The sequence below is a fragment of the Erigeron canadensis genome, chromosome 8, assembly GCF_010389155.1.
Source record: "Erigeron canadensis isolate Cc75 chromosome 8, C_canadensis_v1, whole genome shotgun sequence".
NCBI lineage: Eukaryota > Viridiplantae > Streptophyta > Magnoliopsida > Asterales > Asteraceae > Erigeron > Erigeron canadensis.
The window spans coordinates 31,901,088-31,972,728 of record NC_057768.1 but is presented as its reverse complement, the minus strand read 5'-3'; the positions used below and the strand labels follow the sequence as shown (position 1 = coordinate 31,972,728).

Genomic DNA, 71,641 nt, shown 5'->3' with positions numbered 1-71,641 from the left:
CTCTAAGAGAGGTATAAGCCGAAGTGCGCTAGCCTTCTAAAAGGGCGGGTTTTAAATTGCGTTCATCGCATACCTTTGCCCTTGCGCTTCTTTGTGCGTTCAAATGGAGCTACCGAGCTCTCTTGTGTTGTTAAGACTATAAAAATGATTTTAATAAATATTATGTGTAGAATATATGCATGAATCTTCGAAACATAACTTTTTGATCACATATCAAATTGAATGACCCAATAAACTTAAGTCATTGCCATCCAACATGTCAAGGACACATGGGGTCGTTGTTTTACTCACTGGTACACAGTGGTGAAATGACGATTGCATGGCAAAACCCATTCACTGTTACACAGTGGTGGTCAATTTTGCACGTTTTTAGTTGGACGACTTAAAGCGAGTTAAGCGGTGAGACCTTGGTCCGTGGCAAAAGATGGGACAAAAGATGACTACAAAGATCACTTGATGAATCGAGCGTCTTACTTAGGTCCCATACTTTCTAGGAATTACACTTGTAATGCAATTATTGATCGTTACTTACCTTTTGAGTGTAATCATTTCTAGCAGATCATCTGATAAAATGGTTGCATGTCAATTGGATCCTAACCTTAATGAAATTAATTGTTTATTTTGTAAACGTTGGGTAATTAATTTCTTAAGGATTTATTATCGAAAATACCGATAATTGAACTTGAATATGTTTTGTAAAAGACAACAAATCCTTTACAAAACATACACCAATCGGCTTTCAGGTTGATGCTAGAAAGAGAAAACTTTCTGAAACCAATTTCAATGACTGTTTTTGTCAATAGAGAATTGTTCTAAGAGTTGAAAAGAAAATCGATGTCATTGAAACTCAGATACCGCTATTCCTAATGCGAATGCCACTGCTTTGCAATTGGAAGCATAAAATACTCGGTACAATAGACATATTGAGGTTGCTTATTTGATGCTGGAAGCATGTCTCCTAAGCTTCAAAAGGCAATTCGGATTGCAAAATCCGTGTGATATGATCAAATAACTCAAGTCTATGTACGGAAAACAAGTTGGAGTTGAATTACTTTAGCTAATTGAGTCACTCCATAACTTGAACACGAGTATGGGAAACCGGTAAATGCTCATGTACTCAAGATGAAGAGTCACTTTGAGCATTATGGAAAGGATTAAACTATGCGTATCTTCTGTCAATTCTTATTGGTATAAGAGATAATTGCAGATTTGTATAGTTGGACTTCATATCAAGTTGATTGAGTATGAAGAAAACCTTTCAAGAAATCTGAGATACCTAAAGTTCTTATGATCAAGGGGGGAATGGTTTAGAAAGCAAAACAACCGTAAAGCTAAAGGCAAGAACTTAGGTAAGAGGAAACAAAGTGTTTAGTCTCAAAACCTTAAAAGACCCTTTGGAAAAAGGAGCATACGGCTAAAGACCAGGCTTGTCATCACTATGCTATAGTGAGACACTGGAAGAGATTTTGTCCTAAGTATCTAGCTGAGTTGAACAAGAAGAAGAAGCAAGTTGGTTTAACCAGTTCTTCAAGTATCTTCTTAAATGAATTATAAGTGTTGATGAGATTCAAATGATAATTCAATAGCAAAAGAGTCAAGTTAACTTGGACTCTATCTTTGACATGGTCATCTTGTTTAATTTTTGTCAAGAAACGCATTTAAAGACTTCAATGTGAAGATATCTTACAAATCAAATGATGAATCATTTGATAAATGCGTGTCTTCGGCATTATAAGTAGCAAGAAACGCATTAAAAATCTTCAATGTGAAGAGATCTTACAAATCAAATGATGAATCGTTTGATAAATGCGTGTCTTCGGCATTATAAGTAGCAAGAAACGCATTAAAAGTCTTCAATGTGAAGAGATCTTACAAATCAAATGATGAATCGTTTGATAAATGCGTGTCTTTCGAATTACCGTTAGCAAGAAAAACATTGAAAACTTCAACGTGAAGGGATCTTACAATCAAATGATGAATCATTTGAAAAAAAAATGCATATCTTATATTTTCGGCAATATAACAAGAATACCCTTTCCGGATAAAACCAGAGAGGGCTAAGGAACTACTTAGACTAATACATATCGATGTATGTAGCCCTTTTAGACATATGTCAAGGAAAAATGCTAGCTACTTCATCATTCTATGAATGATTTCAGTCATTATGGTTATGTTTACTTGCTTAAACATAAACATGAAGTCTTTGAAACATTCAAAGAGTTTAAAAATGAAGTAGAAAATCAACTCGGTAAAACCATTCTTCGTTTGGATCGAGGTGGTGAATACTTAAGCCAAGAGTTTAAGGATTATCTTAAAGCATGTGGCATTGTCCAACAGCTTACTCCTCCATACACTCCTCAGCATAATGGAGTGTCTGAAAGGAGAAATCGAATCTTGCTAGACATGGTTAGATCAATGATGACCCGTACAACTCTCCCATTTTCGTTTTGGGATTATGCTCCAGAGACTGTTGTACGCATTCTCAATATGGTTCCAACCAAGAAGGTTGACAAGACACCGTACGAATTATGGCATGGTGATGTCCCTAATTTGTCTTACTTAAGAGTGTGGGGATGTGAGGCACTTGTGAAGCGCGATACGCCTGACAAACTTGAACCCATGACTACTAAGTGCATCTTTGTCGGATACCCTAAGGAAACGATGGGTTACGACTTCTATGATCCCGCCAAAAAAACTGTTCGTGTTGCTCGATATGCTGAATTCTTTGAAAAGAAATTAGTTCAAGAGAACAGTGGGAGGGTTGTAGAACTTGATGAGACTCAAGAGGAAGATGTGTCACCTTCTGAAGATACTAGCAATCATCAACTTGGGGGGGGGGGGGATGTTCAAAGTGATGAACCTCAAGTCGATGATAATGAAGCGATTCCACTTCGTAGGTCCGAAAGGACAAAACGTCCTACCGAAAGACTATGGTAGAAGAAGACGTTGTTGGAGATCTCGATGAGCCTCCGAATTTCGAAGCTGCATTATCAGATCCGGAATCTGACAAATGGCTTGAAGCTGCGAAGGTGGAAATGAAATCCATGAAAGGCAATCAAGTCTGGAGCTTGGTTGATCTTCCAAAATGCTCAAACTGTTGGGTGTGAGTGGATCTTCAAAAAGAAGACGGACATGGATGGAAATGTACACACCTATAAATCTCGTCTCGTGGCGAAAGGTTATACTCAAAGTTTCGGTGTTGATTATGAAACCCTTTCTCCAGTCGCGGACATTAGAGCTATTAGGATTCTCTTGGCCATAGCAGCGTACTATGACTTTGAGATATGGCAAATGGATGTTAAGACTGCCTTCTTAAATGGTTACTTGGATGAAGAAGTCTATATGGATCAACCGGAAGGTTTTATTGATCCGAAACATCCCAACAAAGTATGCAAGCTTCAAAGATCCATTTATGGACTAAAGCAAGCATCAATAAGTTGGAATAAACGGTTTGATGAAGAAATCAAAAAGGTTGGTTTCGTTCAAAATCCCGATGAGCCATGTGTATATCGCAAAGCTAGTGGGAGTAATGTTACTTTCCTTGTCTTATATGTCGATGACATATTAATCATAGGAAAACACATTCCAATGTTGCAAGATGTTAAATCCCATCTTGGAAAGTGTTTTGCCATGAAAAATTTAGGAAAAGCGGCATTTATTCTTGGAATCAAGATCTACCGAGATAGATCAAAGCGGTTGTTTAAACTAAGTCAAAGTGCTTATATTGATAAGATCTTGAAGCATTTCAAGATAGAGCATTCTAAGTGTGGGTTTACACTCATGCAAGGACTTAACTTATCTAGCAAGAACAGTGCTTCTACACCTAATGAGGTGGAACGTATGCGAAAAATCCCTTATCTTTCGGCTGAGGAATCTATTATGTATGCGGTAAGATGCACTAGACCTGATATTGCGTTCGTGCAAAATATAGTTACCACTATCAGCAAAATCCTGGATAGGATCATTGAATTGCTGTAAAGAATATTCTTAAGTACATGTGTGCTACTAAAGAGTTATTCTTGGTGTATGGAAGAAATCCTGATCCAGAATTCAAAGTGAATAGATACTGTGATGTTGGATTTCAGATTGATCAATATGATTCAAAATATCAGTTGGGATACGTCTTCATTGTTTAAATAAAGGCACGGTGGAATGCTATGAGCTAAAAACCATAGTTGTCGTACCTACAACAGAGTCTGAGTACATTGCCGCCTCAGAAGCCGCAATGGAAGCAGTCTGGATAAGGAAGTTCATTAGCGGGCTTGACGTGATCCCCTCAAATGAATTACCCACTGATTTGTACTGTGATAATACCGGTGCATTAATCATTGCCAACGAACCCGGAGTTCAGAAAGTTCCCAGACATTATGTTAGACGATATCACTATGTTCGAGAGCATATCGAACTAGGAGAGATTGATTTACTCAAAGTTCACACAGATTTTAACTTAGCTGATCCTTTCACAAAAGCTTTGTCTATGCCCAAGCTTGAAAGGCATGCCGATGGCATAGGACTTAAATTAGCTAGTTATTTCATGTAAATCTGTTGTTTCGGTATTTGGATAAGGGATGTTAAACAATTTATATTTTCTATAATGAAATAAAGTACTTGATATGTTTGATTTCATTCAATATTAAATTGTGTCCTATATTTGCATGTTTAAATCCTTGAATATTTCATTTAATATTTTATATATTATTGAATATTCTAAATTGTCCATTGTCGATTAATTATATGGGAATATAATTAAACAAAGACAAATGTGAGTGATTGGTTATATTCTTGGAATATGTAATGGATGGATCCCACCAAACTCACATGATATCCATAGCGGATGCATATCAGACTACCCCACTAACGAATTATCGCTTTATGGATCATCGTCATTAAGTGAAATTCGCAAATGGTTACTTTTATTGATCCTTTGACTTGAGATACAAGTAGGTCAGCATATATGAATCGCACTTACTAGATATAGTTCTAACTCACCTGAATAAGGGGGTACATAAAGGGTTATTTTCAGAAAGCGTCGTGAAATATGATGACTGACACGTGTAGTCAATATAGGATTTGTTCCTTCAATTCGAAATTGAAGTATGATACCGTTTGGCGCCCTCATTAGGACTAATTAAAGATGTTTGCATGGCCGTGCCCAAATAAATCCAGATAGTTCTCGATTATATTTGGTAATCATTAATTAGTTATAGAATGAGAAACATAATCGTTAAATTATGAAATGACCTTGATCCATATTCATATTTAACAAATGTATCGGAACAAAGGGATAATAAATGCCTTAACCGTTTAAAACTATACTTAAATGTTTTCGGGAGCATTGACGTGTTCCTACACGCTTACCAATGTTATTACCTTCATTCGTTACGAGCTCAAGTGGGAGCTGTTGGAATATGATCACGTAAAATGAACGTATGTCTGAAAAGTATTTAAGCCTACGGGGTCACACCTCAACGTGAATGTAACTATAAATTGATTAATATATTAAATGTAATTTATTAATTAATTTGATCACGAAAAACTAACGGAGGTTCGTCAAAAGTTAACGGTACTTAACTAACGGACTTAACGGAGAAGAGTTGGAATTAGGAAACAATTAGGAAACCCCTCTAGAATGTTCGGGGGGGGGGGGGGGGGGGGGCGGTCGACCAAGGGCTCCAAAACCCTTAAACTTGGCCAATAAGTTTCCTAAGCCTATAAATAGAAGCCTAGGTTAATTGTTTTTCACACACAATTAATTAGGTTTTCTAAAACCCTAAAAATCTCTTCTCTCTTCCTCTCTCTTGCTTCGGTCGACTACCACAAGGAAAAAAGGGTTTTTGGTTTTTGCTTGGGTCGAATTTAATAGCAAGAAACAAAGGGTTGTTCGGTTCGTGATCAAGTACTAGCATACAAATGTTCCAACGTTGAGTGTGCAATCGTAGAGAGGTTAATTTAAACCTTGTTCTTGTTTTTAATCTCTCCATTATAAGGTACATATTCTAAACTTTGGTTAATTAATTAAACTGCATAGATCTTGTCTTCCGTTGCGTGCTTTGTGATTTGTTGTGATAAATAGTTATATAACCCAACAGATACCATAGACAGGGCATATCAAGTCGTGACTATCGTGATTGAAGAAGGAGGCGTGACTTTATTTTTTTTCTTCCTCGGGTATATCATATCTTGATCTGTATTTATTAGGAAAATGAGATATTTATTGGAAAATGGAGGATGGCTATGAGAGAAGAAGTGAGGGTAAAAAAGCAAAATTGCATGTCCCAAATATGTAAACTTTTCAATACCCCGTATAATTTTTAATAAGGAGTATAGAAGTATAGATAATGGGTATTGAGTTGCAAATCAACTATACGAAAGAAGATTGTTTTGGATTTTTCATCATTTTTTTCTTTTATGCATTGTACGTAGCATGATTGGATTATGTGGTTATCATATTTGTTTTTGAGGCAAAAGTCATGAGATCTTCACCTCATGCAATGCCGCAAAGGCTAAAGGTCTTTTTTTTTTATCATTTAGATATAAAGGTAAGGCTGTGTATATCTCAACCTCCCCCAAACACTTTGAAAAACGCCATTGGATGTTACATTTATATTTATTTTAGGGTAAATTACAAAAATCATACCCGAGGTTTGTTCAAAACTACACTGGTCATACCTACAATTTAAAAATTACGCGAGTCATACCCATCGTTGTCAAAAACTTACATTGACCATACCTATCACTGACGGCCGTCAATTTGGCCGTTAAGTCAAGTCACGTACTGTGCACGTGAGGTATCAAAACCGTAATTCTGTGTATAATTCAGATATCATTTGTGTAATTCACCCTAATAGAAATTATTAAGATATTTATATTTATATTTCATTTATTAAAGTGGGTAGATATTCTATATTAAAATTCTCACACACACACACACACACACACACACATATATTTAAAAAAAACCTATTCAGAGTAAAATTTTAAAAAATTATAAAAGGATGTCATCATACGATACTAGTTTAGGCTTAGAAATTCTAAGGTTAGACTAACGATTAACCCTGAAACTTTAAACACAAAATACTACAAATTGCTAAATATGAGATATATTCTAAAACCGTAACGAGTATTCGATATTGGTTTACCCCATCTGAAGGGGATGTCAACAAACCATACGAAAAAATTATATTGCTTTTTAAAATTATATTTTTTTAATAGGTTTTTATTAAAAAGAATAAATCATAAATTAATAATAATATATATAAAAATGAAAATTTTAGTGGTTTTAATGGTTTTCATCCTTGTTATATTTACTATACACATATAACAAAATAATAATGACATGTTTAATAATAAATGTATTCTTGTATCAACTATTTTTCTCGATATATTTTTCATTATAAAAAGTATTGTTTCATAATAAATGTCATATCTACCCAACTTAATAAATGAAGTATAAATAAAACTCTAAAATTCTTAATGATTATATTTATGGTGAATTACAAGGATAATACATGAAATATCCACGAAATTACAGTTTTGATACCTCACATGCATGACACGTGACTTGACTTAACGGTCAAATAGACGACCGTCAACGATAGGTATGGTTAGTGTAAGTTTTTGACAACATTGGGTATGACTCGCGTAATGTTTAAATTGTAGGTATGACCAGTGTAGGTTCGAACAAACCTCAGGTATGATTTTTGTAATTTACCCTTTATTTTATTTGTCATTTATGCATCGTCTTATTCATCGAGTTTGGCCCCTCGATTGCAAATTTACAATGTTTTCATTTTAGCCTAGCATTAAACATGTAAATTTATGTTTAACACAAAAGATATATTGTTGATGATCATGGAACATAGTACTGAAACTAGGTTTAAAAAATATATTGTTGATTGAAATTTTGACATCTAATCGTATGATAATATATTGAATTTCGATTTTACATATGAAAATTAAATGGCCTACTTATTAGTTATAATATAGGCTAGCAAAATCAACGATAAGACCATGTTGTTACCAACTTCATGTGTATTGTACCCCCCTCATAATAAATTTCAGGATCCGCCATCATATGCATAATAGGCTTTGTGGTCGGGACCAGAAACTATTCAATGACTTTAAGATATAATCATTGACAAATTGCATAAAAAGGGGAGTATTTTAAGACAACTTTCAACCAAGGTTTTGAAGGATGTATGCATCGGTTTTGTGGCTAGCTAGGGACCAAAAACTGTTAAATGACAAAATATACTAAATGACATGTAACATAAATAGCTCTAGTATTGGAAGACAACTTTTAACAAGAACATCAGTTTAGAAAGGTGATAAGATCTTTGAAGGGCCAAGCCTCATGAGCGATAAAAAGTAGGTGATGAGAGGAAGATGATAGCCATCTAGGAGCATGATTTCTCTTCTTTTTCTAAGATATATATTTTTTTGTTGGAAAATGATTAATCTTCTTAATTAAATAGCCTAATAATCCTTTTAACTATGAGATGATGACATGTGAAAAAATCAGGGGGCAAAGTTAAAAAAGAGAATTAGTGGATACCACATGTCATCTTTTTGATGTATTAGAAGGATTATTAAGCTATTTGGTTAGAAAGATTTATCATTTTCCTGTAGCAAAAGAGCATAATATAGAATGAAATAGATTACTCAAAAAGTTATGGCTATTGGGATTTTATAATATAATTAAAAATACAACTATGAACAAAGATATAAGTTGGAAAATGGTGTAATCAAACTTTTTTTTATTTATTTTAGTTTTAGGTTTTTAACATTGACACTCTTGTTTTCTCAATTCATTTTGTGAGAAAAAGATAGAAAATTTTCTCACAAGAAAATGTGAGAAAAAATATAGAGAATATTGGGTGGGCTATGCAAAAGATTTTTTTTTTCTATTTTCTTTTTCCAATTCTTGCATGAAAATTTCCAAAAGAAAATGATCTAATCTTGTATAATAATAATAATAATAATAATAATAATAATAATAATAATAATAATAATAATAAATAATAATAATAATAATAGTAGTAGTAGTTTTTAAAAAAGTGAGAAAAAAAATATGATTATTAATAGTATTTTTTGAGAATATAAATGAAAAGGAGTGATATAACGTTCAACAAAAGATAAGAAAAAGGTTTGACTTGGGCAAGAAATAAGTTTTCCCCTTTAGACCGAGCGGAGTGGGTGTCAAATCCCCCGACCCTCGCCCCCCGTCGCCGACCCTCGCCCCCAACACCACCCCCGTCGACCCTTCTTCCTCTCGCCCGTCTTCTCCCTCTCGCCCGTCTCTTCCTTTGACCGCACGTTGACCGAGGTGTACTAAATGAATACCGGCTAGTTTTGACCAACTTCAAAAAAAAAAAAAAAAAAATTTCCCCTTTTTTTTAAAACAAATCCTTTCCTTCCATTTCACTTTTACATTTCACACACACAAATACATTTTTTCTTCCTTTTTTTACTTTCATCTTCTTCATCTTAAACTAAAAATGTTTCCAAACAACAACCCTTTTACCCCGGGTAATCGTAGTCAACGTCCGAATAACCCAAATCAACAACCCGATATGTTAAACGACTTTAATTTACTCAATAATCCACAACTTTTCCAATTGATTCAACATATGTCTAGTAATCAACAAATGGGTATGGGTACGAGTATGGGTTCTATGGGTATGGGTATGGGTGGTTCGAGCCAACATGAAACTTTTGGTGGGTCGTCTAGCCAACAAAACACTCCCGGTTCATTTTTTGATCGTCAAAGGCTAGTTGAGACTCCACCACTAGATTCTCAAGATGATGATGTTGTTCAAGAGACACAACCACCCCCTCAACCATCAAAACCAAGGCGGCATAGGAAAAAAGTGGCCGGCGAAGACGAACCACGACCAAGAAATGTCATACAAACGTGGTTACCGTCGGAAGAAATGAATTTAGCTACGGCTTGGCTATCGGTGACCAAAGACCCGGAATGTGGTATTTTTCTTTTTACGCATACTATTTTTTTTATATATATAAATATGCCCATTTTTTTTTAAATAAAAAATTGTTTCGGTTTTTTTTTTTTAAAAAAAATTTTGTTTCGGTTTTTTTTTAATCTGTTTCGTTTTTTTTTTATAAAATAAAAAACTGTTTTAGTTTTATTTTTTTAATATATTTCGGAATTTTTTAAAAAGAAAAACAGTTTTTAATAAAAAACAGATTTTTATATATTTTTTATATTCAAAAAGAAAAGTTTTTAAACAGTTTTTATAAAAAAGTTTTTAATACAGTTTTTATAAAAAAAAACAGTTTTTATTATATAAAACAGTTTTTTATTTTAAAAAAAAAAGTTTTTATAAAAAAAAAAATACGAGTATTTTAATTAAAAAAACAGTTTTTATTTTTAAAAAAACAGTTTTTTAAAAAAAAAAACAACAAACATACGAGTATTTTAATTAATAAAAACAGTTTTTTTTTATCTGAAATATTATTTGTGTTTTGTTTTTTGTTGTAGCAAATTACCAAAAAAAGGGGGTATTTTGGTCACGAATAACCGAAGCTTTGGCGACATTAGAAGAAAAGCCGATAAATTACCGTGACCCCGAAGTTGTGAGTGCAAAATGGAGGAAGATACGTCCAATTATTCAAAACTTCAACCAAATCTATACTCGAATCGGTCATGCAAGTGGGGAAAACGATTTAGATCGTGTTAGAAAGGCCAACGAAGAGTATGAAGGAACTTATCGCAAGGCTTTTCCGTATTCATCAATTTGGGGCAAAATTCGGTAAATATTTTACTTTTTATTAAGTCTAATTATGTTTAATATATATATATATATATATGTACATTTCATTTTATTATGTTTTATTAAGTCTAGTATACATAAGTATATATATATGTACATTTCATTTTATCATGTTTTATTATGTCTAATATATATATGCACATTTCATTTTATTATGTTTTTTTTATGTCTAATATATATATGTACATATATTACTTTTTATTATGTTTAATTATGTGTTATATATATTTATATAGGTACAGTTCGAAGTTTTATCTCGTGGACAAAAGCGCTGTGAGGACCAATCTCGGTGAACCCACGGCCAAAAGGTCGAAGACTTCATCATCCACCGACCCAGTGGCTAGTCAAGGGTCGGATGCTAGGGTCAACTTTGACCTTAACTCGTTTGAAGAGTTGGGTGATAATGATAATGAGCCGGGGCTTCAAGAACGGCCCATTGGTAGGGACGCATCAAAGAAAGCGTCGAGAGGGGAAGCCGGGTCGAGCTCGGGAGGCAAGGGGAAAGGAAAGGGTAAGTATATGGAGACGTTTGAAGGAATTGCGAAAAAGTTGGAGAAATTGTTTGATATGAGCTCGAAGAAAATTGAGTTGAAGGAAAAGAAAGTTAAGATCATGGAAGAAGACCGCGATTGGAAGTTGTTGGGTACCGACTATTCCCACCTTCAAGAGCCGGATCGAAGCATCATGGAACGCAAAAAACAAGCGCTTCGTGAAAAATATTTGTCTTGATTAGTTTTTATATTTAAGAACTTTGTTATTTTTATGATTAATTAGTAGTAATTTTAATTATGTTTAATAAATTTGTTTATGTTTAAAATATATATGTATTTCCTTTCTATTATAACAAAGTTTACAAAAAAATCAAAAATAAAAATAAATCAATCATTACCAATGCCACATGGCACAAGTCGCCCACCCCTTAAAAACCCACTCATTTCCACCTTTTTTGAGGGGCAACTCTTTTTATCCCACATGCCACATGGCACAAGTCGCCCCCTCCTTCCCCCGACACCACTCCTCTTAGTCTTTTAGTTTTAGTTTTAGGCTTTTAACATTGACACTCTTGTTTTCTCAATTCATTTTGTGAGAAAAAGATAGAAAATTTTCTCACAAGAAAATGTGAGAAAAAATATAGAGAATATTGGGTGGGCTATGCAAAGGATTTTCTTTTTCTATTTTCTTTTTCCAATTCTTGCATGAAAATTTCCAAAAGAAAATGATTTAATCTTGTATAATAATAATAATAATAATAATAATAATAATAATAATAATAATAATAATAATAATAATAGTTTTTAAAAAAGTGAGAAAAAAAATATGATTATTAATAGTATTTTTTGAGAATATAAATAAAAAGGAGTGATATAACGTTCTAACAAAAGATAAGAAAAAGGTTTGACTTGGGCAAGAAATAAGTTTTCCCCTTCATAGGATGGCTGGATCATGTGATCGATTTGGAGTAACTCGTCAAATCATGTCAGAAAATTGTAAGTTTGAAGTACAAGTCAAAGTAGGTCGAGTCGACCCATCACTTTTCTGTCCACATTTCAACTTTTCTTTAAGAAGTTATATCATTAAATATAACTAGAAAACTAAGTATAAATAAAAATAGTATAGTTTTGTTTTCAAGATTCAATTCAACTTCTATAGAAAAAAACATATTGCAAAGTAATAGACTAATAGGAAGCGATACATGAATACATCATCATTGGCCTTGAACATGTGAGATACTATGAATAGGGTGATATGGAATGATTGAAGCATTAAACTCAATGGATTGGCTTACTACAAAGGACTAAAGTAAACAATAATCTTTTTTGTAACTCTTATCGATGAGTTATAATTAGGGGCGCATCTTGACTCATTTAGTAGAAAGGGTCAGAAGAAACGAGACTCAAAGATAACACTAAAAATAACTAGAGAAGATCGAAAGTCAAGAGAACACGAAAATAAGACTAAAATAATAATTTTTTAAAAGAATTTCATTAAAACCACACTACTAATAAAAAAACGTAGGTACCTTAATAGACCCTCCCTTGGTTATAATGGCACTTAACTAGAAGGATACTAGTGTAACGGGACGACAATGATATTGATGGCGAAGGAGGCATGGCGCCATGGTGATCGCGGCTGGTGGTGGTGGTGAAAGCGACTGTTAGAGAAAACAGCTATGTCAAGTAGTGTATATTGTAGACAATTAATGTGAATGTATTAAATTTAAAGGGCGTACTCAAAATATTTTAGAAGACATATGACTCGGGTATAAAGTAATCCGTAAAAAGTAGAATGGTAATATCGTGTATACAAAAAAGTTGAATTTTCAACACGAAAATACAAAATTATTATAAAGTAATATTTATAGAGTGTTTTAATATATTATTTAATAAATCCTATCAATAATTTCCAAAACATATGATTATGACACTTGGTAATCAAACGATAAAAGGAGGTAAAAGTATATTACACTTCGATATGTTATTGTGGTATTACAAAAAATGTCAGGAAGATGTTTGTTAGAGAAAATATCATTTATCATTACTTAAGATGTTCAAGTTGTGTAATTATTGTTATTATATGCAATATATCACTCATCAAGCCTAATATATAAGTCCAACTGAAATTCTATTCTAAAACCAACTGGCTCGATTAGCACATTCAAAAATTCCGGCTTTTTTTTTTTTGCTGCTTCGATTTTTTTATCTGAGTAAATTGTTTTTTACTGTTTTCCATTCGTTACAAGGCATATCAGGATAAACTGATATGTTGAACCTGGGTCAAATCAGGAAACCATCGTCTTAACCACTAATTCAACCCGCCAACCGGGCTCTAGTATCATGTCTTAGGATAACCATGGCTCCCAAACCCAACATGTGTCCAACTTGGGTTCCATGTTAGAACTGGTTGACCATAAAGGAAAAGCCTACCAAGTTTATATGTTAACGTTAAAAGATTAGTTTGTACCGATAGGATTGTCTTTGCACACCCAGCAAAATGCTTTTATGAAAGATATCATTATAAAGTTACAAGTAGTCAACAGATTTGCTAATGATGCAATGGCTTCCTACTATGATTGCTATTTGCTAAGGTGTGCAATAGGTACTATGATGTGGAAGTTAAAGTATCATATTTGTCATTGGTACCATGATTGTTGAGTCCAATTATCATATTTGCAATTGGTACCATGATGTTAGAGTCCAATTATCATATTTGCAATTGGTACCATGATGTTAAAGTCCAATCATCATATTTGCAATTGGTATTTTAATGTTGGAGTCCAATCATCATACCTGCAATTGGTACAATGACGTTTTATTAAAGAGTAAATTACACTTTTCGTCCCTGAAGTTGGTACGTTTTGTACTTTTCGTCTCTTAAGTGAAAAAATTACAATTTTGACCTTAAAGTTGACAGATTTTTTTCAATCATCGTCTCTCGCCAAACGGTGTTAAGTTTCAGTCGTTAAGTCTCACACGTGCAAAATACATGAGAGACTGAAAGTGCAAAAATCTGCAAGTTCAGGGACGAAAACTGAAATTTACTTTATATTCTCCGGCTGAGTGACCGAAAAATTCGTCGGAAAATGTAAAATGTCGATATTTCACTCGTTTCTTTGAATTAGACCACGAAACCACCATCAAACTTCTCAAAATTAATTTCCGCACGAATCCTAACTAAAAGATTTCAAATTCAACACTTTTCGGAAAACTCAAAATCTTGCCGGAAAACCAAGAAAGTAGCTACAGTGATCCATCCAATTGAAAGTAGCTACTCATCTAACACATGCATATATATTTAGAGTTTATAGAATACAATACAATACATAAACATATATATAATTAATAAACCTCTGTGAAAAATAAAGGACTTTCTTTAATTATGGTATTTATCTAAATTATTTATTTATTATTATTACTTTTTTTGAAGGATTAGTTGTTTGTGGTTTTAACTCAAGACTTGAAACATGGTTTTAGACAAAAATGACCAACTAAAAGCTACTGGGCAAAATATAAACTAAATAAATCGAATACATTGTTGGTTTTTCGTCTACTTTGTATTGAAATATAGTTGATCTTCTTCGAGTCCAACCAATTTGTGTACGTAATTGATCAAATAAATAATGAATACAACCCTGTAAGTTTTAGATAAAAATGAAGACCCTAAAATCCTAATCTAAGAATCCTAATCACCCATATATAACCCAATATGATCTTCAGATTGTTAAAAGGTGGTTTTATTTATCATTACAAACAGAACTACTTTTGTGTTTCTCATGTACGGTTCACAAAATGTCAGATCATGTTTACAGTTTGGTTTATAATGCATGTAAAAAATGGAGCAAAACTAAAAGTTGGAAATATTAATAATAGGAAAATACATACCACGAGTTTTCCATTGCATTGGGCACATCGAAAGCATGTTTTATGTTAAGGGATTCCATCGGCAGATGTCATTACAACACTTTCCGGCGAGATTTTGAGTTTTTTGTCAAGTGTTGAATCTGAAATTTTTTTGTTAGGATTCGTGCGAAAATTAATTTTGAATATTGTTTCGTGGTGGTTTCGTGGTCTAATTCAAAGAAACGAGTGAGATATCAACATTTTAAGTTTTCCGGCGAATTTTCCGACCACTCCGCCGGAGAAGATAAAGTAAATTTCAGATTTCATCCCTAAACTTGTAGATTTTTGCACTTTCAGCCCCTCACGTGTTTTGCACGTGTGAGATTTAATGGCTAAAACTTCACATTTTGACGAGGGACGATGATTGGAAAAATTTGCCAACTTTAAGGTCAAAATTATAATTTTTTCACTTAAGAGACAAAAAAATGCGAAACATGCCAACTTGAAGGACGAAAAGTGTAATTTACTCTTTATTAAACTATCCATTACCTAAAACTTGGATAATTGCTAGTATTTTAGTTGACTGGATATTTTAGCCAGATATGGTCTAAAAAAATCAACTCAATAAGGTGACATTCAAAAGAAAAGTATTATAATAATGGAGAAAATAGTAGAAATGATATTAGTGTCAACATTTGTCCGACGCAACACCTAGAGACACCATAGTGCATGAAAGTATAAAAAGTGCTTTTATTGTTAAAAAATAAAATAAAATAGTCCAGGCCTTGAAAAGTCCGTGCCTCGAAGAAAAACCTCTACTAGATTGGTGAGGCCGAAGCCGGCTAAAACCAAGCACGACCTAAACTAAAATTAAGCCCCAACTTGGATTTTTCAGGATTTTTTTTTTTGTTTTTATCTATTTGTTTCTGTTTTTTTGAAAAGTTAATATATACATTTGAAAATGTTAATTCGAGGGATATATTCTTGAATAATAAATTTACATAATATAACGTTATAATATCATATATATTTTTTTACTTTATCTATTCAAATATTTCTCATTTTCAGTCTATTATGTTAACCAACGTTAATAATTATGATATGTACCTGATAAAAGGCTAACTTAAAAAAAAAGTACAGCAATATTTAAAGGATGTGATACGTAACCTTGAACTTAAAAGAATCTTTATCTTTATATATATATATATATATACTAAAAAACAATCCATTAAAATTATTTTTTAAGTTAAACATATATTTTTAACAAATATCTAATATGGAGTTGTAAAGATATATCACAGTTACAATACGTAAGAGATACAGATTTTACATATAATAAAATAATTAAATAATCTAACATACAATTAATAATTACGAGTATATATTTGTTTCTTTACGTAAGAGAGATATATATGGACAAAAGATTTATTTTTTCCAATTCAGTTGGTATATGATATCAGATAAATAGTAAAACTTTACACGTATACTAGAAAACGAGATATTGACTATGACTAGACATCATTCACTAGACAAAAGATGTAAAAATCCCATGATTAAATAATTATATAATGTTAAACTTTTAAGGAAAATGCTAAATACATGTAATTAACGTATATTAAAGATTTATACCTTTCATATCGAAAATGTATCCCATGATTTTTGTAGTAAGTTTAAAACTATTTTATACACCTTAACTATAGCCCCTAATGTTGTATTTAGCAAAAATCCATAATAATAAAAATACTCTAATATAACAGCTTTATTTTATCTTAATTTATTTATATCTTTACATCTTATCTCCCAATAATAATAAAAGAGACTTTCAAATTCATTTTTAAAAAAGCTATAATCCTTTGATGAAAAATAAAATTGAATTTTAGTCATTGGAATGATTTGATTACCTCATTTACCTTTTATAGATTTTAATTAAACTAATATAATTTTGTATTAAATAAACTTATAGTTACATTATGTCAAGACAAAAAAAAAAGTAACGAAGGCAACTAATTATTAGTTTGGTTGGAAATTTGGAATGTTTGTTAAGAGTCTTATGTTGAGTAAATCTAAATTAATGAGTTATACGAACTTAGTTATGAAAAGATATAATTTGGTAGATTTTTTAATGATTTTTATAAATTATTAATTTATTTAGTTTGATGTTAAAAAATATATATAGCTTTTACTAGATTTTATACCCGTGTTCAACACTGAACACGTAGCTTACGGTATTATCAATATTAGATTTTCATACATTTAAGTTATAAAATCTTATAATTTTGAAAATTTACAGTTTTAAGTGTTATACTTTGTAAGTTGTAATACAATAACCACAAGTTCGTCACTGTTATTATTAACTGAGACATATTTATGGAATTATTTATCGTACTCATTCTACAAGGCACATACTACAATAATTCATCTATTATAAAAAAAAATTGAAAATCATATGTCATATGATAATTAGATTACAATTAGAATTGTTTTCATATTATTTGATAATAATTAGGACTCTTGATTTAAGTGACAATTGTAACTTTAAACATTAATATACAAAACTAATATATAAAAAGAAAGAAAATTTATACCTTTTTGATTGAGAGATAAAATGAATCTTGAATGGAGTTCATATAGATTTGGATTTAGTATTCAAGTAACCATCCAATGTAAATTGTGCTTTGTTCTGTGATCGTCTCATGTTCTGTAATTCTTATTGTTTTTAAGATAAAGATGTTGTATATTGTCATATGTTATTGTGTTTGGGATAGGTATCCATTGTTCATATTGTGTTTGTATTAAATATTAATTTAAATATTAATATCAATAGTTTATAAAAAATTAACCCAATATATTATTAAATCGGACGACATTATCAATATTGTATTGGGATACCAATGTACAACATTTATAAGTATAAATTTATCATATTTTCTTATAGGGTGGTATTTATCTTTAGTCATTTAATCGACATTGATATTTATAAGTGTAAATCTATAATTCTTTATACGATAAAAAGTCACGTAAAGTCAAAATTTAAATTATTAAATACCAAAATTTAAATGTAAAAAATGTAAGTAAAAACAAATTTAAAAGAATATAGTTCTAGAACATTAAACATATATATCGTATTTCATTATTTGAAATAATTTTTTTGTAGATAATATTTCATATGTTGAAATTTTCTTAATTAATTAAATAATTAAAAATTAAGAAAAAAATCTTTTCAAGTTGATGGCTAAAATAAATATAAATTAAATATTCAGGACTAAAATGGGTAAATTATCGATGGAAAACAAAAAAATGTAAATTAGTGAGTTTTTTCTACAGATACTAATAAAATAATATAGTTGGATAATAATTACTATAATTTTTAATTTATAATTAAATTAAATGATGACATAAGTGGGAGTCAATTTGATGAAATTGAGTTGGATAATTATTATTAGAATTTTTAATTTATAATTAAATTAAATGATGACATAAGCGGGAGTCAATTTGATAAAAATGAACGATTTGATTGGTTAATAAGTCATTAGTTCAACTGTTTTATAGCATATATATTAAGATGGTTATAATAAGGTAGTATTTTAAATATTTTGTGCTAAAAGCCTTTTGTTTTATAATTTACAGAAGACATTATTTATATTCAATATCTTGAGTTTTAGATTGCTATCGGTATAAATTTAAGTTTATAATTTTTATTAACATAAACCAAATTTGACTTTTTTTTTTTGTTTACCAACTCCTCCAAAGCAAACACGTTGTCTATAAAATTTATGGTCACAAATTCGAATCTTCTTACCTATGAGAAAGTTTATAATTTTTAAAACCAACATGTTAAAGACATTTGTATCATTAGTGATTTTATCTTTGATCCAAAATCTATTAGTCCTTTAAGAAAAATAATTTGTAAATTAACTCATTTTAATCTGATAATAATTAACTCGATATGATGAGTACTAAATATATACTTGGACAATAGTGGATAAGTCTTAAAATTTTGGGTAAGTTAAATACAAGAATAAAATTTATAAACTATAATTAGTACATGAAGCAAGTGGTGTGACAGTTTCGACGGCCGTTAACTTAGAATTATTTAACGTACCAAAATATAAAAATTGTGATATTTGGCAAACCTTGAAAATGAAATAATTAGGCAAAACAAAGTTATAAAAATGATCTATAAATTTTTGAGTGTGTAAATTAATTTCATAATGTAGTATAACTTTCGATGATATAATGTAGAAAGTTTAATACCATAATTTAGGAAAATTTCGCTTCCATTTTATTTTTAGTTAAGATAATATTAATTTATTTTTATTTTAATTTTTTTATATAGCTTTCATTATTAGAGTAGTTTTTTAAAGGTTACCCAATGTAATTAAATTAATTACACATGTTATTAACATAATATGTGTCAAACCTCCCGATACTCACAAGTAATTCACACGTTTCTGACAAAAAGTATAAGTTTATATAATTAAACATATATAGAACAAATAAATTTAATTTTGTTACAAATTTAAAAGTAAAAACGTTATAACTAAAATCGCAATTTTGTATAGAACATTTATGATATCACATAATAAATATTTGATGTATGCATTTTGTTTTATGTAGTTAATATGTATATTAATAAATAAGACTAAACATTTGTATATAGTGTATACAATAACTTTTAAAATATCTGATTTTATGAAAAAATAACATATGATTAATTATATATGTTCACCCGCATATTACGCGGGTTAATAATCTAGTTTTGATATATACTAAAAGATAATTGACCTAAGCAATTACAGCCCTCAATTTTTCTAAATTAATTAAATCAACACATATCTAAATTAATTTACACTTTTTGGTTTTCCATCGCCAATTTACATTTTAACCCGATCTAATAATAATCAATACTTTATTGCATAATGTTTATCTAATAACAAAATATAATTAAAAGTTAGAGAGGTTACAACATTTGGTTTAATATGAATTTATATATATATCAATATTTTATTAATTATAATCAAACTAATTGTAATATTGTTGTTATTAGTAATTGTAATCAGAATATAATTAGGATAATAATTGTTATTATCACTAATTAGAATCAAACTATATCTACTATACATATTTTTCTTATATAATTTGAACCCTACACATAAAATCACATCACACAAAGTCATTGAAAACCCACGGATCAGCTGCTACTTTTATTGTTTTTGATAACCATGTCTAACGAAAATAAAATTACCTTTTTGCAAGAAATCAATGAGAACATGGTCAATTGTGTAATCAAAAATTAAGATATTGTTTTTTTTAAAAGAGTTTGATTAAAAGGATCCTTGTTACACCTAGGGGTGTAAACGAGACGAGACAGCTCGCGAGCTACCCGAAATCGACTCGCAAATTATTCGAAATCTACTCGGTTTGAGTCGAGCCGAGCTCGTACTCGAGCTACTCGAGTAGATTTTCGAGTCGAGTTCGAGCCTCAAAATAACCTGCTCGAAAAGCTCGCGAGCTTAATCGAGTTTGTGCTTATTTATAATTTTACCCTTCAATATTATATATTTTTACTAAATTACTATCCTACCTAGCCGAGCTTAATCGAGTCGAGCTTCAAATTGTCGAGCTTAAAGGACTAATTTGACTTAAAACTTAATTTATTACTTAGTCGAGCCGAGTCGAGCTCGAAAGTGTCGATACATAAGCCGAGCTCAAGTTCGAGCTTGAAAATTAAAGCTCGGTCGAGCTCGAGTCGAGTTTTGAGCTTCGAGTTTTGTAGTCGAGTCGAGCTCGAGCTTGGCACTGTATCGGCTCGACTCGGTCTGTTTACTCCCCTACACCATCCAACCTTGATATAATTTAGCATTCAATATTAAGATTTGAATATCTCAATTTCTTTTTAAGTATATTTTTACACTTAACATATAAATATTTTTTTGTTCCATATATTAATTCTTATAATAGAAATGTTGCATAACTCGTGTATTTGACACAGGTGTAAAATCTTGTACACCATCTATAAAATAAATAATACATTACTTTGAATTATAACTTCTTACTTACATAATTAAATACTTCTAGAATACATTATATGTAATTCACATTGAATATAAAGTTATAAACTAATGGGTTGTAATCATTTGAAAACTAAAACTTTCGTAAAAACTAGAAAACTGCCCAAAACACATTGTGATATAAATTTAGCACAATGTATTTTTAGTTTTTTTATAAAAAAAACATATTGTGTTAAATTAATATCACAGTGTTTGAACAATTTTTTTGATTTTCACGCATTTATCAAAAACATACTGTGATTTAAAACTTAATACAATGTGTTTTTAGACTATACAATAAAAACACATACACATTGTGTTTTTAAAAAACACAATTAAAATACATTGTGTTAAATTAAGATCACAGTGTATTTTAGCTAGTCTTTTTGGTTTTTTCACAAAAATTTTAGTTTTCAAATGAACATTTCAAATAAACTAATCTAAAAAAACAATTATAAAAAGTTAGGCTTTTTTGATGAAAAGCCCGGACTTTCGGCTTTTGGATTCTGTGGGTCCTTGGGCTAAGCCCCGACTGACCCAAGCTAGGATTGGACCGAACTTTTATGTTTGGGACTTTTAGGCTGGATTGGGCTTTGGTCTGGGCTTTATTGGGCTTGTTTATATCCATGTGAAATACTGCATCTAAGTTGTCGAAAAATGATAACCACAAACCATTGTATTTTCATCTTATTTTGTTGAAATGACTAATAATTCACAGAACTTAAGGGCATAATTTATCAAAGTTAAAACCTGTTTACAGTATTATGATGCTAAATAAATATCTGCCTTTGTTTGTATGTGTTAAACAAAACTAAATCACCAAAAAACATGAAAACGTCTTCACATTATCACACTATAAAAATGATGTATTATGATATTTAACGAAAATGCAGAAAATAGCTGCCTTAATTTGATCATTCAGTACGAGAATGCTCACCTATATATGTAAATAGGATAGCCTGTAGTGTTAGCTAGGAAATTGAAACAATGAATGACTTTTCACACATTGAAGATTTTGAAGGAATCGATGACGGTGTTTAGTTTGTCCTTCATTTTGCCCCACCTTCTCTCGTTTGCCCCTGTTGTTAAAGTATAGAACTTCCCTGCAAAAAATAAAATATAACGATCAGCATATTAGACATAGGTTAGTTTCCATATATTAAGTTTCCATAGTATTAATTTCCATGTATTAGGTTAGGCTACAATTCAATACAATAACCTACAATGTTTATCATGGTATCAGAGCTAAGCTCCGACCATAGAATCCGAACACAATTCCGGCTACAAATTCCGACCAAGAAAAAGAAAAAGAAAACTCTTTTAAGTCATCCATTGAGCAAATCGATCCAGCATCACCAAAATTCATAAACCCCATTCTTTAAATACGCAAACAAAGGTGGCATTTTGGCCCATCAACTAAAAATGGGCCAATTTGGGTTGTAATCAACCTCTGGCAGGTCAAATGGATGAAATGTTTACACTAGCTATAATGAAAATGTGTTTCTAGTCAACGAAATGTTTTCAAATACCTATAAACATGCTTATTTTAAAAAATTCATTAGAGTTGGACAAAAAAAGTTTTCCTTGCCTATATGGACCTGTAATTAAAATGATGCGTTAACTTACCTGCCTATTATGTCACGTCCAGATGAAATAGATGATAGAGCAAGGTCATACCATTTCCAATGACGATTGTGCTGAGAGCGTGCCGAGTGAAGTTTGGGGCTTGAGCGACAAATTCAAAGGTGTAATAAGCTTTCCCATCAACATCATGCTGGGACATCAAAAGGGTAATAAATAGTCAGTTGTATCTACCTATATATAAAAAAGCCGTAGCATCTATGCTGACTATGCTATGCACAATCTTCCCGTCTTCCTTATCCCACAACCAAAAAACATCACTAGACCAAGTCATTGTCACCACCACCCCAAGCCAGCAAAATACGAAAAACAAAGAACCAAATCCAATTGTAGATATGATGTATAGAATATTCACCAATCCTGCCCCTGGTGATGATTTGTGGCAACAGGTTGATAACCAGAAACCCAAGCCGGCTCACAAGTCACAATCGGTTGCCTATCATAATGTGGGGGGCATACCTGACTCACTCACGAGCTGTGGTATGGGGGTGCTGGGCTTGAACCTGGGGCTCTGTGCTTTATGTGGAAAAGATGTCCCCACCAATTACGAACTGAGCTATGCCGCCATTGGCCAATGCTTGTGATGATATTGGTCGAATGAAAGATTGTAATGCTGGTGGTGACAGAGGCAATAGAGAGTATTCCCTTGGTGTAGTTATTGGTGGTGGATGATCATAGCTCAGGTGCTTAATATATTACTTTTTGGTAATTGGGAAACACACTCTATTAATTGGGGGACATATCCACAACCACCAAGGCACCAATTCATAAAAAGTAATACATATGGGTTAACCCGAAGGCTAGATGTTAGAGACTATAGTGCTGATAAGTCACTTGATAAAGCAGAAATGATACTTCAAACTCTTCGAAGGCAAATAAAGAGTAAAATAAGAATAGATGATACCAACAAGAATACAAGATATGTCCTAAAAACAAGTCCACATTTGAGCAATTAGCATCAAGAGGGTAAGCTTTAAGGTTTAAACTCAGAGTTTGATTAGAACTTTTGACCTTTATGTAAGCTATGTGTGACTATACAAAAACTATTACAAGGGAAACATCTTAAACAAATAAAACTACTAGAAGTATATGACTCTATCTAGTAGAATTTCAGGAATATTGTATATGTACTATGTAGATGGAAGATGGAATCTAACCTCTGCTGCGGTAAGTAGTTTTGTCTTCTGTGAAGGGGGAGCAAGAACCTTTTTAATCAAAGCTTCAGCAACCTGAGATTAACAAGCACATCATTTTAGAAGCAGAATTACTTTGTGTTACCACATAAACTACATTGAACACCTGAAAGACAGAAGGATGAACACAGTAACATAAACTGCTACACTTTCTGTCAGCTAGTCTCATGAAACTGCAACATTTATAGATGGGCTATTCCCAAGTCCAAATTACTTCTGTGTCCATTTTCATTGTTACAACAACGTTGATCATATTGAATTTTGTTCACGATTAAATTTCACTTCTGATGAGACCAACAATTTAAGTGTTAAATGGGGTAGCCAATGGTTGGTGGCCCATTGGTAAGGTCTTTGACCTTGGGGTATTCCATCCAGGTTCAAGTCCCACTCCTCACATTTGTGGGGGTGGATCATTGGAGGGGCTTTCATAAGTCCTGGGATCCATCTCAGGCTTTCGTGTAGTTTAGGAGTAGGAGTAGGATAGTTTGCCGTTGAAGGTGAAACACAAAGTATGAATATAGAGCCAATAGTAATAAGATGCAAGAAACAGCTAATACCAGCATATAGTTAGCATATGAGCATTTTTCACATACATACAGGAAATAGATTATCGATATTGAGCAAACCTCTTGTGGGGAACCAAGGTCTCGGATGTCCTCTTTGTTTGTAGGGAACACGGTAACACTGACATTTTCTAAGGGCTCGATAACATCTTTGTAAACCTTGTCTTGTCCTTCAATAACAACTTCCTGGAGCGATACTAATCAGCAACTTTATTTGGGGGTTGTAAAAATTACATTTGACTAATGGCCAAACAATACTCCTATATTGATGAAGTAAAAGAAAAATAGTTAAATAGCAACATCAATCATACCTGCCATCCAAAGGGATAAATAAACGAGTATCCATCTTTCTTGTCAGTGACTGGTAGATATCCCTTCGCATTTTCTGCAGCAACTGAGCCATATCAAAAGCTTACTCTTAGAAAGCCATGATTATTAACAGCTTAATTAAAAGTACTGCAGGTATGTCTATTTTTATCATGTCCATAGAGGAATGTAAAACCGAACTAGAAAAAGTAGAGGTGGAACACATGCAGGGAGGTTGAGTGATGTATCAAAACATGTACTTTAATCTTTTATAAGGGTTGAAGCTGGTCTAGTTGGGGCGACCCATAATACTTCTAATCCAAAACTTCCATATTTTGTTAATAAAATTTAGAGGATAAAATTGGTTTACATAGACTTTATTATGTTAATAATAGAGTGATGTTTTTAATAATATGATTTTGGTGCTACTCTGCATTAAAGGTACACTAAGTGTGACTGTCAACCCGTGTGACACATCTGACCTGTTTCTTTTTAGGCTATTTTTTATGTTTATATTTCCTTTTTGTTTCGACGTGCCATAGAACATGTTCTGAATAAATGGTTTAAAATTGCCACCTGGGGAACCATGCAAAATAACCACATTGTATCTGATAAATTTAACTGCGAAGACCATAAATCAGCAGGAAATGATACATACATGCAGTTGATTTCTGGCATGACAAAAGGACCAAAGGAGCAATTGTTAGTCCAGCGGCAAGTATTTGGCGCCTCCCAGCCTTATCTGTAGAAGAAAAACTCCAGTTGTACTATTAAATAAAGCTACTGCTTTAAAAATATAAAATTAAAAAAAAAGAAGAAGCTATTTAACAGTACAAGAGGACAGTCTTGCATCAAAATAGCATAATTTAACACTCGTCAGTTTGTTAAAAATGCAATTTACAAATTTACCTTGGAGGGAGGTTGAAGGTGCTGATATTTGCTCTGCTCTGACAATAAAAGGTACACCTTTTTGGAACCGGCCATTGGTACACAGTCCTAGCTAATGCACAGAGTCAAATTACATAAATGTAACGAAATGAAGTTCAAATTTGTTTCCTCAAGTCAAATACAAAAAACAGATTAAAAGGATAGAGAAGAGATAAACCTGAGTCCGAGGAATACAAGGTAATTGTTGCGCAGACAACATGTCTTTTATTTGCCCTGCACAAGAGTACTGATTATGAAATACCAGATTGCAATAACTCCGGCAAATCATTGTAAATTCTTAACAAAACTCTTAAGACATTATCGAGAAGCTTAGCAATTAAACAAAAATATTAGTCATGGTGACTTAAAATGAAACAATTTGCTCAATGAGATTAAAATTCCCTAATATTGTAATGGGTGCTATTATGGACTTATGGTGTTTATTAGTTAAGTATGCACAAATTTAGACAAAAACATTCTTTATCATGTTTATTTCGACAAAAAAGATTCAAGTGCACACCCTCACCCTCTTCCCTCATCGACACATCCACGCCCCTTGTTCCACAACGTGAGAGGAGGGGGTTCGACGACGCACATCACGCCTCTCACAATGCATCAACCCCCAACCCAATTATGAATAACAAATTTGCAAAAAGGTTAAACATGAGCAAATGATACAGATAAGCTATGCAGTCTGCACCACCAGTCAGTCCACTACTTAAAAAAACTAAAACAAAGATTCTTTTTTTCTTTTTTTTTGCTTTGTCATGATTGAAAAGTGTATTCTTGACAAATTTGGATTGCAATTCTAACAATTAAGCACACTTATTTGCATGGATAACTATAACACATTAGTACATTACATATCTACATTGCATACATTAAGAATCATGGGAACTTCAAAAAAATAAAGGTTGATAGATTTACCTTATTAAATATTTTGGTGCAAGAGTTATGGCCAAAAGAATGAAGCAGCAGTTTGGATTTTGTGAGTTTGTGTTTTGTTCTTATGGCAACCACATACATGACAATATACATATACATACATATATAGAGATATCCATCCATCTCATTCTATCCACTTCCTTATTATATGCCTCTCATATTCCCTTTATCCCCAACCAAAAGGACTCTTTTATCCCTCCAGAATACTACAAAATGGTCACAAGGAATGGGGTAAGTAGTCTTTCTACACAACATTGTAAATTTGTAAGTTAAGCCAAATTCTCTTATACGAAATGTTAGTGTACGTTGTATGTATAAATAAAAAGAACAAAAAATGTGTGCATGTGAGCATATATGATAGTATTAAATTTATAACCATATAAACATTCAAAATATATAAGCATAACAAACTTATTCATATATTTATAAAAGTCGAATATGAAAGAACATTAGAAATAAAAAAAAATAAGTACATTAAACTATCTATAATTTAATTAAAAAATCATTAGCCATAATATCATCATCCATATCTATACTCATATTAATTATTTTTAGGTTCATTTTGAAGATGAACATATGACCCGAAAATCTAAGACTCGTTTTTGTCTGTCTAAACCCAGTCCGAAACGATCCGTTTAATGAGTAACCAATCAGATCACATATTTGATCTTGTTAAAGTGGATCTCATCGAGGTAGATATTCATGAAATTAGGTATTTATTTTCTCACAATTTAAAATTAAAATAAATATGTAATCTCTTCTAATTAGTTAAAGTTAACATATTTGAAAAATAATAAACTTCACCGAAATGTATGTAAAAAATAAAACATAATGATATACAAATTCACAAATATCATTCACCATTGTAGGTTTTTTCCATTTCTATCAACCCATCATCAAATCATTCTACTATTCCTAACTTTAAATCGGGTCGGGTCAAATTCTACCCAGGTCAAATCACTCTAATCCAGGTCGGGTCATTTTAGGTTTTGGTGACAGACGACACTACCTAGAACTCAAAAAACAACCACCTCATCATTTCCCTTTCTTTTTCTGTTCTGAAACAAAACATGTTTAAGAAACCATCTCCGCCCTTAATGGCGGCAGCCCATCTCCGGTCATTCCTCTGCCGCCGTCACTTCTCATCACCACCACAACACCACCACCACATTTTCCGGCCAACCCATCTTAAACCCTACTCTGTTTTCTTCCCAAAATTCTTTTCATCACAAATTGACCCAAACCCACTTCAAGATACACAACACATTGTTCAATCTTTATCACATGAAATCACAAAAGACCCGAATGACCAAACTACCCCTCTCTCACAACGCCTTGATATATCTTTCTCACATATATCTATCAGTAATGATATTATACACAATACCCTAAATCTATCTCCAACTTCTGGCCGCTCTGTTTTCGATTTTATGAACTGGGTCTCAAAAAGATCCGATTTTGATCTTACTGATCAATCTTTATCTTATTTTGTTGATTATTTTGGCAGGAGAAAAGATTTCAAGGCTGCCCATGAACTGCTTTTGTCGAATAAAGGCGTGTCGGGTTTGAAATGTTTCGAATCGTCCGTTGATCGGTTGGTAAGAGCTGGTAGAGCTACACAGGTAGTTACTTTTTTTGAAAAAATGGAAATTGATTATGGGTTTGTTAGGAATTTGGATAGTTTGAAATTTGTCGTGTCGAAATTGTGTGATTATGGATATGCTAGTTATGCAGAGAAGTTAGTTGTTGATGTTGCGAATGAGTTTTTTCCGGATGAGTTTATTTGTGATACTTTGATTAAAGGTTGGTGTGTTGGTGGGAAACTTGATGAAGCTAAGAGGCTAGTGCAAGAGATGTATAGAGGCGGGTTTGAGATTGGCGTGGTTGGATATAACGCGATTCTTGATTGTGTTTGTAAGCTCTGTAGGAAGAAGGATCCGTTTAGGTTGATAAATGAAGCGGAAAAGGTGTTGGTGGAAATGGATGTTGCTGGAGTTCCGAGAAATGTGGAGACTTTCAATGTGTTGATTGGTAATTTGTGTAAGATTAGGAAAACTGAGGATGCGATGAACTTGTTTGATCGGATGCAGGAATGGGGGTGTCATCCGAATGAGGAAACGTTTCTTACTTTGATCAAGAGTTTGTATCAGGCTGCGAGGGTCGGGGAAGGTGATGAAATGATTGATAGGATGAAATCGGCTGGATTTGGGGATTCACTTGATGTAAAGGCGTATTATGAGTTTCTCACGATTTTATGTGGAATTGAGAGGGTTGATCATGCTTTGTCGGTTTTTGCAAAGATGAAGAAAGATTGTCAGCCCGGGGTCAAGACTTATGATCTTCTAATGGGGAAGTTATGTGCTCATGGGCGTGTTGAAAAGGCAAATGTTCTTTTTAAAGAAGCTGAAAAGAAGGGATTACTGGTTGAAGTGAAAGCTTATAAATTGGATCCAAGATTCATGAAGAAGCCTGTGGTTGTGAAGGAGAAGAAACGGGAGACGTTGCCTGAGAAGATGGCAAGGAAAAGGACACGGCTTAAGAAGATCAGGTTGAGTTTTGTAAAGAAGCCAAAGAAGGCACAAAGACGGGCTTATTAAGCGCATTTTGAAGGTGTGCTACAGAACTTGTTATATTTTACATGTTGTTTCCGTTTTTTGTTGTCTTGGCAGACATTAGAACACCTAGTTTTTCTATATATCAGAAATAAACACTCAAATAGATTGAAAATGCTACGAACTCAAGATAGAGTGTTTTCTAAGTTGCTTTCAGACTTTATCTATAGCAATTTTGAGTTCTTGCAATGACTGTAATGAGAAAGCTAAGGTCTTGGAGATCTTTATGTTTCTTTTATTGATGTTAGTTTGAATCGCTATAATCAATTGTTTGTGTGAAAGTAGAGTTGATTTTGATCGGTTATACCCTTTAAGATTGGATATGAACTGCCTTAAGAAAGTTGGTCCTTGAGATAAATATGAAATTACTTTCATATCCTTGGTTGATTTGTCTGTTTTAATTCTTCTTAGTCGTATTAATCACACTTCTAAGCGCACACCCCAACGCACCGAAGATGGATTAATATAGAATGTCATGGCATATGTAGATTGTCAGTATTCCTTAGGAGTTGAGATGTCTTTCATGGCTACCACAATAGTGCTTACATGAACTAGCTGACCCATTGATATTTGGTGAAACTGAATACAAGTAATGAACTTTACCCGTCCAACTTGTTTCAGGGTTCCAACAGAAACTTTGGCCTGTCCTGAATTGGCCGCCATATTTATCCAAATAAGCATTTTTCAATATTTTAAGGCAGGTATAAGTTTAAGGTCTTGTACCTGTTTGATGACCACTTTAAGAAAACAAAGGACATGTCTTGTAATTGATAGTTGTAGTTTCTGTTTTAATCAAATTTTGTAAACATGCATGATAAAGTTGAAGCATTTATCTTAACACGGGAAGTATGGGACAACACCTAGATCATCTGGGCCAAGCCTTGTGTGAACCAACTCGTGATATATTCAGCAAGTTTCATGATTAAGTGGCTAATACTTCATATTACAAGACATTACAAATTTGCTTAACGTATAGTCTTTAGATTGTTTCTCGAGTCACTATCCTTTTCAAATCAGATATCTTGTTTGTCCGTCCTTAGTTTGTGATGAGTTTATTTTCTAAAGCTTGTGTTCTTGTAGATGAATGTTGAAGAAGATGTTGCTGACCAGAATTATATTCTCGTAACATTTGTTGATCTTTCTTGTCTGGAAGTTTACTAAAAAATGTTTCTAACCTGTGATCTGTATTATTACAAGGTCTTGTTCTAGATCTACTTGTTTTTTTCTTTGTTTATTTATTATGAGTATATGATTTATGATGAATACTCGACGAACACAGAATATGCATATAAACTTTGGACTTGACAATCAGCCCCCAGCTTGATGGAAGCGTCATTACACCCTCAACCTCTTCCTCACTTTGAAACCCATATTACTTTGAATAACTAATTACTCTGACAAAATGATTGAGGGCAAAGTAATTAAAGAATGATTAAAGTACGCATTTAAGACAGCAATTGACTTGCAGAAGTTGGTTTACGGTTTAATTATTACCCAGTCTGATTGACTTGCAGAAGTTGGTTATCGATTTAATTAGTTCCCAGTCTGAGGAAATAATTACTACTTTCCTTGATGAGTAATAGTTGCAAGAAGGATCTAATCAATATATCGTTGGTCATTAGTAAGTTGGCACGGTGAAACTCAAAAAGGTGTGAAATAATCACAATAACCAAGATTTTTTTCACTTAACACAAGTTTTTGCATCGGCAACTTTGCTAGTCCAATGTTCATTTCTCATTTCATTGCATCTTAACTTGGCGACACATCAAATTGTGACATTGATTCACTCACCAAATGGTCATAAAAATGACTCCCATTTTTTTTATTACGATATGCATACAAGCGATAACATCCCATTGGGTTCAAACTTAAAACAATGTAGTATTAGATTAAAAGCTTTTGACCTCTTATGCTAACTAAGGTCCATTTGAACTGTAGTAGGGTACAAAAATCACTATCATAATGTTACAAAACAAAAATGCAACATGACAAGGAATCCTAAAATTTTACGGCACTAAGGGGTTTCCTTCCAAAATCTTATTGACCGATCGACACCACACGAGGCGAATGCTGCCTCTGTAGGTGAGTGCTCGAGCCACCTGGGTGTACCCACATGATTAGATGGCAATCTTGCTACTTTTTCTGCACTAAGAGCATCCCAAATGACTATCTGCGTATCAGAAGATTATAAGGTAATATCAGTTAAAAATCTTCAGAAATCAAACCATTAAACCACTATACATTGATTGAAGCTACCATACCTCGTTGCTAGGTTCATCAATGCATAATACGAATTCTTCTGCGTGATTGAATATAGCCTGCAATATATTTCTCAGTGCATTAGGTCTGAGATTCAAATTCTTGCAATATGCCAATATGCAGTGTTGTTTTAGTACCAATGACGAGTAATATTGTGTGTTTTGTGTACAAAAATGAAAAGCCAAACATCAAACGTTAATCAACAGTTAATGAAATAATGATATACCTGACAACGCATTTGTGTGTGCGTGGCTCCAAGATAATGTTTGACCAATCTTCCTGTTCCAACTTCCCACAGCTTCACTGAAGAATCCTTTCCACACGAGAGGATGTATCTACAATACGAAATAAATGGTCATATGATTTTGATATATGACATGATTAATGCTATAATGTTATTTAAATTACTATTACAGTATGTGTATAACCATAGGTGTATTCCATTACTTACATCCTAGATTGCTTTAAACTACTATTACAGAAAAGGGTAAAGAAAATAGGTCCCCAAACCATTCAGAACCTATTCCCCCTAGCACCCCTCATCCCTGCCCACAATTTTGTCACGTCATGTCTAGTATCAAATATATATATATATATATATATATATATATACATGTTGTAATTGTTTTTGCTTCATTTTAGAACCCAGATCAAGAAAAGAAGATTTATTTTTGCTTTGAAAAGCAAAGAATTACACTCCTAAATGACTTATTATCTACATCAATTGTCTCAAGTGAGACTTGAACCCACAACCTTTTGGTTGATAGGCTACAGTGCTACAGTGCTACACCCAATACCACTAGGCCAAAGACCCTTTCGTAGATCAAGAAATGTGATTTTACATTTTACAAATACCAGAATCATTGGAAACCACAGATACATACCTTTGATCTTTTGTAAAATTTGCACTAGTTGCCTCGACTGATCCGTGTGCACTAGGTATTGAGCGAACAACGTTGCTAGTGACTCCATCCCATATTCTAATAGCACCATCTTTGGAGGCTGTTACATACATGCCACCAGTACATGAATATCTCACCTGCATGACCAAGAAACACAGATAAATCAATAAACAAATTTAGTTTACCTGTCACTGGGTCTAGTCAGTTTATGTTTTATCTCTGCCATGTCAAATGAATATATAAAAATATTGGTAAAAACGGAGAATGGTCAAATGGGTTACAAGTCACCAAAGTGAGATAAAATCTTCTGAACCAGATTATTTTAAAAATTTTCTTGGTCAACACACCCTGAATTGTTTCAGCCTGCACAACAAATTGGCCAAATTACCCCAGACCTGTTAAGCAACCCGCTCAACCATTTTGGCATGCCAAATCAGTTGTAGAGAGTATTCATACCTGATTTATTGCACTATTAACATCAATTTCTTGTACATTTGCTGAGAGGTAACATTGGAAGGTATTAATGTCATACAAATGTGGAACATGATGATCTGTCCCTGCCAGAAGAAAATTCCCAGATGGATGAAAAGCTACAGACCGAACATTGTGAGTATCCTGAAACATTATGGCAAGAACGACAAAGAAAGAATTTTTAAGATAATAACTAGGTCATATGGGATCAATAATATTTATCAAAAAGATGTGATTGGACTTTATTGAGACAAGTGAGCAACTAATAATCTACTCAATCACAAAGCTTTGTAATGAACCTGGATAACCCTGAATGCTCTCTTTGCAGTCGTCTTAGAAAAGTCAAAAAACCTGCATTTTGGTGATATAATTGTATATAATTAATAACACATCATTCTATTTATTAGATTGCACATTCGGAATTAGCATCATACTTTATTGTGTGATCTTTGGCCCCGGATATCAATATTGTATTTTGAGGATGAAAATCCACATCGTTTACTGGCTGCAGCAGTGTAAGAATGATATTAGTTTTAAGTTGACAAGTTTCCTGCTTTCAATTATAAATTGAAACGGATCTTATAAAAGGTTGACAAGAAAGTTGACCATAGACAAATAAAGCATAGAAATAACAATAAATAATAGCAAATGATCCAGTTAGATTTCAGTGGTTAAGACACACGCCATTGACTTCAAAAAAAGAGTGGATAGGAACATATGTATATTCTATGAAGATGAAGATGTACTTGCAGATGGTCGTAAAATGTCCGCACTACGGGTCTGACAGGACCATCCCTTCCCTCTGGCAGCATCATCTGCTTAAGTTTTACTACCTGCAAATGAAAGCAACTTTGCTACATAAGATGGTTCACATGTATCTAGAGGTGGAAATCTTGACCCATTAACTTATAAACGGGTCGATTAGAGTTGTGTTTATCTCTAACGAGTCAATACAGGTAACTATGATAAAATTTTATGGAGCGAATGAAAAGGGTCGAAAGTCACTTATGTGTATTTTAAATGCATACAACTTCCGACACATATTTATTCTAAGTTACATGATTACTAAAATAATACAGTTTGTTAAATCATACTTAACATACGCACTTGAACAAAAAGAGTTCAGGTCCACCCAAACCTTTTGCCCAGTTACCTATCACATGCTTTGCCACTTCTGTATGTAATAACTAGGAGCACTTGTAACAAAATTTTTTTACCTCAAACAGTTTAATTGAGGTATCTGCACTGCCTGATGCAAGAAACCTTCCATCAGAACTAAATCTTGCACATCTTGCAACATTCTACACAGCATAAGACCCAAGTTATAAGTAGCCAAAAGAAAGCTAACATTAACTGGGAAACGCACAAGCAAACTTTACATCTTAAGTTCATAGGAATATCGGATGCATACCTTATGTTCCGAAACATGCCGGGTTTCGTGTTTTGGAAAACTTTTTGAAGAACCTTTTGTATCATGTACAGCACTGTTAAGATCGATACAATGGTTTAACAAATCTAATGTTATAACAAGTCATAAATTGAGAGCTTCGACGTTAGAATGGGAAGTTCCTATTTGCGTTTTGGAACAGGTTATCTCATTAACGTAATTTTAGGTTACGCTAATCAAGTTTTAAAAATTTAATGCGCAGATAATATGATGCTTTTATATTATCTGATAACGTATAGGTCAAATAAGCGGATAATCAGGTCCAGGTATAGAAAATAAGTTTCATGCAGGCCCCAGCAAAACTGACCATCCAAGGGTAGACAATTTATCATTTTTTAACAGAAATAAAATGTCTTTTTTGGCATTTTATCTGCTAATTTCTAAGATATCAGAATTTGTTAATCACACAATATCTGAGTAGCAAAAAAGGAACCAAGTTGAGACAAACTAGATGGTAACGAGCCAAATTGTGCTAGAAGAACATTGGATTTTAAGAGATCTAGTACCCAAAATCCACAGCAACAGCACGGGGAGCTGGTATTGAGCCATATGTTGCTGGTAATGTAGTGCCTGGACCAAACAATGTAGATGACACTCCTCTCCCTGGTTCATCTTTTTCAACTGCAAGACCCTGTTTACTTTTCAGACCCGCCATTCTCTGTTTTAACTATTATTTATACTAGAACATGTTGTTTAGTCATCATTACATCATACACATAGCCATTAGCAAACGAAGACAAACCTTGGCAACAAGTTCAAGAAGCTTGTTTGGAGCTTCGATGTTAAGTGGTGTCATTGTAGCTGATGCAACTGCACTTGCAGCCTAGAAAAAACAAAAGTCATGCAATTGAAAGGAATCTTGAGACACATTGATGTGAATGATAGGTGGTCGTAGGTGTTGTAAATCTCTACCTTCCCTGATTCGTATATAAAAAAGAAAAAGAACTTCCGAAGTCTAGCCTGTTTCATTCACTAACCATGCAGCACAAGACATGCAGACTGATATATGAAAATTATCTCACAGATTTTTTGAATCTTTCAAACCTCTCCTTAAACATTATTGGCATTTGGGGCAATAAAATTTTATGCTTGCGAAATGGGGTTATCAGTGCATCCCCTGTTATCCAATGCGGATATACACTAACATAGTAACATAGCAGCTTCTTATCTTTCACACTAGAAAAATACACAAATTCCTATTTTAGTAACAGGTGTAAATCCCTTTAGATTAAAAGGTTTGCTCATGGTTCGATGATTTGGTATAATGACACCCTTTATTAACAGTTAACTTAGTATTATGTTGGGACGTAATGCTATAATTTTGACCAGAAATATACTAACCAAACCTAAATTAGCTTCTTTAGTAAGGGACCTACCGTCTTATCTGTTAGAAATATAAAATACGGTGTTTAATTGTAAACTTCTAATGCTGTAAGGGGTAGTAGTGTTAATAGGTTAAATGTATAAATACTCCTTACCAACACATTTGTAAGGTGAGGCTTCCATATAACAAAATCAAATTTTGCAATATTATCTATCATCCTCCATCACACACAAACACACTTTACACATATTAATTCAAATCACCATTAATCAACATAAAAGCTCAAATTCTATGATTTATAATTGGTATCAGAGCTTGAGTTTGAGTCACAGTGGACTATTCCTTCCGAGTCGATTCTCCAGTCTGTGCTCTCATCCAGTGATGTGTACTCAGAGTCAGGATATATCATGTTGAGTATCTGAGGGAAGCCAGCTGATTGATCTCTAGGCACTATCTCCTGACTTTCAAGTTCATTCATCTCCATTTCATCAGTTTCAGCACCTTTATCAACTTCACCATCCTCCATTACTTCATCAATATTCAGCTCCGCAGTTTTATCACTGCCATATCCTTCAGTGTGATCCTCTCCAGTGTTCTCCCCCTCGGGACGATCCTCAGAATCAGGATCTTCCCGCCTAACAGAAAACGCGGCTGATCGGCAGGATTGCTCATGCTCTCTAATACGCCTCTGTTAAGCCTCTCTTTCCTCTTCTACTTGCTGCTTCAAGTCACGAAGTTCAGCTTCTTGTTCTTTGAAAATTTTACGTGACTGAAGAGCCACCAACACTGCTTTGTCATAAATATCAAGAGTTTGTTCTTCGGGGAGCAGAATGGCGTATAATAGATCGCACATCTCATCTAGGCTCATATTACAATCTGGTGGTGTTTGTGTTGTTGTTTGTGAGAAAGGTGGAGGCGTTGGTGTTGTTTTGGCGATGGAGATTATTGGTGTTGTTGTTCTTTGTGAATGGGTGGTTGTTGTGGTGGTTGGTAGTGTTGTTGTTATGACGGGTGATTGTGGTGGAGAGTATGTGGAAGTTGGATGAGCCAAGAAAAAAGGCTTCTCAGAGTCTGGTATTATTCTCCTTCTCTTATATCTAGTAACATTGGGAGTTGGATCAGTTTCTTTTCCTTTTAAGACTCTGATATGTATCGATTTGAAAAATTTGAGACATGTGACTACCAACAAAAAAAGGAACAAACGGTGCAAGTTGAAGACTTTGACAACAATCCAAGTGCAGAATCGGATTAAGAACGTCAAGATAGCAGATTAAAGCATTATAATATGGAAGTACAAATCAAACATAAATGATAATATCCGACTCTCAGCCACCAGAGCTCAGGCAACAATATGCACTTTAAAGGTGCATATCTAAACAATGGCTAACGCAAATTTCTTAGATCCAACCTAGCACCTTGTCTGAGTCTGATCACAAGAGACTTGAGTTTATACGAACATTAAGCTATGTGTACACCGATTACTCCATTCACAGTCTCTAGTCTCTACCACAAATTACATGTATTAATTAAACTTTTAGGCTTTTCGCATAAGCATACCGCCAAACCTTTATGAGTTACTAATAGATGGTTTCTATCCCGTATGAGATACGCGTCATTCTGTAATCTGTAAACTTCTACTCCTAACATTTATATATCGCGTCATCTCTAACAAGACCAATTTTACAGTTACAAAATGACACAAATACGACACAAATTCATCCTAAGCACAACTACTAAAGCGGGCGCAAATGAAAAGGCACATTGGTTTCCTAAGCAGAAAAAAAAAAAAAAACAAAACACTTAATTTACAACATACAATAAAATGTACACTATCAATTATTAGGGATTTAATTAAATGAATACCTGAGTGAGATTATTATCTCTAAGATGAGCAACAATTAAATTGTTTACATATCTAAACAACTTTCCTTCCTGCAATGTTTTCTCCAAATTGTTGTTATTTTCCATCTTTATATAAACTCCTTAAACCCCAGATAAAATTTGGATTAAAAATCTTAACTTTATAACTATTTTCAAAATATTTATGCTGAAATAGTTCAAGATTTAGATAATGATTGAAAAAGTTTTGTTCTTTGAGATGGGGTTTTAGTTTTGTGGGTTTAAAAACGGTGATGCTTTTTCACTCTCGCCATGGCTCTGCTGCTACGGTTGATTTTTAGCAAAGTTATATACCGAAAACATGCCCCTGCCCTCACATTAATTTTCCCCACTTAGCCCCCTGAATGTGAGGTGAAACAGCAAATAATCATTTATTGTTAACAGCATATCAAACAACCCCATAAAAAAAAAAGAAAATATTACAAATTTCGTCCCTTGGTCTCAAATTCGGTAGGGGATTCCCTCGAGTCAAGTTGGGAACTTGAGGAAATCATCCCTCAAATTCCATGTTTTATCCTTAACTCTCACCAAAATGTAAATAATTCAAAATATGATGTCATAAATTAGTTACATACAAAATAAATAATTAATAAGAAAATGTTTAATAATGTCAAATAAAATTCTTTTATAAAATATAAATGTTATCACAATTTTACTTTATTTATATGAGAGATACTAATAATATGTTTGAGCATGTTAATCTACTTAAGAGGTTTTTAGGTAATGTACACATCCAAAGGAGGGGTAGGAGTGGAAGTGGGGTGGTGTTTGGTGAAGCCCGAGCCCGCGTGGGAACACCACTGCCAGGGGGTCGGGGTGGGAAACTTTTGAAGGAAACCGGGGTAGTGAGACCGAGGAGAGAGAAATGGAGATGGGGTCCGCGCACAGAAAAAGGAGCAATGGGGGTTGTCCACGTGGCGGAGGAGCGTCCCAACGATCGAGAAAGCCATTTGGTGACTTTTTTAATTTTTTTTATCTTTTACCTTTTTCTCTTTATATATACACTATTTTCTTTCCAAAACAACACACAACTACTACCATTTTCACTACATTTTTATAAAATTCAAAAACTCCAACCTTTTCATTACTCATGTAATTTTTTTTAAATATAATAAAATGGTATGTTTTTTAATTTTAATATAATTTGTGATTTTGGCAAAGTAAAAATAAATGAAAATAAAAAAGATGATGTGAAAATTGGGGTTGGGGTGAGTAGTGCCACCCATTTTGGGGTGATTTGGAGAATTTTGAGGTGGAAGGTTTTTAATGAAAGATGGTGATGTGGAAATTTAGAGAAAGTTGAGAAAGTGGTAACCACTCCCATCCCCTAAGACTATGATACTTCAAAATATGAGTTATGACCAACATTCTAGTTATTGTGTTACTCGCATGTTCAAATTCAGCATAATTCTTGCATAATGTAAATATGTATACATATTACTTTTTATGGATATTGATCTTCATTAATATTCAGATTATGGTTTGACACAATACAAATGAGATTTTTTTGTTTGGCTTATTCGGGATGTCGAGTCTTTTTACTCAGCATACTCAATTTAGTTAAAATATTTCTGTAACTGTTTTTAACCATTTCATTAGTCACTCCCAAAATATTTATCTAATTTTTTTTAAGCATGTTCGGAGTATATAATACTTATTGTTTGTTTAATGGTTATAAAATTTGTTTGTGGGGTTGTTTTGTTCGACGGATACATAGTATTTGTTTCCTATTTTGTGTTCAATCGGATCGAAAGTTGAAGGCAAAGTTAGAGCTGGTCTTTTGGTGATTCAAGAATTAGTAATCTTCGGGTATTGTTTGACGTGTTGTGTGTGATAGAGGTTTTTTACTTTAAAAACTTATTCCCTAGTCTTGTTCAATAGTCACTTCTTTGACAAGTTACAAAAATAAAAGGTAACCATGTTTATTATTTATGTTAATTAATTGTATGATATATATGATCTATTTTTTCGAATCGTTTACTCGTGATTATTAGATGTTTAATATGCTTATATTCCAACATCATGTAAATGACATATTTCTTTTTTTGAATATTGATCTTGATTAATATTTTGATCATGGTTGGATACAATTGAAACTTTTTTTTTGTTTGGATTACTCGATGTCGAGTTCTTTTGACTCATCATACATGATCTAGTTAAAGTATGTCGGTGACTGTTTTTAACCATTTCATTAGTTACTCCGGCAATATTTATCTAAAAAATTTTACACATATGTTCGGAGTCAATACACTTATTATTTGTTTAATGGTTATAAAAGATATCTTGATAATGAAAATGGTGTCGGCTGAGCATGTTCGGTAATAGTAGGCTAGTAGCCGAGTCGTGAACTTCCATCTCGTACCACGTTAAAAGATATATGGGATGGGACCTACTCGAAGATACTCTTCCAACATGCTTTTGTACCTCTCCATAACATTTTCCTTTTATTAAAATTAATTGACTTTCATTTTTGGTTTTTAAAGAATTTTGTCGTCTAAATATTCTAAATCGGGAATATTGAAACATGCGATTAGATGCTTTAATAAAACTAATAGTAAGGATAAACAAAAAACTCATTGTTTAATCATAAATTTATATGTTTTTAGTCCTAATTACGTTTGAATTACATGGACATGAAACAAGTTTTTAAATCGATTTTTTTGTAACTAAACATCTAAATGCAGACGTGTTAATTTTTTTTTAATTACTATTATGTTATATGCATCAAACTTTAAGTTCGTTTTTGTTTTTGTTAACTCTTTAATTATCAGATAATGAGTTTTAATTTGTTTGTTTTCTTAAAGGTGTTGATTAGTCGCAGCGGAGGTCTAGTATACTTTGCTTTAAACGGGTCTGCGTTAGAGAGTCTCTTCACCTCCAATATCTAGGAGGAGGAGAAACCACCAACTAAACCGCCCGAAGGCATGACATTCAATTGAGATAAAACTCTGTCTATTCTGCATGACTCAAACCTGCTTCAGAGAAAAACTTTTTGTGAAATTTCTTAAAATGTCTTTACCAAGTTGACACTTCATTAAACCAGTATTTCGTTAGTGGCTTGCAACTATAAAATGGACAATTTTAAGTATCCATCTCTAAGGTTGAACAAGCAATGCAAATTTAAGTATATTTCTGTTGAAATATAGAGTTGTTATCATCAAAATCATGTAACTGCATTTTCTATCTTTACTGATTTATTGTACTAAATATAAAAAGTTCAATTAATGTTTTACAATGAATTGGTTAGATTATCACCTCAACTTCTAACATAAATGTTGTTAGAATTAGTTCAGATCAATAAGTATTTCTACCAATATCCATTATGTATTATCAAAATGATGAGATGGTCTTTTGCTTAATTTATGATACTTCCCATTGTTCTAAGAAGGGTTTTTTTTCCCCAATGGAATAATGTAAAACCAATAATGGATGGAGGGGAGTCTGGGAGGAACATTGAGATCCGACAAAAGTCAATCTACAGCCATTGACAGGCGTATGGACATCAAACCCCATTATCGTGGCCCAACTGTCATTATTTTGTGATATTTTTGCCTTCCTTCTTTCCTACCAAAGCAATTTCAAAGGTCACACCTCCATCATTTTCCATCTTATTTTAAGTTGTATATGCATATGTTGCCATGTAGTTAGTTACCATGGATAATTAAAGTTTAGAGATGTAACATTTTCATATTTGAAAGAATGATGTACTAACAGAAAAACATCAGTTTGTTGATTCACTTGACAATGTATTAAACCATCAAAAAATAAAAATATAGAGAAATTAAATCTTTGAAAATCCCAACATGTGCCAAAAGTATGATCATACAAGAAACCAAAAACTTCTAAACAAACCCCAATTTCAAATAGAAATGCTCGATTTATTTTTAACATATGATGTTATAATTTGATGCTTACTACTACCGAATTTTGGTTACAAACCTCATTTTAAGACCTGTTTTAAAAAAATGTTTATTTTGAAGAATGGAAAACATTTTTTAAATAATGATCGATCTCTTTAAAAAATGAGGATTGATGGTTTATACAATCTATAGTTTTTTTCATGATGCAACATACGAGAAGCACCTGGTTATGTATGACATTATATTAATACTATACACATTGAGCAAATAAAATGTGACAGGTTGATCTGTTTATTGTTGAACTAACCTTGTACCCGCGTGATGCGGCGGGGCATAGGAAAAAAAGCTGGTTAAGTAGTGATACCGTGTTATTACATGAATGTATGATTCAACTCAAGTGTTTCTTAGTCCGACTGAAAGTGCAAACCGCCGTTGTTGTGTTAGAGTGAACATTTTTATGTTGATTGATTATTAAATTCAGTAATGCATGTGAGCTTTTTTTAAGGGTATTTTTGAAATTTCAGGGATAAAGTGTCTGATGGTAGTATAGATTAAAAGGGTAAATTAGATATTTTAAATGTAGAGTGTTAAATTTTAGAGGGTAGTTTGTTTATATAGATAGTATAGATATATAATTTAAATAAATAAAAAGATGAGATTAATGTGCGAAGGACATAATTGAAATGAGAAATGGAAATGAAAACGATATTAGACTCATACTTCGTATAATGGTATCGAAAGTTACATTAATTCTTTTTTTAGAATGATATAAATGAGGGAGGATGATAATTAGAAGTGTTATAGGAAATGTACAAGAATTCCACCCACATTTTGCACAGGTCGATTACTTTCAGTTTCCACATTAAATTAATTAAAATTGTAACAAAACACTAGGAATATGTTGACTGGAATTGAGAAAAAGTTTTAATCCCATCAAAATACCCGTATCCAATGGGAAATCTGATACCTAAACCCGATTTGATCGGGGAATTTTCGAATTGACAGGGAATGGGGACGAGTATGAGGATGTAATTATATTCCCCGATGAGAATGAGAACGGAGATGAAAGACTGAAAATCTCCGATCCCCATACCCGATCCTAAAATAATATATATATATATATATATATAAGAATTACTTTATGTTTTATATACGTTAGAATTATTTTAGGTTTAGAGTTTTTATTTAATACTTTTTATGTGTTATATTTTATCTATCATTTAGTTAACATAGATATTAGTTTATATATAAAAAGAAAATGTCGAAATACATATTCTATTATTTATATTATGCTACGATAAATTTATGTTTACTCAAAATGGGTATACCCGATACCCGACGGGGACGGGTATGGGATGTAATTTATATCCCCATATTACAAGTGGAAACCAGAGATGGGGATGGGGATCAAGATCTCCGATAATACCCGTCTCGTTGTCATCCCTAATCCCATGCAACAAGTCAGTTTCTTGAATTTATGTCAAAAAGTATGAAAGCTCATATAATGCTATTAAATACAATAGATTGTTATTTATTTGAGTTTTGACATAGAGGCGTAATAACCTAACCATAAAAAACTGCCATGTCATTAAATTACTAAAACCTTTCATATTTTTCTACCAATCTTCCCCTCTATGTTTTTTCCCTCATTGTTTGTCGTTTGCAGGAAGACTTTCTTTTCTTCCTTTTCTTTCATTAACATGTTATGTTATTTATTGATTTACTTGACAACCTGATCAAACAAAATCATTACTTGAATAATATTTCATTTAACATTCAGCTATGCATAACATTTTGTAAAACACGACACCACATCATTGCATTTAACATCACACAAGTAATAAAATATTCTCATAACATAATACTCGTATATCATAATTGGTCTAAAAGCATGAGTTGCCAAATCAATAAAAACCAAATCCAGAATGCTAAGTGGCTAAGTGCTAAGACTATTATGAATTTACAAAAGGAACCTAATTAATTTCCTTGTGTTGGTGTAGTATGTTTGTGTAGCCCATATATTACGTACAAACAAAATTACTTTATCTGCATTATATGATCGCGTCAAGATAAACGGCTCCAATCTAATATATGTAGGTTGCAACACAAACAAATTCAAATACAACCACAAAGTTGTTAAATATAATAATTTTTAATACAATCGTATGATCATTAGGTTTTGAAGAGAAGACTTACATTGAAGATAAGATGTTAAGACGTAAAAAAAGGTTTAAAGGCGAGAAAAAAATATGTATAATTAATTACTAATTAATTGTGAAAGTTAGGGTCATAGAAGTAATAACACCCATTAATTAATGGGTTTTTAATACATAAATTATAGGTGGCATGTGTTAGGTTTATTTTTAGGTGTTTATTTTGTATTTATCTAATTTCTTTTTTCTACAATAAGACATAAGTTAGATTAATCATCGATGGGTTATTAGCCAAAAGAATAAATCCATCATAAATAATTAAATCTTTCAAATCTAATATGAAATCCTAATATGAGCACTCAGTAGTTGAAAAGACATTCTTCATTCATGAGGTTTTGTGTTTAAGTTTTGAGATGGACATAGAAAGTCTCTTTATAAATCAATCGTTATGCCTTCAGGATTGAAATAAGCATTTTTATTTCGAGAGATCTCTACCTGGGTAAGACAACCTATGTTAGGCATTCCAATATCGAATTACGACATAAAGTTTCAAACAAAATTCACTTTTAAAAAAATACACAAAAAATGGATTGAGATCCTCTAAAGTTAAAACAAAACTTCATAGATAAAGGTCAAGATTTAAATCTTCAAATCTTAACTTTTGATTTTAATCCAACGGTCAAGATGTTCTTAACTTCACTTATAAAGTTGAAAACAACTATAATTCTAAAAAAAATATAATGTTCTAAAAAAATAATACACGAAAGTCTCTACAATTTTTATTTTCAACACACACCCCTATATTCACTCCACATCAAAAAGTCCACACAAACTTTCTCCTATATAACCCATTCCTCCGCATCTCTCAATTCCCACATCAAAACCCTTTCATCAAACCCCGCTAAACAAAAACAATGGCGTCTCCATCTCCAACACCATTGTTGAAAGATGAGCTTGATATCGTCATACCCACCATTAGAAACCTTGATTTCCTTGAAATGTGGAGGCCCTTTTTCCAACCATATCATTTGATCATTGTTCAAGATGGCGATCCATCAAAAGTCATCAAAGTTCCTGAGGGTTTTGATTATGAACTTTATAACAGGAATGATATCAACAAAATCTTGGGCCCTAAATCTTCTTGCATTTCTTTTAAAGATTCTGCTTGCCGTTGCTTTGGTTACATGGTTTCCAAGAAAAAATATATCTATACAATTGATGATGATTGCTTTGTAAGTTTCTTCTTCTTCTCTCTGTTTCTGTATATCTATATATATGTGATTCATATTTTTGATGGGTCTAAGATCTGCAAGATCCAACCTTTTGTGTTTAGATGGATCAAATATGAATTGGGGTTTTTGAATTTTGGGGATTTGACTTGTTTTAGGTGTTAAATTTGGTATTAATAGTGCAAGATCTAACCTTTTTTGTGTTTAATTTGTATAACTTTGAATTGGGTGTAATTCAGGATTGGTATTAGCTATGCAAGATCCAAACTTTGTGTGTTTATTTTGTTTAATTTGTATAGGGCTTAACTTGTTTTGATGTGTGTGTGTGTGTGTTTGTTTGATTTTGAGTCAAGTAGGGTTTGTCAGTTTGTGCTTGTTTTTAGGGCCTAAGATCTAAAATATGCATGATAACTTTTGTTGTGTTTATGTTTATTCAACTGAAAAAAACTTCATAACTATTTGATTTTTTATGGGGGCTTAAGTTACTTTTTGGGGATCTAGGGTTCTAAGTAAGTTGTAAGGGTTTTTGAACACAAATTTTTATCCTTTTTTTAATGGAATCTTTTTTATACATTTGATTTTTATACGTATGTATAATAATACTAGTTGGTGAATGATGAGTCATATCATCTTGTATAGTTTTCATAATTTCTTGTTTGATCAAAATCCGAACACTTTACGTAAGCAGTAGACAGTGTTATTGAATTGTGGTAGCAAAATATCGTTTGGACAGATTCCAACCTAACTTTTTTGAATGTTGTCTATGTGATAAATGTTATTTTAGTTGCTTTGCTAATGTGGATCGTGTTGTTGATTTCATAGGTTGCTAAAGATCCATCTGGAAATGATATCAATGCACTTGAGCAACACATCAAGAACCTCTTGTCTCCATCGACTCCCCTTTTCTTCAACACCCTTTATGATCCGTATAGGGAGGGTGCTGATTTCGTCCGTGGATACCCTTTCAGTTATCGTGAGGGTGTCTCGACTGCTGTTTCTCATGGGTTGTGGCTCAACATCCCTGATTATGATGCCCCGACTCAACTCGTTAAGCCTCGTGAGAGGAACACTAGGTATATGTTGTAAACTCTATCTACAAACAATGTTTACCTTTTGAAAATAGTAGGGTAGAATTGCTCATAAATCATTTGTGGGCCATGGATAGAGATTTATGTTGGGCACTTCTTGAAAGTTGAAAGTACCAACAATCCATGAAATGGGCCATACATTATATATGGCCAGTAGCTAGTAGACATTTTTCAAGTATAATGAACATTTTTAAGAAAGAAGTCATTGAATATTATTTTGGCTTCATTGTTGGATGGCCATATGAGAAAACTCAATTCATAGTTGAAATTAATACCATGAATGGGCATTTAAGACATAGATAATATACCTATACGTTCGGCCCTACATCACGTAGGGCCCACCAGCCGATATTTTTATATTCTAAAGCAATGCTCAAAGTGTGAGGGTATTCCAAGCATAGATGTTGCTTAATGGGTGGGTTGGATAACAGCCCAAAACTTGCAAATCTTTTCGTTGTTGTTGTGTTGGTGTATATACCATTAGTAAACTACATTATTGCAATGATAGTTAAAAAACACTAATCGAACATATATTTGGTGACTTTTAACCCATTCTCATTTTGTTTCGGTTTTTCAACTTAACCACTATACACGTTCGACAAAAAAAATCTTGCCCAAATCCACTTACAAAGGGTTAAAAACTCGAAGTTTCCACCTTTACTCATAATGTCTTTTCCTGTGCATTTATGTCTAATAGTTTCTTTTCTATAATTCTAGATATGTGGACGCGGTTATGACCATACCAAAGGGAACCCTCTTCCCCATGTGTGGAATGAATCTTGCTTTTGACCGTGAGTTGATTGGTCCTGCAATGTACTTTGGTCTCATGGGTGACGGTCAGCCAATTGGACGCTACGACGACATGTGGGCGGGCTGGTGCATTAAGGTATAACATTCTTCTTCAAAATGTGCACTCCCTGCATACATTGTAGTGCATTTGACCCAATTGTGATTCATCTCAGGCATGTCAAATATTCTGTTACCAAATTTATCTAAAAGTGAAGTATATCAAATGAGTTGGGTGAAATGGGATGAAAATCTCTCCATCTTTAGTGATTACATGTGTGTAATCTCATTTTGCCACCTCTGACATATAGTTTCACTCACGGCTCTTTCATTTGTTCTTTTATTAGGTTATCTGTGACCACCTTGGATTAGGCGTGAAGACAGGTTTGCCATACATCTGGCACAGCAAGGCTAGCAACCCGTTTGTGAACCTGAAAAAGGAGTACAAGGGTATTTACTGGCAGGAAGAGCTGATCCCGTTCTTCCAGGCTGCTACCCTTCCAAAAGAGTGCACCACTGTTCAGAGCTGCTACAGGGAGCTCTCGAAGCAGGTCAAGGCTAAGCTCGGCAAGGTTGATGACTACTTCAACAAGTTGGCTGATGCCATGGTCACTTGGATCGAAGCATGGGATGAGCTCAACCCGTCTGCTGAGCTACCAGCCAACGGGAAATAGACATTTAGATCTGCCTTATAGTTTAATCGCCATTTTGTCTCTGCCATCGAGTCTGACTTTTGCTATTCTTATGACTTTCTTATCTCTAGTATATTTAAATTATGATTTTGTTGAAAAATCTATTTAATGGATCATGGAGGATCTTAGTTTTGTAATATTCTCTTTTATATCATAGTACTGTTTTTATATATGTACCTTTTTTATATTATTTAGAGGAGTTGTATAAAGTCTTGCCAAGTCTAAAAAACTAATGACCATGCTTTTGCAATTGTGGCGTATATTGTTATTGTTATATTTGTGATAATAGCATGTGTTCTCAGTTTAATAGTAGCTTAATTATACGGTAGAAAGTGAAAAACAAGGCTGCTTGAAATCTTGAATCGTGAGGCTGAATTGTAACATCAACAGAAGAATTAAAGCCGAAATACAATGATGTGTATCTAGTAGATGCCAACGAATTATAAGTTTTCTTTTGACAAAACTTATAAATCACGTCGCAGTGTCACACACAAACACAATCAGTCATACAAAAAATATTTAAGAAATGGGCTTGTTTTTTAATAAAAACCAATACTCAAGCCCAATATATTTTGGATCATACGCAATGAGTAATTGTATTTCAGAATTCAGAGTGTGAAATGTGAATTACACAATATAGATGTTTGTCTTGTAATTAAGCATTGTAATTAAACCATGATTATGAGCCTTTTTTTTTTTATCAATACATGTATAACAACAACATAATAGAAAGACGGATCAAGATATATTGGAGAGGAAAAAATCACTTATGAAAATTGACTTGGTGTATTCTTCTCATTCATGTTGGCTTGATTGTTATACAATAACACTGTTACTTTCCATTCTAGTTAACTTAATTAGGGATGACTATCTAGACATAGATTGGATATGAGAGTTGAAATTGGTGATCATCCATCATTGATATTGTAGGTCAACTATTTATAACTTAGTGGGAACAATTTTAGTTAAGCAAAAAAGAGTGTAGTTGACTTCCCCAGCCTCATGTCAACATCTTGTACTACATGTTTTTTTCCCCAAACATCTTGTACTACATGTTTTTTTCTCCTAACATACAATGGTGAAGTCTTACACGTATCTTAAACAACGAGATATTGACTATGAGTCGTTATAAGTATTTGAAAGGAAAAACCTCAAAGGCTTTATTACATGTTCTTAACCTGTCCCATTTCAATTCTCATTAATTGGATTGCCGGTACACCACCCTCTTAGGAGACCCCAAGCAATATAGGCTTGCACGCCCCCATGAGAACGCCACTACTCTTTTTCTTTCTTCCGTACCTTTCCACTTTTATTTTTTTATATTTCCAAGCAATAATATTTTGACACATTTTCAAAGTCTTTCCACCCATATGATCGGTAGCTCCACCCCACCTTTTAAGTGAGTCTCCTTTCATGTAACATATGGCGCAAGTCCTCCTAGGGGAAAAAAATTCCTTTTCTTTTTCCCTTTAACCTAAGCTCATCACAAATATTCCAGGGACATATATTTAATTGGGATATTGACATATCCTAACACAAGCCGCGTTTGAGAACTATATATATATATTAATGGTTAATTATTTCATTCTATTCGTTTACCTATTTTTCATTTACTTATAATTCCCTTCGTCGATGTTAATTTGCAGATGCCTCCCGCCCAGAGAATTTCTTGTTGATCCCCAACGGAGTCAAACTTAGGGTGCGAGATCTTGACCAATAATTATCTAGTACTACCTCATTTTAATTCTTAATTGTATAGCTATGAAGGGGTTCCTTCCTATTGATGTAGGTTCGAATCTTGAAGGGAGCAAAGGTTTTCTCCCAAATTAAGTGTAGTGCCCTTGGGCTGCTTGATTGAGAGTTTTCCCTCCCCGTGGTTCCTTGACGCACGATCGTTGTTCCTTGAGCACATCCTGCCCTGTGGGTGTAGAGACCACATATGGGGTCTAACAGGCTCTGAGGTTCAAGGGCAACCGTCCCGTTAACGTTCAAAAAAATAAAAAAAAAAAATTGTATAGCTATGTTTTAACTTTTAATAACAATGTAGTATATATTATATAAGTAGATTTATGGGTCCTTGTCAACTACACGGTTTATAACATTTTGAAGATAAAATAAATTATCAAATACATAACTTTAAATGTAAAAAATGTATAAAAATTCAAATTTAAAAGAATATACTTCTCGAACATCATATCGAACATATATACTATATTTCATATTTTGAAATACCTTTTTGTAGATAACTTGTATTATATTGATTTTTTTTTATTAATTAAGTAATGAAAAATTAAAAATAATCTTTTCAAACTGATGACTAAAAATTGTAATAAATATAAATTAAGTATCTAAGGCTAAGAAGTGTATAAATTATTGATGTAAAATAAAAAAAAAGTGTAAATTACTGAGATTTTTCTTCAAATATATTAATATAATAATATATTTGAATAATGATTATTAGGATTATAATGACATAAGCGAGAGTCAATTTGATGAAATCGAGCAACGTGATTGAAAATAAGTCATTAATTCAACTGTCTTTTAGAACAGTGTATATTAATTAAGATTATAAATACTAATCAACAATTTGCAAAGCACTCTACAAGCTAGATTTACATATAACACAAAAAGATTAAAAATGTTATAATTAATTAATCCTACATGCATGTCATAGATGGTTGATCAATATGATCGAGTAGCTTTGCCTCGGAATTGCATCTAGCTAGCTAGCTTGGACTTAATAATTTAATTAAACAAAAAAAGAAAAAGGTGGTTAAGGAATTAGAAGCCTGATCGAACTAGCTACTTGCCATTTGATGAGTATTTGACCATATATATCTATTACTAATATTAAAAATGTACTGTAAAAAATAAGAAGATGTAATGTTACAATTTTACCTACTAGACTACTGCAATTAGGTCAAGTAATTATGTATAGGTGCGTGCATGCATTGACTAGCTAGCTAGCATGTGAAAATATATACATATATACTAATATACTTTGTACATACGTAACAGGCTAAGTTAACGTACGTACAATCAGAGTACTTCACAACCGACTGATCAAACCTGTAATTTACTTTGATATCCCAACTAAATATTTGGAATATAATTATTGAAAGTAGCTAGGTATTTACAATAAAAATTACAGTAGTTTAAATTCACTATAATTAATCACAGTATATATTGGTGATAAGTACATATTATATATATTAATTATCCACCCCTTTTCTCTCTCTCTCTCTCTCTCTCTCTCTCTCTATTTATATATATATATATATACCAATGGAACAGGAGCCTTTTAGAAGCAGCTAGCTAGCACCTGAGAGTTGTTGGTTGTTACAGTAGTTTTCTTTTTTTATAAATATTTTTTGCACACACGAATTAATTGAAAAGATCGATCGATCAATATATATAAAATTAAAAAATGGGTAGGGGAAGGGTGACATTGGAACGGATCGAAAACAAGGTCAGTCGACAGGTAACGTTCTCAAAACGTAGGTCCGGTTTGTTGAAGAAAGCTAATGAGATCTCGGTTCTTTGTGATGCTCATATCGCTCTTATCATCTTCTCCCCCAACGGAAAGCTTGTCGAGTATGCCACACATGCTTCGTAAGTATATATATATTTACGAACATATATATAATATGCATCTAATTAATTTGTTATTTCTACTTGTAGCTATATTCACAAGCAATAGCAATAAATATAATGATGGTTGGATTGATAATTAACACGTACTAAATATATATGAAAAAATGGTTGATAATGTAAAAAAAGTACTCGTAAATTATATGTCTAATGTTATATATTATACGTGTGTTACATCATATGCTTGCTTCTTGCTAGTTTGGTGTTATTAATAATAATACTTCATCTCTGCTGTTAAAAATATAATATATATATGATCTATTATATATAGTCGATCAGCAAAAATAAAAAATAAAACCTTTGATAAGTTAGCTAGCTAGATTATTGCATAACTGGAAAAGCAAATGATTGGTATAACGACGGTAAATCGGTAATATTGAAAATTTGAAATGTTGGTTGTCTATACGTACGGGTGTTTTTGGGATTACTGGCAGTAAAACAAACTTGTCGCTTGTATATATACACTTCATTATTTTATGGAATCATAAAGTTGGGTTAAGTTTGTTAAAACATATGTTACCGTACGTTGGAAAAGAAAAGTTGGGTTAAGTTATTCATACATATAAATGTTTTCACCTTAATTACATTAATAAGTTTATAAAGAAATTACAACTTTCATATTTAAAAATGTAAATAAAAAAGTTTACACACTAAAGTAATATATATTTACACGCTTTTAAATATTAAGATGATTTATTTGCTAGTGATTTCTACGCACAGTGCGTAGAAAACACCCGTGAAAAAATATCTTTAAACCTATAAGAGTATCCCATCGATCTAAGCCCGATCGAATTCATAAATAACGAAGACGGTTATGCCTCAAGAAGATTCTAAAATATGTATCTACTCCATCAATTTCATATGTAATGTTTAATTTTTATTTTGACCATAAATTTTTTTTTTTTACTATATAGTGGTGATGAAAGTTATATATATACCAATGAAAAATATATTTAAATTTAATTATTTAATATATTATATATAAAGTGTTATATAACACAAATAAAAATCTTTACTGTCAAGGTTGAAAGTTAAAAACTAGCCAAGTCAAAACTGACATTGCCGGATTAAGGTTTTACAGTCTCTAAGAGAGATCAAAGTTGGAAGTATAATTCATGAACATACTAATTGAACTGCGACGGATGTCAGCGGTTCAAGTCCGCTTATCTCCAACTCGTGAACTTGTAAACAAAGAAAGAAAAAATAGAAAAGGTAACTCAATTACTATTAAAAAAAAGTGTAGAAGTTGATGCAAAATCCAATAAGGTGTTATTGGAATGCAAATTGTATATTTAACACAAAACCTAAACACTAAGCTTAATATACAAAGAATTGAGGTTTTATATTTTTTGGGTCTAAAACAGCTGCTTAGCTTTGTAAAACTATAACGCCACCTTTAAAAAGTGGACATTTAATATAAAAGTATTGACAAATTCTAAATTTGTTTTTGTAATGTTTAAATAGCTTCTAGCATCTTATTAGCAACCATTTTGATATTATTTCACCGATAAAGAAAAGTTTATATATACATATCTACCAAATCTACCAATAAACTAAAATAGGATTAAGGCTATCTTTTATCAACATGTGACGTTTTCTTTAAACGACACGTGTCCTACTAAATTTATATTAAATTTTAGTTACCATATATAATTAAACTTTTAATATATATATATATCGTATAGATTCCTAATATAATTATAATTCTTATATAAAAAAAATCATATTATACCAGTATCAATAGTAATAATAGATATTCATAAATACCTTTATGACACATGTTTGTCACTATTATGTTATTATTAAAATGACCAAATGTATGTTAGTGAACATTGGTTCGTTTGCATATACTAATACCTAGTCAACTATACCTAAAAAATAGTTTAAACATAAATTTCTCTTTTATATCAAATACATATATATATATATATATATCAATGTATATAAAATTATTAATACGTACTATTTATATTTTAAGAAAAAAGTTAAATATAAATACTTCTTTTATATTAACAGGTTATGATCATGTAATATTCGATATTTAAGCTTTAAACTCTAATTTTTTGGAAAGGAAAGAATATAAACATCTTTTTTTATTAAATAAATGTTGTATATTCGTATCATAAGTAGGAATATTTCGTAAAACTTTTAGCCGATGAATATTTTGTAATCTTGAATTTAAGTTCTAATACTTATAACTATATGTATGTTCATTGTACTTCGTTTGTTCATTATTGTTCTTTCGATTGTGTTCGTGAACATTCGTTTATGAAAATAAATGAACGAACATGAACAAACTATTATGTTCGTTAATTTGTTCATACATTATGTTCGTTTATCCGTTCGTGAACCGTTAATTAAGTTAAATGAACGAACATGAACACGGCCCCGTTCGTGTTCATTCGGTTCGTTTACAGCCCTACCAAAAACCTCATATCATTGTATACTTCTTATAAGTCAAGATCAGAACCACAACCAACAAATATAAGTAATTAAATTCTATAACATAGTAACTAAAATTGGTTTTTTTCCCTACATGAAAACATCACTTATTGAAATAAAATTTTAAGTATATTACTTGCAGAATATATCTTTACGTACTTGTTATTTAAATTTTTAAGCATATTAATTTGAAAGGTGATGCATACCCATGGTCAACGATCGGTTAATCATAGACCAAGGGATAAGTATAACATATAGTGTAATACTTCTCCTACGACAAAAACATCATTTTTAAAATACTTTTTTACCTTTATGATACGCTTTTATAATGTGCGTTTATCATTATGTATAAATCGTCAGTCTTATATACGTTGCAGATTTTAAGCATCGTTATATTTTCCCGGGATGACGTCCGGGTATAAAACTAGTTATACTATATTCGAAGAAACATCCAGAAATTGACGATGTCTATTTTTTTAATGGTAATATGGAAAAAAAAAAAGAGAATGCAGCATTAATTAGATGAATCTAGTGCAGTAAGATTTGAACTCTTTATTTGGCACATGGTGATCGAGTTCACAAAACATTACTATACGTCTTTTTCGTCATATATTGTGGAGATACGAAAATTGAAGTCTATCCATTTTTACTGTTGGTAGTTGGGTTGAGACTTGGAATTAGGTACCATATAGTTAAATTAAAGCAACCTCAAGCAAGTGCATTGGAGAACTGTAGATTTAATTTGTACCACGTGGTTGATTATAAATTGTATATATATATTTGTATTAATGAGATATGTCCACGCAATATGATGATCCCCGAACAAGCTAGTTTATGTGTGTGAATAAAGTGAAAATGGAAATGGATATAGTTGTTCGCAGATTGTGTCAGTTGAAAATGCCGATGTGACATTTAGGTAACAAAATTGATGATGGAAATAAAAAAGGTATTGTTAATTAGAACTGGTCTAATTAAAGATTTCCATACTTGTTTTCTGAAAGTAGGTTTATCGTTAATTTTCATGATACAATAATCGAAGCCAAGTTATGGACATGTGTTTGATAAAATCACTAATGTAAAATTGCATCATTTATTTTGGAAAGAATTACACTTGAAATAATGATACATATACGATACACCAAAAATGAGGTTATGACATAGACATATGTATAGATGGATGGTAGAGATAGGAAAAGAAAACTAGTAGATTAATCTATGTATTAAGTTAGAGACATGTTTAAATTTATAAGTTTTAAGTGTAGAAGGGGGTTGTGTTGGTCTTATGTATCTTGTAGTATCTGAAATGTTACATAACTTATATTTAGAGACTCATCATTCTCATACATGCATCACAAAATTTAGTAAGATTTAAACTTATGATTTACAGTCTTTATCTGCAAACCATGTGGTCGATCACATAGTGACACAATACCAGTTAATCGATGATCAATTCGTAATTTTTAAGTGTATAGATCACCCTAAAGGAGACTTATTCTATCACTTGACACTTGTTAAGATTTAGAATAATCTATAAAGACTTCGTTTAATGAAAAAATCAAATCTTCTCATTAATTAAAATTGTAAACCATGTAACTAAAAAAACAACATATAATAAGCACAACACATTTGACATTTTCCTAATAGAAACACTTTGACAAGATAAAAATTGTCAAGCAAATAAGCAATAGAACATAAGTACTAAATTGGAAATGTAAACGAATAAATACATATACACATATATAACGTTATTCGATCTGTTCAAATTATCATCCTGGAATGACCAAGTCTTTTTAAATCAAGTCTACTTTTACAATATAGAATATATAGACATAATTTTTTCTCTTCTTTGAAATGATATGACGATAGAAGAAATATAGATCTTAAAATTAGAAAATTACAAATTTACGTAATATACGTTTTTTTTTTTTTTTTGAACCACTTAATTACATAATGTAAGTTAACTAGCTAGTTAGATGGCTGGATGTTAATTAATCGCAAGTAGATTCAGTAACATATTTGTATCTCTCACAACATTAATTTCTGGAAACAGAATGGAAAGCATCCTTGAGAGATATGAAAGTCAATCAAACAAAGAAAGGCAGCTTAATGGGATCAATCATCAAACACAGGTACGTAACGATCTTTTGTTAAAGAACTCCGTTATCGTATGGCCGACCAAAACCTAGCTAAATAGCTAGTATTGGTGATGATAACTTGAATTGGACTTTTAACAATCTAAGTAAGGAAGAAGGTCTTTAGGATTGGGTTTGTAAAATAAATTTTGCGTAACTGCATTTTGAAAAAGCATGTCCCTACATACTTTTCCAAAACCGTGTATTCTCTTAATGAAAAAACAGAAAAAACTAATTTTTCGGCCCAATGTTTTTTTCTTTTCTTCAATATTTACGGTATACAAATTCAATAATCAGATAATTATCCAAAAACCAATCCTAAAGGCCCTCTAAGTGGAGTAGTCTTAGGCCGTTAGGCCTGAACCTGTGCACAAAAAAGAAATTGTGTTTGTGTTTAATTTTCTTATTTCAGTTCGTTCATTGCTTACCCAGCAGTTCCATTTCTTTTTACCAACTTTTTGCTAGGTAGGTATATACTACATTTCAAAAGTATTTCAAAACTAACTTCAAGTAAACACTTAAATATATATACCTGTAGGGAAGCTGGACTTTGGAACATGCAAGGCTGGAGGCTAAAAGAGAAATCTTGCGGAAAAATAAGAGGTAATTTGTAAATAAAAAAACGGTAAATAGTGAAGGTGCATAATCACATTTCATGTATTTATAGCTGAAAGTTTGGTTTTGACTATGTTATTAGAAAAATATAAAGTATCTCCGACACTTAGTGTGTGTGAAAGGAGCAAAAAATGTAGTAGGTTTCTAATTTGTTTATTTGTTGGTAGACTTTTATATATGTTGGTAGACTTTTATTTGTAGAATTGTTAGATTAAACAGACATTGCCCATTAGTCAATGTGACCCATTTCGTATTTTCGTATATTTTTACTGTTGATTTGTTACATGCACAAATTAAATGCCTAACCTATCAATTTTGCCACATTTTAGGAATATGATAGGTGAAGAGATTCATTCCTTGAGTCTCAAAGAGCTTCAGAACTTGGAGCAACAAATCGAAATATCTCTTAGACGTGTTAGGTCGAAAAAGGTACAAACATTCACCTAATAAATCTTCTTTTTTAAATAAACGAACCATTTAGTGTGTGTTAAGTCAAATCTCTATACACAGAACCAGTTGATGCTTGAATCAATTTCGGAGCTCCAAAAGAAGGTATGCTCATTGCCTGCTAATTAGCATACTTAGAAATGGGGACTTCTCAACTAATCAAACTCAGCTTAATGTTGACCTGTTTGACTATCACAAGTCAAACTAGAATCATCGATCAAAACAACCAGCACATCACTACTCAATTTAATTAACTTAATTGCAAAATTTCTACTTTTATCATCATCATAGTCATCTATTGAATTCATTTTCCCCAACCCACTTTTCATTAAAAAATTAACTAGTAACTTCTTTATACAAAATTAACTAAATTTATCTTTCTTCAAGACAATTGCTGATTTTCCTTCATGAGTTCCAGTGTGTGTCTGTGTGTACATACTATACAATTTGCTAATGATAAGTTGATTTGTGATAAAAAAAAAAAATAATATCCACAGCACAAGGCCTTGCAGGATCAAAATAATCGGCTCTCAAAGGAGGTATTATTAAGTTTATGGTTTTTTGCATAAGTCATTATCGAATTGGTTCTCCAGTAATCATTTACTGACTAACTTAAAGCAGATCAAAGAAAAGAAGAAAGAACTCACCAAACTGCCAACCGTGGAGCACCAGATTCATGTGAATGATACCTCGTTTCCATGGGGCACCTTGAACCCTGGGTTAGCCTCCTTGCTAAATGTGATTTAAATTAATATTGTTTCATAAACTGTCATGTAGGGACTAGGGAGGGAGCCAAAAATTTCTTTCAGCTGATTGACAACTATGATAAGTAATCAGCAGGTTCATTACCAAATATGTACTAAAATCGGTCTAAACTTCATTAGGATAATACTTAAACTTAGAATTTTAAAATTTTAGCAGAGTCCACCGACCTCGCTTGTAACAGGCCATCTCCATCCTTGTTAAAATGAAAACGGTGCGCCCCTTCTTCTGATGGAATGATCAGCTAGAACACCATCTAGTAGATTTTAGTGGGTTAAAAGTTGCTACTTCAACTCAAGTTTATGTTAAAGATAGATATGGCAAAGAGGGACTATAAGGTATCTAATCTACATATGTAACAGAATTGAGGAAATATAATACGTTTTCTACTTGGTCAATGGTGTCATGTAGGGGTTGAGTGACTGCTAATGAAAATGTTAGAACCCTTTGATTGCAATAACTAGCAACATTTTTATAGAACAAGAACTGATGGAATGTATATGTCAATGCAGTGAGACATACTTGGCTAGACGTAATGGAGATAAAGAAGAAACACAGAGACAAGATCAACGGCTGCCTCATTGGTTGGCTCATTATAGGATCCCGTAGATCATATATATGAAGTTCTGGAACACTTAACCTCGAGTTTCTTACTTGTTCTTTCATTTATAGCTTTCTTTCATTCATGGTCTCTGTCTCTGTCATGATAAACCTCATCAAGTTCATTAGCATTCATTCATTAACTAAAGGCGTAGATCAAAGACCGTTTGTTATGTACGATAATATCTGCATTCTACATCTCTTAAATATGGTTTGTGCATCAGTGATTTTTAACTTGGAATGCTTTGAACATCATCTAATTTACACGAATTACACAATCTGTGACGCTATCCTCAGTAACCCGTTGATTTGTGTGGTTTTCATCTCAGACTGGCCACAGCTACTCGTATTTTCTTATCAATTTTAGCTAAAAATAAGGGAAACTTATAGAAGCATATACAAGTAAATTAAAATTAAAATTATTTTGTAGACTGTCAAGCAAAATAATGTGAATGTTACGCTATAGGTGCCTATTATGATTAATATTTCTTTTTCTGTTAAAGGCAATATTTGAGCTATTTTTTTTTTATACATATTTATTTTTCGGTATTCATCGCATCAGTAACATATAACCAGCTAAAATACTAAACAAAACTGTTTTATATAAAATAAATAGATGACAAAATTAAAAAGAACCAAAAAAATTACCCAGAATGATTCACCACAGTAAATACCAATTCATCCGACCCAGATACACAAATTCCAGCACGTTTAACCGAAAGTAAAAACGGAACAACCAATTTCCGGTAATGAAGAGGCCGAGAAAGCTCTTGAATGACGTCAATTTCAATTTCCGAGATACCCTTTTCGTTAAGACGACCTCCGAGTTTTTCGCCGATTCTAGAAGCGATTTTGGCGTCCCAAAATTTATGAGATCTTGGAAAAGTTGTGAGTTTGGATCGATAATGGGCCATGAATTCTTGTTCAGTAGATGATGCCATTGCTATGATTGTATCGGTGCCGGAGTTTGTTACCTGAGCTGTTATTTTCCGGCAGGATAAAGCCAGTCGGAGCAAGTAACGGTTGTTTGTCGTGGGAACCATTTTTCACTTATCGTATGTTTAATTGATTATTAGCTCAAGATTTAAAAGACTTCATTGGTTTGGTTCTATAATTAAAAAACTACATCGTCCAACAACTCATGATATGGATGCCCGTATGTTTACGATGACGGTGCTAGTAGCGGCACCTGTGGGGTAATAAAGTGTTGTAAATAATTAACGTTAAAAAAAAATAGAAAAATAATAACGACAATCCTAAGTTAAGAATAGATGTGTAAGTAGTATTATCCCGGATGTGAGTTTTCTCTAAGGTCTCGAGTTTGAATCTTAGGTTTTTTATCTCAAGGTATTTTTCATGAGGAGGGGGTTGGAGGTCCAGCGATTTGTTGGTTAAAATTGTCTCCAGCATGTCTGAATCGAAACTAACTTTAAAAAAAAAAAAAGGTAATTAGATATCTTTGGCCAGGGTATCTTCTAAATCCATTATGTGGGCATCGGGGTGAGTTTTTTTTAAGGTCTCGAGTTTGAGTTTTGAGTTTCTCATCTAAGGTATTTTCCATGAGTAGGGGGTTATAGGTCCAGTAAATCGTTGGTTACAATTGTCTCCATCACGTCTGAATCGAAACAACTTTAAAGTAATTAGATATCTAACTAATTTTAAAAAGAAAAGGCTTTTTGAAAGAAAGGTGGATTTGCTATTTCTGATCTTTATCGTATTTTAATTCTATCATATTTTAATTTTTAACGATAATTATTTTAAGGAAAATGATAATGACAGCCTTAAGGGTTGTCATTAACAGCTTATTACATGCATAAAAAGTAGTACTTTATATATTAATAATCGTCCCCTGAATTTTCGCAAGACAAAATACAAATTTTAATGCATCAAATTAACTAATACTGACAGCCCTAAGATCTGTCATTAACAAAACTCTTATTTTAATCAAATGTACTCTTTAGAATTTTGCAAAATTTTGTGTATGTATATAGTTATTTATTGTCAAATATCAATCTTTTTTTTTTATGCTGAATTAATTTTTTTCTAAGGCACGTTTTGAATTGCATTCCAGTTCACTTAAGGTTTATATCAAATTATTCAATATTTAATTCCAAAAAAGTTGTGGCAATCTATGTATTACGTACGCAAATCTACCATGTATTATACTGTACTTAAATTTGCGTATACCATATAATAATAGGCATGTACAATTGATATGTGAAAAATTCATGACTTTGGATCATGTTTTATGATCAATTACTATGACTAATAAGAATATATCAACATGTTGAATTATTACCATATGGCTTTTAAGTTAATTGGAATATGTCCACACAATCTAATGCCAACCCAGCTTTTCGATGAGTACAATCGATTTGGGTCATTGAAAACTTAATCTTTGTGGGGATATACGAGTCCTTGATGACAAAGTTGCCAACATGATAGCTTAGCCATTTCCCTTGCTCGTTGAGAAAGCATTCTGATGTCACTTGTTGATCATTAGATACTGAAAATTGAAATCGAACCGGTTTGATATTCCAAACTTGGACTCGTTGAGTGCTTGATGAAGGACATTGATGGTTTTTCCCTATGGACGATGGTCTCTCAAGATGGATACGAAGGTGAAGGCTATAACTTCCTGCTGGAAATTCGAAGGTTAAATCCCCTTTTACTTCTAACCACCATATTTGTTGGAGGTAAGCAATAGCACCGAATCTACAATAGTACAATATATTTAACCACAAAATGTTGTTAAATAATGTGTTTTGATTACAAGGCACATGATTGACGAATCACGAAGCCCGGAAGCTGCTAACTTTTAAGTGTTTTAAAAAGAATTAGATTTTGATAATGATAACTTAAAAGACTATATATCATTGATACATTTTATATGTAAAAATAATATCTTATACAAAAGTACAAAACACAATTGAGATTAATTTACACCAAAGTTTTTAATACAAGGCCCATGAATGAATCATGAATTCCACAAGCTGCTAAAAATAATATTATGTGTTTTTACAAAAGCTGAATTTTAATAATAACTTAAAAATTATCACTTACTGACACATTATAATATGCATAAGTAATACTAGCTAGCTGTAAAATATAAACTTTATTAACAATAAAATGACTTATTATACATACAAGAGTTTTAGACAAACTTTTTAGGTTACTAAAAAAAATCTTTTTAACATTACTAAACTATATTTTAAGTTTGAAATTACGTCAGTAATGACGTGTTTAGTTATTCTAAGATAATAATTACAGAATAAACTTTTATAAATAGTACTTAAATATTAAAATATTGTGTAGGTAAGTAGGTTGGTCCAGCCCTACTGATTCTTTATTTTTGTTGAAGTAGATATTAATCATATTAAATAAACACCTATTAAAACTGAAAAAATACTACTTGTGTAATTTCATTTTTTTAACAGCAAAGCTTTTTGCTACAATTACACTTACCAAGCCAATTGGCATCTTGTATTCTTGTGAAGTTGTGATCTCAATTGGGCTCAAACTCGTGATCTAGCGGCGGAAGAGTAGTAGAACCAAAAGGGGTTCTGGTCCTTTCAGAATTTTATGGTGAATAAAAATATTTATGTGCATTTACTCCTTTCAAAAGTTTAATATATATATATATAAATATTAGATTTAGAAAAAAAAATTGACCCCTCCTGTAATTATGTTCAAATTCCGCCACTGTCGTGACCTACAAGAAGGAAAACTCCAAGTCCTAATGATTGACCATTATCTTAGACCATCTATCAAAATTCAAAACCGATGAAGTGGTTTTAATTAATTATCAATGTAGCCTGGATTCATGTGTGAACTTAAAAGATGCATGTTCGATCATCATGAATGTCTAAGTTATATGGGTATTAACTATTAAGTGAACGTATTTTTTACCGATATTACCAGCAATAGAACCTTTCTTAACAATAAATTAACTTAGGGTCAATGACATTATTTTTGATATCATCAACCAATGCTAAAGGAAACCTATTTTGGAAAAATCTCAATCAATTTTTAAAATCCTTTTGCTTACATCAAAATTTGAACTCAAGCTTTTCCAAATATTAATTTATCTATTGATAGTTGGTCAATATCATAACCTGTATTAGATAGAATAGTAAGGATTCAATGTGGTTCCAGAATTATATTTTAATGGACTTAAAAGTCAAAAAGAATAAATTTTTGCTTAAAATATATCATAAAGGGCAACTTTAATTAAAATCATGAGATTAAAAGTAATTTGTCTTGCACAACTAAAATGATAATAATGTCAAGTTGTAATCCAGTGTCTATAGATGGATTAATATATGATGGAGTGTGAGACTGAGAAGTTTTGGGTTTAAATCCTAGTGTGAGCAAAAATACTCTCAGAAATGAATATATGGGTTTTCCCATAATGAATTTCCTCTAGAATTGGAGTTAAAAAAAAGTGTGAAGATTTAAATGATCGTTTTCTTTAGGTTTCTTAACATAAAATTTGACCAACTTCTCTATATGTTTAAAGTCTCAAAATTGAGAATTACTTATCATAAACACTATAATTAACCATGTCCATTCTACAAAACTTATAATCTTCACTAAATATCATCAATAAATGAAATCTTTACTACATGGGGAGAAAAACGATTTTAGGATTCTCTTTTTCCTTTTTTTTTTAAGATTATATTTATTTAAACCTACTTTTATATATTCCTTTCTGGTAATGATTAATCCTTTTAATTTATCCTCCTAATAATTTTTCTAATCATATGATTGAGACACATGTAAAAATTAAAAGATAAGATGATGAAAGAAAATGTATGGATTATATGTCAACTTTTAAACGAAAATAGAAGGATTGTTAGGCAGAATTTTATGAGAATTTATATTTTCTTTTCTTTAGTTATCATCCACATTTTAAATACTTATATAGATAGGTTTCTCTGTTGCTATAGTTGCATTAAATTATTTAAAGCAATACAGCACTTGCATTAAATTATTTAAAGCAATACAGCACGTTCATTTAAAGATACAACCAAAACTCTAAGAAAGTGGATGCTTATTGTAATGTAATCTTGACATCAAAGAAAGAAACTGCTTAAAATTTTATATTATAATAATTCCATTAGTTTAGACATACTTAGAAAACTTGCCTCAATTAACTTATAAACCTAGCTTCTTCACAGAATGATATGGCATACAATTAATTTAATTAACCATATATATGTTGAACTACCATACAAAAAAAGAGAGTGTGAACAGTATCATATATATATATATATATATATATATATGTGGCATACAAGTTTTACTTATGGGTTGTGATCAATTTTAAGTGAATACTTAATTTGTAAATATATCCAGCATATTGTGTGAATTTATGTAGTTGTCTTCTGTATAAAAAAAATTTGTTAAGAATAAAGTAAACACCAAATATTTTCATCTTCTACGAGTTTTGGGTCTCAATACCTCAATAGTACTGTATTAAGATTAGAGAGGAAGAAGAAGATCGAAAAACCTGGATTGGAGGGTTGGGATGTGGCTCCAGTATCTACAATCATCAATGCCTGTTATATTCATTCCTTTCCATGAAATCGACATGCATATCCCTCCTCTTCTTTTCTCCATCCACACTTCCTTTGCATTTTGCATACAATATATAGTTACATAAGAAGTAGTAGTACTAGCTACTATATATATACATTTTAATTTCAAAAGTCTATTTCTTGTTTGTGGACCATTTATGTTAGGACGGACAGCATACATAGAGATGTGATCAGTCAACTTATATATATATATGTATATATATAACGGCATAATAAACGCGACAATAGAAGGAAAGACGGTACCTTAGTACCACCAGAGAAGCGAAAGGGGGAACACAATCTTGCATAAATATCTTTCTTGGCTAAACACACATAACTCCCTTCATACAACATTTTATTAGCAAGCTAGAGCCTTGTAGTTCTCGGGCAACTTCAATTCCCATATAGAATCAGCAGACGATGCACGACGAAAAGCCCAATTGACACCGGCCAAGTTACAGATATCCGGTGGCTCTAAGTATCCAAGAACCATATCCAAGCAGTTCTCTGGCAAGTCTTCTAGACTTGGAGACGACCGTTTACTATTCCTTGCAGTTAAAGATCCGTCTATTTTAAACTTGGAAAACATCGAAACGAAAGACCCCATTGTACAAATTAAACTTCTATTATGAGTATTTTCTAGCTAGATTGATTTCTGTTGAACTTGGGAGACTACAAGAAGCGGACATATATATATATAGTGCTTGATGCAAGCAAATGTGTATAAAGCAGACATATATATATATATATATATATAAATAAATAATCCCTCAAGGATGTTTTATCACAAATAGTCTCTATGGTTACAAACTGGACGAAAATGCCCTCATGTGCATGGTTTAACGGATGAAAACTAACGGTTGTTAGTGACAGGGACGACTAGCAATGAAAATGAAAAGTACATGAACATCTAATGATAAGAAAAAAAGCACATGGATAAAAATGTAAATCGAGCAAACCGATAATTTCTCTTAAATCCGTCATCACATGTACTCTATGACTCTATCTTTGAACTTAATGTAACTGGTTTAATTAATGGTTTGTCTTACATCAATTGGTTAGTAACCGATGAATGAAACTTATGTAGATAGAAACAATTAAGGATATGCCTTGACATAGATTTGTGTAAAATTTATAGAGATACATTTTGTTTATATTGGTTACCTATATAATGCTTACAAAGAAGGCACGTGAGAAAAGTATTCATAACAGGTGCATTAATATATATATAGTAGTCAAGTCAGACAAGCTTGTATCGTGGTTATCAGTTTATCACTACATACGTTGCATAATTGTGTCGCAATTTTTATAAATGTGAATGATACTACTACCTAGCCCATCCTATGCCTTCAGGCTATGGTGGTATGATGTCCAGATCTGTCTCAACCTTATGATTTGCATTCTATATATATAAAGTAACATTCCGATAAGAACAGTTTTAAAATAAGATCGATAAGTATACTTAAAAACATCATTTTGATGCATTAAAAATCCATAAAACTAACATAGTGCATAATTAATTATCATTATCTAAGTGTTTAACAACACATTGATTCGTCAAAATTGAAAAAATCACGTTTTTTATTGAATGCATCATTTTGATGAATATGCATCCAAGATGGATGCACAAAACAAAAAACATTATTTTCTCGATTTTGACAAACCAATCACCAATGTATTGTTAAACACTTAAATAATGACAATTAGTTATACACTATGTTAATTTGATGGACTTTTAATGCATCAAAATGTAGTTTTTAAGTGTTCTCACCGTCTTCTTATTTTAAAAAAGTTCTTATTTGATTGTCATATATATATATATATATATATTCGTAAGTGTTTCACGATTGTGACATTGGAAAAAAAAAAGGTTTCATATGTGAAAGAGGCACCAAAATAAAATGGAATAAGAGAGTGTTTTAATGATGATAAATTCTAGCGAATTGTTGTATTGGAAGTGATTGTAAGAACACCATTCACTAAAATAACATTTTATTGATAAACATTTGAATTACAATATAGGATTACAAAGAAATTAACTAAGTAACAAATACAAGAAAAGAACATAAAAGAGAAAGAAACAAGTTAACTTCGGACTCAGGGTTCTGTTAAACAGAGGGCCCTTAAAACTAATTTCGAGACACTCAAGTGAACCCGTCAGTTCCCAGGATACAACAGCCAAAACAGATTGTACTGCCGGAGTTAACCACAACCCAGAATTTACCTTCAAGAACTGCTTGAAGAGAAGTGCGCCACTAAAATGCCACATTACGCCTCATCGCCCACGACCCCGGTCCCGGGTTCGGGTGCGGGCGCGTCGCACCCTCCTTGCCCATTTGGGGTGTGGCCCCTTATAAGGAACTATTATTCCTCAACACTACTTCTAAACACACTTAATGTTTATAATTCTATCAATGTGGGACAAACTCACATTAGTTAAACACACTTTTAATTTCATTTTAACTTATCTATTTACTTGTATGATATATTATTTAAACAAATCATATAATATATATACATAAAATTTCCAACAGTGATATCGTAAATTAATTGAAAGCAATAGGTTTTTGTTTGAAAAATGACTCATGTATGACATAAATTTTGTTTCTTTTTAAAAAAAAAAAAAAAATCAGAAACAGTAAAAACTTATATATAGTTAAAATAAACATGTTATTTTTGAATTAACCTAACAAAATATATCATTAATACAAATGAACATCACAAATATTGGCCAATTACTTGTAGAAAATCAATCCCCGATGTCCAATGAAATTTAATTATAAAATGTCCGTACTTCACATAATGTAAACGCGAAAAAGACATCGAGACTTTTGTCCTAAAGATAAATAAATAAAAAAAAAAAGTAATGATATATCAACATAAAGATCAACCTAATAATCAACTGAAAGTATGAAATGAATGTCGCATAACGTGTTTGTTTAGCTTGATAAATACTTTAGGAATGTCGTTGGCAATATATTCAATATTATTGGCAGAGAGTATGAAATGAAGTTTTATTGATATGAACAAAACACAGTTCATATTATTTACACGACTTGATTTGAAATCTAAACGGTGACATTAAAGAAAACATTTGTATTTAAAAGGGTATATGCAAGTTTGAAAAGGGTAATATCTTTTATGTTAATGCATACATGACTATAGGTTTTATCAATTTTTGGATGCAAAGTTCAAAAACCCAAAAGAACCCTTCAAATTCCAGATCAGCCCGGTAGAACAAGTTTTTTCAGCTTTAGACCGGACCTCGACCTGGGACCGGATTGGTGGTGCTTGGGTTGGGCTGGTCTTGGTCGATCACTGAAAGTGTTAAGTACTATGTTTGCCTTATAAATTTTTAATTTCTATTAGCATTTTACCCGCACAATGCGACGGCGACGGTTTTGGCGGCGGTGTGGTGGTGGCAGCGGTGGTTGGTAGTAGTGGTGGTGATGTAATTATTATTGTAAAAATAATTAATGTAATAAGGGTAGTGTAGTTATTTTAGGAGTTGATGGGTCTATGTCGTAAATTATTTTATTAAGGGTATTATAAATATTTTTATGTGGAGATGTTTAAATTAATGAATAAAAGAGAAAAAATTAATTAATTTATTAAGGGTAAAATACTTATTTCGCATGGGGACATTTTTATGAGAGAGAGTGTTGAAAAGTGTTAGAAGAAGGAGTGTGATAACTTTTATAAAGTATAATAGTAAAGTATAACCAATAAGCAACCACATTTCCACCAAACACAAAATTAGAAAAAACAACAAATATATATATTTAGAGGTTAGGGTTTATGTGGCTGTTACACACCCAAACTTGAGTGTGAAATCCCTCACATCTTGTTTTTTTAATTCAAAAAAAATCATGCGGGCCAAGCATTTATAGATATATTAAAAAATTAGTATGTGAGGGGTTCTACACCCAAACTTGGATGTCTAACAACTAAATACTCTATTTTCTCATATATTTAAATGGGCTTTAAGGATCCTCATGCTTTACAATGAACATTAATTCAACTACTTTAATTTGTAAAATTATGAAAGTAGAATGAGAATGACAGTGATAGATTGTGTTTGGTTTAATAAAAGTAGATGATAACCAAATGGAAAATGTTAAATCCTCCTAACCAGATAGCATAATAATCCTCCTAAAACATTAAGAAGGTGACATGTGATATCTACTACTCCGTAATTCTTTTTCCTAATCTTGCCCCTTGATTTTTTTCACGTGTCATCATTTCATGATTAGGATGATTGCTAGGCTATTTGGTTAGGATGATTAATCATTTCCCCAACCAAATATATCAGAATCACCCAAACCTAAAAAAAAAAGAAAGAAATGGGTTTGAGTCCAATTCCTATTCAAATCCCAGCCTACCATAGATTCATCAAACGTCGTATACGCATCAGTAATTCTAGACTGCAAACCAAACACCACCATCATTCAAATTACCATATTGCAACCTCCATTAACCCATCTTCGGTAGCACAAGCTCTAAACATCCCCGTCGTGTTAAAAGGCATGGCAACTTCACCTTTAGGAGACACTGCAATTAAACCAGTGGTTCCCTTTGGTGAAACTTCATGTACAATATATTCGGCGGCTTCTTTCAGACTTACTCCTTTGTATTCCATGACTGCAGCCACATCTCTAGCCACGGTCTCACGGATTATGGCTTCACCTCTGCCAGTTGCAGAAACGGCACAAAACTTATTGGCGTAGGTGCCTGCACCAATGATGGGTGTGTCTCCAATTCTTCCCACCATCTTGTTGACCAGACCACCAGTGGAAGTTGCAGCTGCTAGGTTCCCAAAACTGTCGACAGCTACACATCCAACGGTTCCAAGTTTGCTGTCCCCATCTGGAAGTGGCATCTCTTTTTCACCACCTTTTTTAATAGGCTGAGTGTAATCTTGCTACAAGTTAAACAATAGATCCATTAAACCAATACTATAGGTTAAAAATGGGCGGCTTGTATGGATGGTGATAGGTGAATATGGATAAATTTTACAGTTCCAAACATGTCAGGTTGGATTGATCCGAAACACTATTTTTCAGTAATATGTAGTGTGTCAAAGATGATTACAATGATTATATTATTTCAGTAACAGTGTAATCTCTTTGAAAAAATAAAATATAGTAGGATTTAAGCAAAATTACACTTTGGGCGACTATTGACCTGCATCCTTCTCAGCTACTTTTTTTAATTACATTGATCTGAATCATCCATTTTATACGTATATGCATTGAAATTGACACATTAAAGCAAGATAAAACTATACAAGTGAAACAATATCATATTTGCTTCTTGTACCATAATATGTGTAACAATATTATTTTTAGATGTCTCATTTGGTTATGTAGAGCGACGAAGAAAAATAATTACCAATGATAACTGTTAAAAGTATCTGATGTATGATAGATACATCAATTCAATTTTATTTGAACCAGTTATAATGGTATGAGCATACCTGAACTCTGTTTGCTTCTTTTGCTTGCTTTAGTCTCTCAATGTTTTCAGGAGTAATAAAATGACTCTTATCTACAGTTTCGAGCCCCTAAACAATGTAGATTCAGAAGTATTCGCAACAGGAATTCCATTGGCAAAAATAATAAAAGGGATACAAAGATATATTAAAATAATGCAGAAAACATATGAAATTTCCCTTTGTCAAATTTAATAGCAACATGTCCGTTCATGACAAGTCTTGAAGTTTCAAGGATCCAGTCACTCTTTCACCCAATCATCATTTCAAAGGATTGGCATATTGTTTTTTTAAGGAGATTTATTTAACAAATAGTCAAGAATTTAAACCATCAAATTTCGTTAGTTAATAAATCGCAGATGCAGCAAACAAGAATTTGTCATATACCTGTTCTCGTGCAAAGGCCTCTGCGCCATCAAATGCAAGATAAATATGTGGAGTTTTTCCCATTATCTGTCTGGCCAAAGAGATGGGATTGACAACTGTTGTGATACCAGAAACTGCACCACATCTCTTTGAATTTCCATCCATGATGCAAGCTTCCATTTCAACAGTTCCATCAGTGGTCAGAACAGACCCTTTACCCGCATTAAAATGAGGCGAGTTTTCAAGTTCACGTACCTATAGTACAAAGGTTTACGTATTATTAGTCATAAACAAACAGAAGGCCATCAACTGTTCTATGGTCATTCCATCTTTTTTCTAGCAAAGGCATTAAATTATGAACCATGGTAAGAGTTCCTCACAATCAAACAGTATATGTGACTAACATATACTGTTTATCTACAAAAGAAAACCAGATCATTCCATCTGTCTGTTTGAAGATACTAACTAAAAGTATCGGGCCAAAAACCAGCCGGTCTGCCTTTAGCAATCTCTCTATGTGTGTTATGAAATGACAAAGTTTCACTTCAAGACTGTGTACAACAAGATAGGCCTACAGAAAAGTTTCTTTACTTACAGACAGAGGTCGTATCTTCTTCAAATACTTCTAGACGTGTCACCATTTTTTGGTGCAAGAAAAGTTACATTCTTACTACTTATTCAGCCAAAGATACTAACTAGTGCATGTATAAAGGGGTAGATACTATTCACTCTTGAGTCTCTAACTAAGGCCACTATACTCCTTACAAGAAGAATACATGAATGAAACTGTCATGGTTACTAATCCAGTAATCCTATGGATTAACTTAAAGAAAAGCCAAAATTATATCTACAAAAATATCAGTTGGTTTACAGAGGGTTAAAGTTTAAATTGCAGAATATATCTTTTTTCTTATCACATCACTAGCTTGGATCATCACTTACTTTTTAAAGGTCCTGTACCAAAATTATATAACTACTAAGCGTAAAGGCAGAAATCTAGAGTCTCTTAACAAACGATTATCTATATAATTTAAATCGAATCAAACCAAACACTATTAACAATTAATCTGATCACCAAATTAAGTATCAGCCATTATATATTTTATCTGTTTGAAGTTACACACATCAACAACGACAACAATAGGAACCAATCCATGTATGCGGGGTATGGAGGTGAGATGTAGACGGTCTTGCTTCTACCCAGAGGTAGAGAGACTGCTTCCATAAGGACCTCCCGCCAAACGAGACAATAGTATGAGAGTGTAAAGAGTTTAGTAACCATACCTGTCGGCCGAGTATCACCTGGCCATTTAGAGTAAAGAGGAATAGCAAACATAAAACATAACACACTTTAGCGCAAACCCAACTTATGAATCGTCAACATAAAACATAATAAACATAACCGCCTGTATAAAACCTAGCATGTGAGATGAGAGTAACAATTACGAGTGGCATGCGTATGAACTCCCCTTAACTCCATCCCAATCATAGAAGTAAATAAGATTGGTATCAACCAGGCATACATACATATAAGTAGAAATTAAATAGGAAGTCCCGATACCCGATGGGCCAAAGTATAATATCTGGTGCTGATCAACAAATGAGACATAGTAGCTTAGGCCGCCTAGTTAGCAGGAACACTACGCCTAAAACCCCTAAAAGGCGCAAATAAGTCATTGGGGCATATAAAAACTGTTTGACGTTACAATTGCAGTAAAATTTTTGAGGCCCAAATGCACATCTCGCACACTCTCTGACTAGCGACTACTACTAATTATATCTGATACAACAATCAAAATCTAGTATAGTATCTCCAAATATATAGCCATTTTTCGAGTAAATTTTGAGACCCAAAATCTAGTATTGCTCTAATCATATATATGTTCAAAATAATTTAAGTGATCATAACAACAAAATGGAAAACAGTTAATGATAGAATTCACAAATATGAAATGGTGAACATAAAAAATTAATTACCACAAGTTCAACAATATCTAAGGGAGAGTATTTGGCGTTACTAAAAGCTGAGACACCCATCTCGAGAATACGCCGAAGGGCGGCTTCACGGGGGAGTCGACG

General features: G+C 32.4%; 8 protein-coding genes and 1 pseudogene across 13 annotated transcripts in view; 4 read left to right on the top strand and 5 right to left on the bottom strand.

Moving 5' to 3' along the window:
• Positions 1-9,665: 9,665 nt before the first annotated feature.
• LOC122610638 (glutathione S-transferase T3-like) lies at positions 9,666-11,522 on the top strand. The gene is made up of 3 exons (XM_043783607.1): positions 9,666-9,981; positions 10,502-10,772; positions 11,030-11,522. The coding sequence occupies exons 1-3, from the start codon at positions 9,666-9,668 to the stop codon at positions 11,520-11,522; spliced, it is 1,080 nt and encodes a 359-aa protein (XP_043639542.1).
• A 10,474-nt stretch (positions 11,523-21,996) lies between these two features.
• On the bottom strand, positions 21,997-26,845 carry LOC122580087 (psbP-like protein 1, chloroplastic). 2 transcript variants are annotated; one of them, XM_043752356.1, is made up of 9 exons: positions 26,738-26,844; positions 25,989-26,044; positions 25,793-25,883; positions 25,542-25,625; positions 24,889-24,971; positions 24,641-24,763; positions 23,979-24,050; positions 22,858-22,954; positions 21,997-22,283 (listed from the first exon to the last, which is right to left on the bottom strand). In XM_043752356.1, exons 2-9 carry the CDS (start codon positions 26,028-26,030, stop codon positions 22,180-22,182), a joined length of 696 nt encoding a protein of 231 aa, XP_043608291.1. In that variant the 5' UTR covers positions 26,031-26,044; positions 26,738-26,844; the 3' UTR covers positions 21,997-22,179. The 2 variants fall into 2 exon arrangements, with proteins under 2 accessions (XP_043608291.1, XP_043608292.1); XM_043752357.1 differs by having other exon boundaries at positions 22,198-22,283; positions 22,807-22,954; positions 26,738-26,845.
• A 915-nt stretch (positions 26,846-27,760) lies between these two features.
• LOC122611344 (pentatricopeptide repeat-containing protein PNM1, mitochondrial) lies at positions 27,761-30,575 on the top strand. The gene is made up of 2 exons (XM_043784365.1): positions 27,761-29,365; positions 30,448-30,575. Exon 1 carries the CDS (start codon positions 27,826-27,828, stop codon positions 29,350-29,352), a length of 1,527 nt encoding a protein of 508 aa, XP_043640300.1. The 5' UTR covers positions 27,761-27,825; the 3' UTR covers positions 29,353-29,365; positions 30,448-30,575.
• A 587-nt stretch (positions 30,576-31,162) lies between these two features.
• Positions 31,163-37,938, bottom strand: LOC122580128 (cleavage stimulation factor subunit 50). Of its 3 annotated transcripts, none has more exons than XM_043752396.1 (13): positions 37,634-37,938; positions 35,189-35,269; positions 34,953-35,113; positions 34,411-34,483; positions 34,217-34,300; positions 33,746-33,832; positions 33,434-33,504; positions 33,299-33,350; positions 32,985-33,143; positions 32,511-32,665; positions 31,853-31,961; positions 31,629-31,685; positions 31,163-31,537 (listed from the first exon to the last, which is right to left on the bottom strand). In XM_043752396.1, the coding sequence occupies exons 1-13, from the start codon at positions 37,736-37,738 to the stop codon at positions 31,382-31,384; spliced, it is 1,350 nt and encodes a 449-aa protein (XP_043608331.1). In that variant the 5' UTR covers positions 37,739-37,938; the 3' UTR covers positions 31,163-31,381. The 3 variants fall into 3 exon arrangements, with proteins under 3 accessions (XP_043608331.1, XP_043608332.1, XP_043608334.1); XM_043752397.1 differs by having other exon boundaries at positions 34,953-35,077; XM_043752399.1 differs by lacking the exon at positions 37,634-37,938 and having other exon boundaries at positions 34,953-35,077; positions 35,189-35,444.
• Positions 37,939-44,514: 6,576 nt separating this feature from the next.
• Positions 44,515-47,647, top strand: LOC122611057 (probable UDP-arabinopyranose mutase 2). Its single transcript, XM_043784013.1, has 4 exons — positions 44,515-44,914; positions 45,734-45,984; positions 46,717-46,885; positions 47,133-47,647. The coding sequence occupies exons 1-4, from the start codon at positions 44,597-44,599 to the stop codon at positions 47,457-47,459; spliced, it is 1,065 nt and encodes a 354-aa protein (XP_043639948.1). The 5' UTR covers positions 44,515-44,596; the 3' UTR covers positions 47,460-47,647.
• Positions 47,648-50,904: 3,257 nt separating this feature from the next.
• On the top strand, positions 50,905-58,135 carry LOC122610636 (truncated transcription factor CAULIFLOWER A). The gene is made up of 8 exons (XM_043783606.1): positions 50,905-51,089; positions 55,621-55,699; positions 56,241-56,305; positions 56,647-56,746; positions 56,828-56,869; positions 57,262-57,303; positions 57,386-57,483; positions 58,039-58,135. Exons 1-8 carry the CDS (start codon positions 50,905-50,907, stop codon positions 58,133-58,135), a joined length of 708 nt encoding a protein of 235 aa, XP_043639541.1.
• Positions 57,745-59,282, bottom strand: LOC122609869. Of its 3 annotated transcripts, none has more exons than XR_006325409.1 (3): positions 58,775-59,282; positions 58,049-58,224; positions 57,745-57,782 (listed from the first exon to the last, which is right to left on the bottom strand). XR_006325409.1 is itself a non-coding variant. In XM_043782809.1 (2 exons), the coding sequence occupies exons 1-2, from the start codon at positions 59,167-59,169 to the stop codon at positions 58,206-58,208; spliced, it is 414 nt and encodes a 137-aa protein (XP_043638744.1). In that variant the 5' UTR covers positions 59,170-59,282; the 3' UTR covers positions 57,998-58,205. The 3 variants fall into 3 exon arrangements, 1 of the variants encoding a protein (XP_043638744.1); XR_006325410.1 differs by having other exon boundaries at positions 58,049-58,218; XM_043782809.1 differs by lacking the exon at positions 57,745-57,782 and having other exon boundaries at positions 57,998-58,224.
• Positions 59,283-60,435: 1,153 nt separating this feature from the next.
• LOC122610635 lies at positions 60,436-64,312 on the bottom strand (annotated as a pseudogene).
• Positions 64,313-67,764: 3,452 nt separating this feature from the next.
• The window catches only part of LOC122578870 (isoaspartyl peptidase/L-asparaginase), a 4,039-nt gene continuing 162 nt past the window's right edge, over positions 67,765-71,641 (bottom strand). Inside the window, exons 1-4 of the mRNA XM_043750919.1 lie at positions 71,540-71,641; positions 69,584-69,817; positions 69,182-69,268; positions 67,765-68,626 (exon numbers count right to left, since the gene is read on the bottom strand). The exon at positions 71,540-71,641 is cut by the window's right edge and continues 162 nt beyond it. Of these exons, the coding sequence (XP_043606854.1) occupies positions 68,159-68,626; positions 69,182-69,268; positions 69,584-69,817; positions 71,540-71,641 (891 nt within the window). The 3' untranslated portion in view covers positions 67,765-68,158. The remainder of the gene's footprint in view (positions 68,627-69,181; positions 69,269-69,583; positions 69,818-71,539) is intronic.

Excerpts from the sequence above, each read along its gene's own strand:
- LOC122610638 (XM_043783607.1), top strand. The coding sequence starts at position 9,666 with ATGGGTTCTATGGGTATGGGTATGGGTGGTTCGAGCCAACATGAAACT. Across the intron at positions 9,982-10,501 it reads GACCAAAGACCCGGAATGTG|CAAATTACCAAAAAAAGGGG; the intron begins GTATTTTTCTTT and ends TTTTTGTTGTAG. Across the intron at positions 10,773-11,029 it reads TCAATTTGGGGCAAAATTCG|GTACAGTTCGAAGTTTTATC; the intron begins GTAAATATTTTA and ends ATATTTATATAG.
- LOC122580087 (XM_043752356.1), bottom strand. The coding sequence starts at position 26,030 with ATGTTGTCTGCGCAACAATTACCTTGTATTCCTCGGACTCAG. Across the intron at positions 24,972-25,541 it reads ATGCCAGAAATCAACTGCAT|TTGCTGCAGAAAATGCGAAG; the intron begins GTATGTATCATT and ends GATATGGCTCAG. Across the intron at positions 24,764-24,888 it reads TTTATCCCTTTGGATGGCAG|GAAGTTGTTATTGAAGGACA; the intron begins GTATGATTGATG and ends GTATCGCTCCAG.
- LOC122611344 (XM_043784365.1), top strand. The coding sequence starts at position 27,826 with ATGTTTAAGAAACCATCTCCGCCCTTAATGGCGGCAGCCCATCTCCGG.
- LOC122580128 (XM_043752396.1), bottom strand. The coding sequence starts at position 37,738 with ATGGAAAATAACAACAATTTGGAGAAAACATTGCAGGAAGGAAAGTTG. Across the intron at positions 35,114-35,188 it reads TTCTTGAACTTGTTGCCAAG|TTAAAACAGAGAATGGCGGG; the intron begins GTTTGTCTTCGT and ends TATAAATAATAG. Across the intron at positions 31,538-31,628 it reads TTGATGAACCTAGCAACGAG|ATAGTCATTTGGGATGCTCT; the intron begins GTATGGTAGCTT and ends TCTGATACGCAG.
- LOC122611057 (XM_043784013.1), top strand. The coding sequence starts at position 44,597 with ATGGCGTCTCCATCTCCAACACCATTGTTGAAAGATGAGCTTGATATC. Across the intron at positions 45,985-46,716 it reads CCTCGTGAGAGGAACACTAG|ATATGTGGACGCGGTTATGA; the intron begins GTATATGTTGTA and ends CTATAATTCTAG. Across the intron at positions 46,886-47,132 it reads GGGCGGGCTGGTGCATTAAG|GTTATCTGTGACCACCTTGG; the intron begins GTATAACATTCT and ends TTCTTTTATTAG.
- LOC122610636 (XM_043783606.1), top strand. The coding sequence starts at position 50,905 with ATGGGTAGGGGAAGGGTGACATTGGAACGGATCGAAAACAAGGTCAGT. Across the intron at positions 51,090-55,620 it reads GAGTATGCCACACATGCTTC|AATGGAAAGCATCCTTGAGA; the intron begins GTAAGTATATAT and ends TTCTGGAAACAG. Across the intron at positions 55,700-56,240 it reads GGATCAATCATCAAACACAG|GGAAGCTGGACTTTGGAACA; the intron begins GTACGTAACGAT and ends ATATACCTGTAG.
- LOC122609869 (XM_043782809.1), bottom strand. The coding sequence starts at position 59,169 with ATGGTTCCCACGACAAACAACCGTTACTTGCTCCGACTGGCTTTATCC.